General features: G+C 38.3%; 1 long non-coding RNA gene across 2 annotated transcripts; it reads left to right on the top strand.

Annotated features, from left to right (window-relative positions):
• The first annotated feature begins 46,577 nt into the window (after window positions 1-46,577).
• Window positions 46,578-48,606, top strand: LOC146516934 (uncharacterized). Of its 2 annotated transcripts, XR_014874477.1 has the most exons (4): window positions 46,578-47,201; window positions 47,571-47,663; window positions 48,298-48,431; window positions 48,517-48,606. It is a non-coding gene; the product is annotated as an uncharacterized LOC146516934 (long non-coding RNA). The 2 variants fall into 2 exon arrangements; XR_014874476.1 differs by lacking the exon at window positions 48,517-48,606 and having other exon boundaries at window positions 48,298-48,504.
• Window positions 48,607-72,089: the final 23,483 nt, after the last annotated feature.

The raw sequence follows: 72,089 nt of genomic DNA, 5'->3' as shown, positions 1-72,089 counted from the left end.
AATGTCTTTCTCACCTCATCCTTTTCTCCATGTCTCCTGGTTAGGATTGCACATACCAATGAGGCTTTTTCTCACTCTCACTCTCCTGTGCATTGTTTATTATTCTCAGATAGACCTGACTTTTTTTGTTACACCTCAACCACCCTCAACTCCATAACATCACACATGACTACAGCAATATGTCGATATATATGTGTAAGGTAAAAAGCCAAAAAGAGAGTGCTGGTGAAGAGACACCTGGTGAAAGTCTCATCGCCATCATCACCATTGTCTGTGACAAACATCCTACTTTTTTAGGCTTTTTTAAACATCTGATAAGAGATGTTTGCTGTAGCAGTATGGGTAGTATGGCAAAATGAACTGTAAGCACATCTGGGTCTAGTGAAGAATCTCCATAAATGAAAATTAATATGTTTAGCCAGAACCACCAGTCCTTCCTATAGTAACTAAGGTGGCATACTTAATGGGATTTTTCATTTCAGACTATATCAACTTATTCACTATTCCAGCCAATTCAATTTTCATTTCAGTTTTATTTATACAGCATCAAATCACGAAAGCCATCTTATACTGTAAAGTAAAAACTCTACAATAATACAGAAAAACCCTGAAAGTCATATTCTAAGGAGCTTGAAAAAAAAAACTACTGGACTTCTTTAAGATTCTTGAATACGTTTCAACTCTCTTCCGAGAAGCTTCTTCCAAGCACCGCACCACTGTCCTATCTCCCCTTGTGGGGAACACATCCCATCAATCAACATCAATAACTCCGCTGACTTCAACAACAAGGTGTAGAAACTTACACTGGAACCAGACGAAGCCATGGTGTCCTTTGATGTTGTTTCACTCTTCACTCGCATAACTACAACTGAGGCAGTTCTTAGAAAACAGAACCAGCTTTACTCCTGATTAGATTTGCACACAGTTGGACTTTTGTCTTACCAGATATTTTGAATACAACAAGGGTTTCTACAGACAGAAACACGGATGTGCCATAGCATCCCCAGTGTCACCAACTGTAGCCAACCTTTACATGGAGGAAGTGGAAAGTAAAGCTCTTGGCTCTTTCAAAGGGACAGCGCCTAGCCACTGGTAAAAATATGTGGATAACATTGGTTAAAATCAAAACCCAAGAAATAGAAACTGCGCTTTGCTTGGCGCAGTGGGAAACCATTATTGCATAGCGGCAATACAAAAGAGTGGGTTTCTGAGCACAGTGCATGCCATTTCCTAAATGGCCAGTATTTGTATAGCGCTTTACTTAGTCCCTAAGTACCCCAAAGCACTTTACACTACATCATCACGTCATCCACCCATTCACACTGGTGATGGCAAGCTACACTGTAGCCACAGCTGCCCTGGGGCGCACTGACAGAGGCGAGGCTGCCGGACACTGGCGCCACCGGGCCCTCTGACCACCACCAGTAGGCAACGGGTGAAGTGTCTTGCCCAAGGACACAACGACCGAGACTGTCGGAGCCGGGGCTCGAACCAGCAACCTTCCGATTACAAGACAAACTGCCAACTCTTGAGTCTAAATGAAAGGACTTCAAATGCTCTGTTTGGGTGATATGGTACTATGAGGTCTTTAAGATAAGATGGGGCCTGATCATGTAAGACCTTGTATGTGAGGAGAAGGATTTTGAATTCAACTTATTAAACAACAACACAAGATTCACTGTAACATAGTTAACTACAATAGCAATAAACAAATAGGAATTTCATATTTCAAAGCAGCTACCTTTTCAGTCCGTTTTAATGCAATCACTTGCTTTTAGGACTGATATTGGCATGTTTTCTGTGTGCTAGCATAAGGATAAGGATAAGCTTCATTTGTCAGCCGAAAAACAGGCCTAGATGACCATACATGCAACACATACAACACATACAATATACATTGGGGGGACAGGTCAGGCTAGTCAGCAAAAAAAAAAAAAAAAAAAAGGGGGGGGGGGTAGACAGTGAAATATGTAACATATGGGGGCAAGGTCAGGAGAAAAAAAAAGGTTTCTGCCCATGGTGACTCTAACAAGTGAGTCATCATGAGGAGAAAACACAAAAAAGCATGGTCATTTTGCAGGAGATGATATTGATAGCCACACCAGAAGAAAGGAAAGCTCTTTCTCAACAGGCTTGCTTAGTGTTCTTCAATGACTCCCAGATGGTGTCTAAAATCACAAATGACTTCATCCTGTTTAGTCCCTCTCCAAAACCCAGTGCTCCCCATCAAACACTGCTATTACTAATGCAAGTATTTAAGTAAAGACCACATTGAGTTAGGATCACATTAACCCCAACACTAATTACTTTTCAGACAACACCCATGATGTCAATTATTGTGTACCTTATATGGGAAGTTAACAGTTGAAAGGAAATTTGGGCATGGATAGGCAGGGATAAAAAGTTTTCTCATTTTTCCTCCTTTTCTTGGAGCAAACCCATCTTCAAACTCCAGCTTAATAATATCTTGCACCTTTGTGACGTTGTTGCATTGACAAGACAGACAGAGCGACATATAAATACCTATGAAAGTATCAATACTGTCTTTGTGGCATGTCCAGGTGTCTCTAGGAGCACATTCAGCCCTGATGGTAGACACCCACATACACACACTGACAAAGTTAAAAGCAATACCAGCCAAGCTGTCGTGGCTGGTAAAAAGATGGAGCTGCATTGAGCAGTTGACACAATCAATACTGTTCTTGCTTTACAACTATGCATTCTACTAGAGAAAGTGCAGTATTATGTTAGCATTAATTAAACAGAAGAAGGTGAGCCACCTCCAGCTCCTGCCTTAATTTGAAATGTCATGCGGTGAGAAAGAATGCACTGGAGGAATTTTAATAGGTTCAAACTTCGCATGGAAACATTTTTGACTGAACTGACTGAATGCTTCAAACAGACACTTTCAAACAGGTAGAAAGTCATTTAAAAGAGTTTAAATAATGACTGTGGTGTTTATGAAAGACACTTTTATTCAGTTTCTTCTTAATTTTTGGAAATAAGAATTCACATATGAATTCCGAATATGAATTCACGTAAATACAGCTGTTGACTGAATGCAAATGCAAACAGCGAGCATATTTACAGTAGAGATTTACCTCTAAGCTCTGCTTTCTTTCCACCTGTTTGTTGTGGCAGAGGGAGAAAGGCTAGAGAGCTTTTTTGTGAATATCACTGCCATTGTAGCAGAATAATAAAACGAACTGATCTCCAGAGCTATTTTGATGGACGTTGATTTTCTTTATTTATGTTTGTACCTAGTTGTTAGTGTGGGTAATGGGTCGGGGAAGAGAAGCTGGATGGCCAAGGTGAGTGTCCCTACGAAATCTCTACTGTTTGGGCTGTTCAGCCCCAACGTCCGTTCTTTTTTCTGTCCGTGCTCTTTGTGCGGTGAGTTGTTATTTTCCTGTACAAACCTAGCTTTGTTAAATTATTATATATTATTCAATGATGTTTGAATTTGTTGTTGTTGTTTTTTTGTACAATAATATTTTGCAAATTTTGTTGTTAAATTCATCATTATTTTCCTTTAAGTAAATTTTTGTCGATTATTGCTTAAACTGAGGCTCACATGGTAAAAATTTCCACCATATACATGTTCATAAACGATAGAAGAAAAGTTCAACGTCTTCATTTATTGGGAAAACAGACACAGCACACGATTAAGACTGCTACACCATCAGTATTGACCTTTGCCTGTTTGGTATGCTCCCATTTATGTTTGTGCTGTTAAAACAGAAAACAGTAAAGATCTTAAGTGCTTTAGAGAATTAAGTAATCCTGATGGACAGATGGATGTATCAACATGTTAATTCTCAAACAGATGGTAAACACAATCAGCACTCACCTCGCCTGCTGCCCTTTCACCTCTAATGCATCAGGTCTAATTAAAACTAACGGAAAAGTTAAGAATCCTGAGAGAACTGCCTCTACAGACAGGAGATTAAGATCACTGATTGGTAATGCAGACAAACACAGCCAATTTATTTGGCCATGTTTTCTGAAATATCAAACTTTTTTTTTTAAAACATGGAGACACAATGACCCATGAACTTACTGTCTAAAGAAAGAAATGGAAATATGATAATAAACACAGTGGATTTGTGACATTTAAGATTAAAATATCAATATTCATTTTTTGTCACCACAAATTAAATATATAGATGTTTTATGAAATATACAGTACAACGCAAAATTCTTGAGACATTCGCTATATTTTGCTAGGGAAATGGGGAATAGGTGCTGGAATGTATTGCAAACAAGTATATCAGGCAAAACAGTTTGTATGTTTTGGTATTTTTGGTATGACCACCTTCTTCAACACAGCCTGAACTCTCTTAAGTGGGTTTTTATAATTTCTTTAAGTCATCTCAAGAAATAGTTCTTCATGCTTTATGAAGAACATTCAAAGCTCTTCTTTGGATGTTGGCTGTCTTTTGCTCAATTATCTGTCAGAATGATCCCACACTGCTTTAATAGTGTTGAGGTCTAGGCTCTTAAGAGGCCTGATGGTGTTCCAGTGTATGTTTTTCTATCCATGTATGCTTTTACTGCATTGACAGTGCATTTGGGATCATTTTCATTAAGTTATTGCCAATTAGATTTCATGCATTCATAATTTGATTTGATCACCAACATCACCAAAAAAAAAAAAAAAAAAACACCTCTGGCTTAATTTCAGTCCCAAACCATCACAGAGCCTCCACTGTCTTTTACAGATGGTGTACGTCTTTCCTAACAATACTGATTTCAAAAATGTCAAAAATTGAACTTAAATTCAAACTTGAATTCATACCTTCATAAGACCTGTTGCTACTGATTGTCAATCCAGTTGTATAATTGGGCACAGGGTGGCTTCTTCACCTCCACCCTTCCACTGAGCCCATTTCTGATGAGGCTTTAGTGAAGGATCAGATGTCTCTCACAGGCTTTGTGTCTGAGCTTTGTTGGATATTTTTTTCCTATTTTGTGTTCACTCCTGTTTTTTATCAACATAACTTTCAGATACTGTTCATATATTGTAGTCTTTCAAGCCCAGCACTCCTTCTTTTGTCCTGCCCTTGTCCAGGACACACTGCACGCCGTGCAGAGACATGTCAACTTTTTGGCCAGTAGCTCTCTGGGCATTGTTGGTGCAGAAATAATAGTTTCTTTCAAACTGTACTAGCTTTGTCATGTGTTTTTGCTCATATGCTTTTTTGGTTAATCCTGTTTAAATGTTCAATTGAGTCGCTATTTTGAAAACCCTTTAAATAAATGTCATGCGTTTTCAGATCTTTCTATAAATGCAAATTTACAGAATGAATGAATGAACTTTTAAATTAATGATTCTTTGATCAGCTTGAATTTGCTGTGTCACATTGGGACTACAGCAAATATTCAGTCTAGGTATTGCTTGTTTTGTGATGGTAGGGGTGGGCGTATTTTAAACACTACAGTTAACAGGAAGGTTATTCATCACAATCATGACATGACTAGAAGCTTTTGTGTTTGCTCTTCATGACAGAATGTTTTACCTGTGTCCATCAGTGTCACGGTACATTAGGAAGGCAAATAAACATTCCCTACTCTGTGGTTAGCAGACAGGCTCTTGCAGTGCTCTAGTCCCTTGATTGAATGAATTTTATAGCAACATTTACATAAAGAAGTAAAAGCTTTCTTGTACTAATGCTTTCTTGTGAATTTCTTTGTGTATGTCAGAAGAAACTCAACTGTTTTTGCTTTTTGCGGAAGCAGAATGATACACAGCTCTTGCCAAGTATCGATTAGCTGAGTGAGAGAGCACATGGATGTCTTAAACGATGCCATGATAAATCACAGCATCCCTCGCATGCCTATCTTTGGGGTCAGTGACATGTGACTGCCCTGCTCTTTACTTGTCTGTTACTTAAGACTCATCTAAGAGTGCAAATAAAGTTCAGTCCCTCCCTAGCCTGGTTTCTTTGATTCCCATTTTTAGGGCTGCATATTATGTCCAGCAAACCAAACATTTTCTTTTTCACACATCATCTTGAAATACTGACTGTGTTTAATCTTCATAAACAGATGTGTATGAATTAATATGCAGAATAGAGGCAAACTTTTTGTACAGATGGCTTTTGGTTTTAGTTTCTGGTCTGATTGTAGTCTGACTTCTATTGACAACCTGGTAAACAGAGAATTAACAATTAAAAACTATTGTTTATTGTGATATTTTTCCATTTTTTTTTTATCTCTCTCTCCCTCTCCCTCTCTGTGTGTGTGTGTGTGTGCAAAGTCTAAATTTATGTCTTAATTTCCTTTAAGGATAAACGTTTATCCTTAGAAAGTGACACCTCTTGGAAAACTAGGTTTTATTTTACTTATCTTTTAACTGAGCCAACTTGAGGTGTTTCATATAATATTCATGCTGTTTAATTCTGAGGTGATATTTGGTTTTGTTGATACAACTATGGTGTACTTTCTGTCTGTATAGTCTCACTGTGATGCGCTTGAAGTCAAGGCATATCAAAACTATGACTCACCTTTTTTTTTTGCAAAAGGAAATTCTTTTATTTTTATCTTGGTTTAAAAAATAATATGGGGAAGTGTTGAATTCAACTATGTCCTATGACAGCTGGGGACTGGAGCTTATCCCAGCTGTCATAGGACAAAAGGCGGGGTACACCCTGCACAGACTGCCAGTCTATCACAGAGCTAAAACTAAGACAATGACAGCCACACAGTCTCACTGAAACTTGTATGCATGTTGGAAGAGGCTGAAACACACACACACCCTAGGAAAACGTTTAAACTCCACCCAGTCACTGTGAGATGACTGTGCTGACCACTGCACCACTGTGATGCCCTGCAATAAAAAAGATAGCAACTCTGTTGGACGAATAAAAAGGACAGCTTAAAAAAAGCGATTACATTTTATAACGCCATGTTTTATGAGTTCTGTGCTAAATCTGATGCTAACTCACTCAACACATTCTGCTGATTCTAAACCATGTGTGTATTGGACGCTGAGTGGCGTGAACGCAGGTGCGCCTTTTGTATATATGAAATTTTATGTAATTTGCCTCTTTGGAACAATAAGCAAACTCCTCCACCAGTACTTCATAAAATATATTTCAATCGAACAGATACCTTAAAATCTGCAAAATCCTGGTGCCAAGAGAAAGAAACCTCCTCTGCAGTTGTAAATTAGGCTAGAAAGGTGCTTGCAGACCCCTGTGTCTTACAGCACCTGTTATGACCTCAGCATGTGTGAGTGCATAACTGCAGGGCAGCCTTGGCCTTTCATTTAGAACTGTGAATGAAATCCTGTCAGTTCAGTCAGCACAGTACTGTGATACATGTATAGAAAGAATATCTGAACCGTAAATAAGTTGGCAGACTTTGGACACCTGGGAGGCAGGTCTAGGAACAGGTGTAAATGAGAACAAAACTGCTCAAAAAAAAAATCAGCGTTCAACTAAAATCAGAGGTAATCAATCCCCCAAATGAACTGGTTATTAGAATAAAAAGAACCCCAAATAACTTGATAGCAAATGTTCATTTGTAATTTAGAAAGAATATGAAAATTGTTTTTAAACAGGCAGGTGACCTTTACTGTAGGTTGAAAGTTTTTCCTTATTACGTTATCATGCTGTGAAGCAGATGTGCTGTTGCAAGGGTGTAACACCTGTCAGCTGAAGACTAAAGTATGATGTTATAGAGAGTAAATAACCACTCAAAATGGACAACTTTGAAGTAAATGTCTTTTTTGACATTTAACGATTTTAGCTGTAGTTGGCGAACTCATTTCCTTAGTCTAAAAACTTGGTATGCAATATTGTGCAAAAGTTTCGAGCCATTCCTCCTTTCTTATTTGCTTCCAATGTGCCAGGCTTTCTTGTTTTGTTTTTTTAAAAAGTAGTCTTCAGCAATAATTCTCCAGGCTTTCTGAAGGTCTTTCAAAGTTTTTCCTTGGACACCGACTGCATGTTCACTCATTTTCAGTCCAGTCACTTAACACTGACCTTTGCATCATTCAAGCATAAAAAACACACTTAACTTGCAGGACCAATCACGTAACAGACAACTTAGCAAGGAACCATTTTTAAAGTGTATTTGTATTCACTTTGTTACAGACTGTTGCAAAAACAAAGAATTTGCTCCTAATTTTGGAATAGATTAAACTTTGACATAAGGTGAATCTCAGAGAGCTATTTGCTGAAAAGTTGACATGATATGTCATTAGAAAAATGTACAAACTGGACAAATGCAGAGCAAAGAAAGAATATGCAGCACAAAAAAACTACAGCAGATGAACAATACCCAAAATTCATGCCCTTGAGAATCAAGACAAAAAGAAAAAGAAAAGATTTAACACAAAACCTGAGAGACACATCTGACCCTTCAGTTGATCCATCTATTGTTTACTAAAGCCTCAGTGGAAGGGAGGCTGTCAAGAAACTATTCTTTAAGAAGGGAAACCGGGACAAAAAGCTGAGGTATGTCAAATTTAACAAAAATGAGCGATGAATTAAAAATTTAATTTTTTAAATTTCATATGATCATTAGAATGAACACGCGAGGTCAGGAGAGAGGTAGAAAAGTGAGTGTCTACAGCCATCTGTAAAACATGGTAGAGGCTGTGTCATGGACGGGGGCTGTATATAAGCCAGAGGTGTTGGCAATATTGTCAAAACTGATACAATTATGAACACAGAAAAATATTTTTAGAATTTGATCCATTACTTAATACCATCCAATCAGCAGTAGCTTCATTTTTCAAATTGACAATGATCCCGAAAACATTGTGTTACATCCCCACCGAAGGGGTCTAGGCATGCGAGTCAGGGGACCAGTAACAAATGAGACCAGAAACAGAATGAAAAGGAAAACAGACAGAGTTGTTCTATAATAATATAGTTTTATTACAAATTACGTTAACTTAAAGAGCCGGCAATGCCGTTTTACCAATAATAATAATAATAATAAAGAGACAAAGGAAACACTCGCAGCAACAAAAGAAAAAGCTATCAAACAAATAAGGGAGGCACTTCCCACACTTCATATCTTCTCACCTCGGGGAGACACTTCCAGGGCCCACAAGCCCATCTATTCACAAGGAGGCTGTCTGTCCAAAACCTAGCAGAAAAATGCGTCGCGCCACAGAGGGGAAAAACCACCCTCGCTCACAGCTCATCCCCAGCTTATATAACCTCAGAGGTGATTGCTGACTGGATTCAGGTGGCAAACGAGGCTAATCAAGAGCAGCTGTATCCTGGGGAGATAGGAGAGTGAGAGAGACAGAGGGGGTAGGAGTGGCAAGAGAGCAGGGGGCGGAGAGAGCGGGCAAACACCCCACCCACACACTCCCACAGCCTCACAGGATGTAACACATTGCAAATGCAGGAAAAGTATTACTGAAAGAAAACTAGACATCTTCTGGACATAGAAAGAACACACATGAAACGCTATCAGTTATGGATTGGCCTCCCTCGAGCCTAGACCTTAATTATTGAAGTAGTGTTGGATCATCTTGACAGAGAACAGAACAAAAGCAATCAAAATCCAAAGAATAGCTTTGAAATGTCCTTCATGAAGCCTGGAGTGCAATCCTATCATTCTCCTGTGCTGACCTACTAATCGTCTCGTTCTTTCTATTGTTTTCTTCTATTGATGTGTGTGTGCTGTGCTTCATTCTGCTCGTGTGTTTGTAGAACTCTGTCTACTCTACTTCCATGTATGTTTGCACATATTTCAATACGTTACTGCACCTATTTCCTATTTACCCAATAAAATATGGTTTGAGACATTTGGATACTGTTTTGTTCCTCAAGTTGTTCCCAACAATATTTGATCTGCGGTTGCTGGAGGGTGGGGGGCTCCTGCTGGGGATTGCAGGTATTTAAGCAGGTGCCACTTGTCCCATATATACCAGGACAAAAGGTTTCCCAGCAAAACATGGCACTGTAACAAGATAATTAATGTAAGTCATGTCACCTACCAGTAGTTTTAATTTTGTAGCTGACTGCTGTTACCATGGTGATCTTAGTTTGTTATATGGTGGTTCTGCCCTAACTAAAACAGATAGCTGAATGGAGGTGAATATCTTTCTTAGCAGCAGTTTTGTTGTTGCATCACATCAACAACTGTGGCACACTCAATTTCCTTATTTGAGCCTCTTTATAACTGAAGCAGCCAATCAGAAGCTAGATCTTAGACCGAGGTAAACATGTTGAAACCACATTATCATAAACATGGAAGTATTAAATATAACTTTGCTCTATAACCATTTCAAAGATTTTTTTTTTTTTTTACAAACAGATAGGTTACATACAAGAAAGCCACACATAGATAATGAAATTTCTAGCTTTAGTTGCAGGACACATCAGTAATCTATTACTCTTGCTTCAGGGTACTCCCTTTGATCTTTAAGGCTCAAGTGCTTACACATCTAAAATTTCTCTGTCTCTCAGCTTCAATAGCAGCCTTTAGAAAGCAGGCATTTGTCAGACCTCTGTGGTAAAGTATGAATTGTTGAGTTTTGTAAAACTAGAAAAAGGTTTTTAAGTCTTTTTCTCTTTTGAGCTTATTTGACTGTGTTACATGACTACCTTTTATTCTTGATCATCAAGTTTACACAATGAATTAGCAGATAGGAAACAATCATTTAGTCTGATAGTTGATGCAGAATCAAAGAACTGGAATCAGTCAGTAGTAGTCAGTAATACTGGTTTCCACCAATTGTTTTAGAAAAAGGAGTCAGAATCGCAGTACCGTATTTCTTTAATCCATGGCAGTCTTTGTGAGAACAGATGCTGTTATAAAAACTAGAAATGGGTCCAAATCACCACTTGTATATTGTGTTTTGGACTTCAGCAAAATTGCTTTCTGGTCCCCAGTCGATCCTTGACTTTAAAAACTTTTTGAAGAAAAGCATATAATTACAACTTATTCAATATTCAACTTGATCAGGTGACTACTAAGCAACAAAATCAGTAACAGGATGACCTCATTTAAGTTTACAAGGTTATACATATTTGCTGGAAGTACCCTGTTGAAGACATTTGGGGTGTCTGTTAAGAACAAACCAGAGGCCACAACAGATAACAACCCTCTTCGAGGGACAAACTATTCCTTCTGGTGTGCCAGAAGATACATTTTGTTGTGTATCTGTGTTTGAACCTTGTGTTACTTGTCCAGACTAGTCCAGGAAAATTCAAGATACATGGCGCAGGGACCAAGTGTGCCTGGACATGCAGACATGTCATTGGCAATAATTCAGGAAGCGCTTCGTTTGCTTTTGTTTTAAGTTCTATTGGCTGAGCATGCAGTTTCAATGTTGCTTGATCATGTTCATTTAATTGTAGAAAGCCAATCTTTGATTGATTATGCAGCCCTAGTACAATACATACAATTATTGACTTTTAAACAGGATATTTAAACAGGGAAGATGTCACATAATATTAAAAGGGTCATCGCTGTAAGGAAAGTCATTCAAGTGTCTCATTGTTTAGTTCAGCCTGGACTAGGATTGAACAAATTAAACCCAAGCAAAGAATATGATGTAAGAACATCACAGGATCTGAAAAAAAAAACCCAAAAACCCCAGCATAAATAAACAATGGGAGGGTGTGCGGTGCTCTAAAATCTTTCAAGTACATTAAAATATCAAATAGACATAAATCTGACAAACACAAGCAACTGTGGTAGTCAACATGCAGAGGAACCCTAACTGAACATAATAGATGCTGTGACGAAGCCTAATGGGAAGACAGGACTATTTATACACCAATGGCTGATTCAGGAGTGGAAGGGAAAGAGGCACGGTTCAAAGCATTCACTCACAGGTGAGAACAATCAGGACAATCACACAGCAGGAAGTAAAACTAAAATGAGTCACCACAGAAAATTTGCCTTCACAGTAAAACAAAAAATGTTAAAAAAAAAAAAGTCTCACTGTGCGCTGTCGATCTTAAACAATAATGTTTAATATTTAGTATTTACTGTTATATTCCCATATATCATTATGACGTTGGTTATTCTATTGCTCTCGTTTTCTTCTGCTTGTTTTCTTTTTTCATTCTCAACAGGTGATCCAGGTGATTGATATATGTATACAAAAAAAGAGGAAAAAAAGTCACATAAGAAAACAGAGAGCTCAGATTGGAAGCTGAAGCTAAATAAAAAACCAAGGACTCAAAACTCAGACAAGAATACAAACTAAAAGCATCTCAAACTCCATAAATACCAAACAGTAGCTAAGCCCATTAAAACAGAGGCTAAGAATTATCCAGTGATGAGATGGGTCACTTACCCTAAACTCATCACATATACACACCTGTAAAGGACAAACTGCTGTCTCGGTTAAATGCACTGTCATTTCTATGACATTTTCATCCAAACCACAGTGTGTTTCTAAACCTAACAAAGCACTCTGTATTGTATAGACATACACAGTTGTGGGGAAAAAAAGAAAACAGTGTCCTACAGAAGAAGATCCAAACATCCACAGTCCAAAACTATTACTCCATTCATATTACTCAATGAGGGACTTAAAGGCTATATCAAACATTTATTCTTACAAAAGATTAAGTATATTAACTTATCATATAATAAAAACAACATTATAGGTGTTCTAAACAATACAAGTCTTTTATAGATGGTAAAATAAGGATCATATGTTGTATTCAAACACATCCAAACATTTCATATCAAATAAGGGTTCTGGTTCTGCTCCTTTTGTTGTAGCAGTGCCTCAACCCTCTTCATGCTGTTAAGCATTAAAAAATAAAAATAAAAATAGGTATGCCACAAATATAGGAGTGTGGGTGAACTAGGTATTTATAAGAGATCATTTAGGGCTTTTCAAACACTCAGAGCAATGAAGCTCTTCTTAACTAATCCAGCTGTGGATTTCTGATGAACATTTCTGGGTTTGTTCCCTTCCCAAACAAAAAACTGTTAATATGTAAATCTGTTTTTGGTGCTTATTACTTGGGGCAAGTATTGTGGAAAATTACTTCAAAAAGATGACAGTTTTATATTCTACTTTCTGCATGTTGGAAGAATGAAGAATGTTATTAAAGAATTGTTACATGTGTACAGTATACCCATAAATTAATTCTTTGTTGGGCTCATGAGACCTTTTTTCCAATATGGTCCCATTAAGGCTGACTTACAATAAAACCCTTTCCAATACCTTCTCTTTTTCAGGCCTCCCAAAATCTAAATGTGCATTAATGACAAGTGACACTTACATTAATTAATATAATTATTAAGATTTTAATCAGTAAATTCAAAGAACCTGAAAATCTTTTAATAATCCACTAGATTTAACAGAACATAAAATACTGTTTTCTGGGCAATCTGTCTTTTTTAATGGCATTTTCAGTTGTTTCACTAGCTGCATGAACATAAATGTTACATGAAAATGTGTCTTTGCCAGCAACCCCAAATTACAATCTTCCCATGGATAGAAGCAGATTCATAATGTTAAGTTGCCAAACACAATAACTGCAAATATGTTCATATTTAATAATAGATTCATACTGAGAATGTGACTGATAACAAATACATGTAAAATCTGTTAAAAATGTTTTGCAACTGGCATCATGTTGTTGTCTGTTTTTAGTTTTTCAGTTCTGGCTTAGATGTCAGGTGTCCAATTGAAAGCACTGGTTCCTGTTACCATTTAATGAGCAAGTTGCTACTTTGGAAAATCCTCATTTGTCTGACTTGAAAAGCTTCAGCTTCATATAAGCTTTAGATTTTACATGCAACTTCGTCCCCTGGTAGAAAAAAACACCCTTCATTCGATCTTTTTGTGTCAGCCTATTTTAAAAAGGTGTCCCAGAGGACAACGCTCCTCATTCACTCCCAGTCGTCATCTCCTCCTCACAGCCTATATCACCAGATCAGACCAAAAAGGATAACTCGTAACAAAGACTATTTGGGGAACAAACAAAGAGCATACAAATAAACATCTCTATCTCTGTGTGTCTCTCCCACACATCTCCCTCTATGTGAAAGGTAGACATGGAGCTTCAAGTTGAATCAGAAAAGCCAGTCAAGTTATTTTTATTAGAATATTTTTTCTTTATGATTACAGACATCCTATGTTTGCATCCAACCAAGATTAATATATACACATATATATATATATATATATATATATATATATATATATATATATATATATATATATATATATACACACACACATATATATATATATATATATATATATATATATATATATATATATATATATATACATATATATATATATATATATATATATATATATATATATATATATATATATTATAATAACAAAAAACAAACACTTTCAACATATAAGACGCCAAATATGATATTCAAGTTTGGAACTTCTCCAGCTCAAATAGTGATCTCTTCTTACACTCCCCTTGTACCCAATTTAGGTTGCTGACCTCTTTTCAGAAAGTAGAAACTATGATTTATGTTTTTGCTTCTTTAGCTAACTTTAAAGTAACCGCAGTGCCTAGAGTGATGCATACAGTGATACTGTTTTGTGGGGTGAATGATTTCAAAAAGTAAGTAGGAGAACATGACAAATATTCACTGGCTGGCAAGAACTAATATGTTGTATGTGTGTAGTGGATTCATTTGAATTAAAAATGTAAAAAAAAAAAAAACGTCCATAATAATTGGTTAAGTAAAGGTACAAAGATTTTGGAAATATTAAGTAGGACCTTTACTGACATTTGTTATAATAGCAGACTCGAATGCCTTAATCACACCACACAGCCCATGTGAGAAATGTTTTTAGTGCTGTTGCTCAATAACTAGCCAGCTATTGAAACAATCATATACCCAGTGTCTAAATCATTTATTTGCTGTATATGTAAGTGAAATTGTCAGGGTGCTTCTGAGTTCATGTTGTATTTGATTCTTTCTTTGTATTGTAATGATTTAAGTTTTTACAGTTCTGTCTTGAAGTTAGTTCCACGCCATGTTCCAGGTATGTCTGGGTTTCATGTTTCAAGTGTTCATGCTCAAGTGTTTAGTGTTTAGTTTAGCTTTCCCCAGTTAAGTTTATCATTAGCTTCGTCTTAGTTCCCTTTTGCCCCTTGTTTTGCGTGTTTTTCCATCAGCCTCAAATAAACCACCTCACTTTTGGTTAAGAATTAGTTTTGCCTCCCCGCTCCTGCTTTTGGGACCTCACCAATCTGTGCTCGACACGATCAGATCGAAACAGAAATATCCTCTAACTCCAGGGTGTGTTATTTAGCATAAGTCAGTCTGTCTAATTTCACACTTCATTTTTTGGCCATGTGCACTGGCTGCCTTGAGGACTGCCCTCAAAGGCTGCATATGCCAAAGACAGCTGTTACAGTAGATAATGGCATCATCTGTATAGACAGTAAAAGCCTGCAATTGTGCACTGAAAGCAAAATGCAAAACCTGCATGCTGAAGAGATGACAGAGACAGAAAAATACACAGATGTCCAAGTTGACCTTGAAGTTGTAGTGTTAAGGGCGGTTTGAGCAGCGTCTTAGGAATTTTCTTGGATACCTTTGTAAAAGTACTATAATTACATCCAGCCTGAAAATGAACACACAACAGAATCTGAATGCTAGAGGGATTACATCTCGCAACTGGCTTGGAAATCTGTAGGGATCGCAAAGACAAGCTGGAGGACAAAGCTAAAGACCTTGTAGGTAGTATTCCCCATCTGACTATTCTGCTTTCGTCACACCATAGTAGTGGAAAATGCTCAAATAGATACAATTTAGTAAATAAAAATCTCACAGTGTTATTCAATCATGCCTGCTAGACCCAGGCTGACCCTGAGCAACTATGAAACAGCTCAAAACTATCAAATTCTACATAAATGTGAATGCATGTAAAGCAAATGAAGTTCTAAGCTGTTTGAGGTAGCGATAAGTGCTCTTCTGGTGAAAGCGCTTGCTCATAGGGGGTCAAATGATTGTTTTCTTTGTATTATTGTAGGATCTTTACCTTACAATATAAAGCCCCTTGAGGCAACTGTTGTTGTGATTTGATACTGTATAAATAAAACTGAATTGAAGTTTCACGTTCTACTGGTGTCACTGTTGCATTTCAAGCTGGCTCAACAGAAAGTGGACAACAAGTTGTTGACGGATCTGTTGTGTTAAATATTTCAATTACAATATATGACCATACGTTGTCATATTGAGATGGTCGTTCACTTGAATATGAAGCCTCTTCATCTGAGTTTGCAAATACCACAACACCAAGGCTTCGTAACTTGTGCGTAAAATGCATCACAGGGTAAAATCATTCTAAATACAAACATGTTTGAAGGTTTGAATTTAAAGTTGATGCAATGAACCAAGGGACCACTCTTCAGCATAAACGGAGTAAAGGAATTCATTGAAGGAACCTAAAAATCAAATGGGCCAGTATCAACTGTCTCTTCACAGAGACTCTCATATTGTGGATGGACTCGAACTGAATATAGTGGCTTATGAAAGATTTCCACACCCACTTGAGGTTGAAGCGGCCCTGCATCTCGCAATGGATGACCATGGCAGAACAAGGACTACTGCCACCGGCTGCAGTCCAAGAAAGCAGAGATGGAGTCTAACCACAAAATGAGTGAGCCTCAGCAACAACCTGATAAGGCTAATATAGGGAAACACTAAAAGCAAAGGGCTATGGCTTATTGGCTTATTGGCTGATTAAGATTAGATAGCAAACTGACCATTTTATTCTCCCAGGTGGATAAAAAAGTAAAACCAAATTGCACAATATACTCGGGCTGACAATAATATAACTGCTTAAGTAAAGCTGACAATTGTGTTCAGGAATATTAAATATTAGCATAGTTTTATTAAGGCTGAAGAACAGCCAAACCACCTGTCTGAGCTTTGAGAGCCTTAAAAAAAATGTTTTAAAAAAAGAAAGAAAAGAAACAGTCCACAGTAGAACAACTCGACAAATCTGTTGATGCGAACAGGTGACATTATTCTGTGTGTGCATTTCTATGCTTGTGTGCAAATATAAGCATGTGGTTTCTTTCCGTCAGTTCAAATTCATCTTTTCCTCTTGTGCTCAACAGTGTCAGTGATGAAGGAGCAGCCATTATTCCCCTTGGGCTGTAAGGCAGAAGTGGCTGACGTGACAGGTAGTAGACAGAGCCATAGCTCAGTTCTGACTGGCTAGCCAGTTAACTGATTAAAAAATGTGCTGAGTTTATGGTTTGAAGCTAAGAGTTCCACTGTAGTTGAGAGGCAGTGTGGTCTTGTGCCAATGAAAACCAAAGTTATTACATGTATTCAGCCTTGTTTTACTAGCTTTGTGATATATATTATTTTTTTTCTTCTGATGCCCTTGTTTTTCACCCCATGTAACTGCAAGCTGTACTGTCCAATTACAAACAAAATGCAGAGAGGATGCAACCATAAACCACAATGCACAGAATGTTTTTCTGCTAATGTTTGCTTTCTCTGTACTCCATTAAATATTAACATGACAAGGGAAAAGTAATTTCTTCTCCTCTAGTTCAGCCCCGCCTGGGTCACTGAAAAAGTACTACACACAGACATTTTGATGAAAAAACAAATAGAAAAGTGAAAACAGCGGAGAGGCTCTTGTATAATTTGTAGTTATGTGCTCAGTGGGAGCAAACATGTACGTTTATAAATGCATGCTTCATATAGGTAAGTTCAGTGTTTGTCTAACTTACTTTTTCTGGCATGTCTCATAGCCACTCTTACTTGCTGTCACTTTCATCAAGTTCATTGTTCTCACTGAGGCAGTCATCCTATGGCCCTAACTGCTCAATCACATTCTTTCCACCCATAAAAAACTCCTGTGCTCATTTCATGCAAATCAGTACATATTCATGTTAGTGCATGGTTTGATTGCTCACACATTTCATCACTCAGTGCTCTCAAAAGGTGATACCGATCCGTACGCCGACACACCTGATTCAAGTGACCAAGTGGGTATTATGTGCAGCTACTGCCTGATAACAGTGTGATCATTTCAATCTGGTGTTTTAGAGTGGGGAATCACTCAGAACATAAAACAAGGAGTCCCAAGGCCTGGAGTTTAAAAACATTGCTTTTCCACTAATACCCTAGAAAAAGTGGCCTAACTGGGCTATGCTGCCCTTAGGCAACAAACCAAAACATTTGCGTAAATCAAAGATATTAAAAATATGTGTTTGAAAGCGTATTTCATGTCATATTTTTAGTATTTCACCCTTAAAAAACCTAAAACGCTGTTCATTCAACTTTGTTTTATTACATATTTTTAACCTGGTTGTCCATTCCCCAGTTACTCAGTTTGAGAAATACTGGACTAACTTAACACTCTTCTTTAATATAACACTACTACTAATACAATGACACAATAAACATGAAAATAAGTTTTGGCTTTTTTTTTTTAAAGTTTTTATAAAGATTAAATGTTCAGAAGCTTGTAGCTTAATGACTACCATTTAATTAATAATGCGCAGGGAATGGGCTTCTTTAGCTTTTGCTATAGAAGGAACAGTTGCATTATGTTATTATTTCATTTAACTTTATTTTAATTAGGTTTATGCACTAATTTTTTATGCTTAAACTTAACTTTAATTAAGCTTTGACATGAACATTTTTTGTCATAATTAGTTGTTTTTTCAGCACACTATCTCAGTTGTTTTAAAGACACACACTAATTTAACATCATATGGGTTCCCAACAAAATATTTATTATTAGATGCTGGTAAAAATATAATACGTTTGGTTTTCCATCTGTCTTTACCCTATAATGTGAACCACTTTGAGGTGACTGTTGCTCAAATTAAATCGAACTGATATAACTGAGAAAGAACAGTCTGTCTTCCATTTTCTGTCTGATATAACAACCATTGTCAGCTGGTTAATCCTCAAATAAAAATCTTACATCAGAGTCTCTTTGTAGCCAGGTAATCAGAAATGTATAAACTATTGAAACTATTGAAACATTATTGTTAACCTGTAATGAAGAAATTGTCAGGGAATATTGTCAAGAATACCCATAATGTTATTCTAAAACATACGTTTCTTTGGAGGGGACAAGCTTGGAGCCGACTCTCTAAGTATCAGAATCAGAATCAGAATACTTTATTAATCCCGAAGGAAATTATAGGTTACAGCAGCCAGCACGCTAATGGCGCATGCGCAATTACAAAGGAACCTTCTGACCAATCTTTACACAAACATCACATTGGGAGACATGTCAGAGAGGTAGGCTGATAGGAAAAATCAACGAAAATACATAACATGAGGTAAGAGGAGGAGAAAAAAAAACTCCACTTAGACTGAGCTCCTAATGGGAGAACAGTTTGAGAGCAGAAAAAATCCACCCCAGCACAAAAAGCACATGACTGTCAATACACCATAGAAACACATGACAAGCAACAGGGATGGGTAAAAGGTGAGAAACAGCCCGTTTAGACAGCGCATCTGGGCCTGCAGCATATGCGCTGGTCCCCTTTGATCCACCGTCTGCATCAGGAGGGAATAAGCGTTGAATGCGTTTGGAAGGGGAGGCGGGATGAGTGTATATCTGCATGTGTATATATGCGTGTGTGTGTGTCCAGAGTTCAGCTAAGACAGTGTCCTTCGCCCTGCCTCTATACTCTTCATTAAAGAAAAAAAATACATATATTAATTTGTTATTTCTTTCCGTTGGCTTCAGTTGTATTCTTTTGTGTATTTGTTTCATTATGTAAAGATAATACAATTATTCATTGTTGATAAAACTTTCTTTTGGAACATACTGAACATACTAACAACAGCTATAACTTGAGGAAAGAAAGTTCAGTTGTTTTATACATTTATTTTGAGGTGAGGGGTTCTGTCAGCAGCAAGAAAAGCAAACATATCCATCTTAGCAAAGCACCAAATTGGATAGGACCATGCCAAGTCTGTCCAGGGCAGCGTGCCAGCAGAGAGCAGAGGCAGTGCTTTGGGGCTGTAGCAATAAAAATAAAAATGACAACAATGAACGGAATGCAGAGGGGGAAAAGACTGGTAGATTATAGGAGCTCTGAGAAATTAACATTAACATAAATATTTATGTTTTCATTGTGTTGCGTGTCTTGTAGCACTCGTAAACCATGTCTGAAAGCCCTCAATAAGGAACATGTTCATCAAGCTTTTTTTTTTACATTTTTCTGTATACGTCGCAGTGTGGTCTCAGTGTTCCCACTTCTGTCACATTCTCTCTTATTTCACTGACTTTCCAACACTAGCGCACACACATACGCACATAAAGTATTTTGGGAAGATGTCCAGCTGCCGTGGTGAGTGACTAATGACCCCTTTCACAGCACAAACACCACATAATCAGAGATGCTGAGGATCTGTGTCTGCCCGCTGTCCCTGTCTGAGTAATTACGCCAGGGACTCAATTAATCTACTACCCAACAATCAACCAGGCTGTACATACTTGTTGCCTACTGCAATGTCCCTGAGTCCTGGTTCAGAGTGCATCACTTCTGTGTCCAGGCTATTTTATTTACAAAAATGACAAAACATTAATCAAAAAAAACCCAAAAACCCATCACCTTCATAACCAGCATTTGTTCTTTGTCAGATCTAGTTAAACACCCAATAAACTCAATAAAACTCAATCAAGACATATTCTGAAATACCAGATTTCAGTAATTTCAGAAGAGATATTTTATTTCAAGCCAACATGAAAACAGTCATGGGAAAGTGTTTAAACAGATACTCTAAGGAGCTAGTCAAGAAGTCCACTTAAAGAAGTCCAGACGCTTTTCTTTCCAAGCTCTTTAGACTATGATGACCTGGATGACGGAGAACCTTCACAGACATATTTAAACAGATACTACTATTAAGACATTTACATTTAAATGCATATTAGCCACCTACCTTATTTCATTCTGACAGTTAAGGAACCTGGAATGTAATTAATACGTTTTCTGATCACTGTCGACTTCGTGGCTTTAAATATATTATCTCCCCCTGTTGGTAATGCAATTTCTGTATGCATGTTTATTATATTTTTTGGAGGCAAAGTGGGAAATTGACACGGTGGACCGGTGTGTCTATTACACTTTTTGTTGTGATACTGCCATTCAGTAACCAAGTAAAATTAACTAATCAACCAACCAACAAGTCACCCAGAAGTTTAATGTGCAACTCGGGGGGATCACTTGTGATCGAAAGGCTGTTGCACATGTTCCACTTTAGAAGATTTGCAAATAATTCCTGTAAATGCATAATTTATGAATGTAGACAGCTTGCCAAAACACTGTAATAAATCTGAGTCAGTCCGTGCCAGTGAGTGCAACTCGTCTGTGACATATCTCTTTGCAAAAGGAGACTTGACTCAACTGGTTGCCAACTGGTTGTATTCCTATATAAAAGTAAGGTTGCTGAGCACCTATGTCTTTTTGCAGTTAAGTTGTTTGTTCTGTAGCAACTGCATTATGATTTGTGGAGGAATTTCTGTTTTAGATCCATGAGGTTCTTGCTGGACTGGCACTTAATGTGAATTATCATTTAATGTGAACTTCTATGTACATAGATGGCAACAGCTTTGTAATAGTTGTCTGTTGGTTACAGTTATTCACCATATTATCACAAACAAATTGTAATGTGCATGTAATCATCAACTTGACCCTTTTCATTTGCAAACTAATAGCAAACAGACTCTGTCATACTGTCAATAAATTACATCAAGACACCAAAGTTACTTTTAAGACGGCAATTGACTGCAAATGGTTACAGACCTCGCACTCATTTTGAAGCAACCATTACAAGATTACAAGTTCTTTGCACACGATTGCAATAACTTTGTTTTTTCCTCTATTTGTAGTGACTGAGGGACCCTTATGGCAGTAGCACAAGGGTCATTGGTTTTCATACACAGGTTGTCACGGTTGCGATGGGAGACGTGTGGAGGTGAAGTAAGGACCCAAGTGCAGGCAGAGGTTGATATGAAAAGTAAGTTTTTTTTAAGTGGAGATGGCGAAGATAGGAACTAAGAAATAAACTAAAACTGGGAAAACCTAAACACATGGAACTGAAGTCAAAACTCGCAGGGTGATATGCAGAGGAGGAGCGCGGAGGAACCACAGGGAGACTCATGCTGTGTCCCAATTCAGGGTCTGCACGCTTGAAGTACACATTTTAAGTGCGATTACATCACCGCCACGCGACGACGGCTGTCCCAATTTGAAGTGTACTTCAAATGCATACTCCAAATGTGCCGTCGATTTCCCCAAATATCAAGCGTGGTCCGGTGCACGCTTCGTGGTCCCATATATCCCACAATTCATAGCGCGGCGGTGGGTGTGGATAATTTTGCCGCAAAATACGGCAGAAGGGAGCGGCCGAAGAGTGAACTGTCAAAAGTAAGTACTGAACATGACGTCACTTAATTATGTGCGAATGTTTAATAACGAAGAACATTAAAACATTGCTGTTGGCCACATGTCGGCAAAGTTATGTGACATTAGTGATGTTTGTACTTACAGCGTTAACTTGGTTTTAAAGCCTAAATATATATATATATATATATATATATATATATATATATATAATCATAATAATCTGACAATACTATAATATTGGCCATATTATATTTACATTACCACAGTGAGATGATTTTAGTCTCATGAACAACATTAGCTAATTGTTATTTACTAACTACTCTTGAAATGACTGTTCAGTACAGAAATGAAGCCCAACAATCATGTTTTACAGTCCTGTGGTCTCAGCCTCAGATACTCAGCTAATCAAAGTGATGTCATGACAAAAATGAATGACCAACAAAACATTTTTTCTCCTTCATTTCTGTCACACAAAGCTGTATGTAACGTTTCTCGCGGTTAGTATCATGGTTGCTAGGCAACCTTAACAGCGCGACGAAGGCTAGACCGTCCCATTTCACAAGCCTCTCACTTCCTCACTTCTCGTACTTATAGTACGCACCGTACATAGTATGCGTAGTGCGCGTACTTCAAGCATGCAGAGTCTGAATTGGGACACAGCGTCGGGGAAACAACACAGACAGTCCAGCAACTAACAGAGGCAAACACAAGGCTTAAATACACAGAGGGATAACGAGGGAATGAGACACAGAAGGAGAGCATAGCTGGAAGTAATCAGACATAACGAGACCAAGGGGAAGCAAAATGAGACACATTCACATAAGACATGGACTTTCAAAGTAAAACAGGAAATACACAGACACAGAGATCCAGACTAGCCACTGAACTTAACAGACAAATTCACGAGCAGACACTATCGCTGTGTCCCATTTCAGGGTCTGCACGCTTGAAGTACGCATTTTAAGTGCGGTTACGTCACCGCCACGCGACGACGGCTGTCCCAATTCGAAGTGTACTTCAAATGCATACTCCAAATGCGCCGTCGATTTCCCCAAATATCAAGCGTGGTCCGGTGCACGCTTCGTGGTCCCATATATCCCACAATTCATAGCGCAGCGGTGGGTGTGGATAATTTTGCCGCAAAATACGGCAGAAGGGAGCGGCCGAAAAGTGAACTGTCAAAAGTAAGTACTGAATATGACGTCACTTATTTATGTGCGAATGTTTAATAATGAAGAACATTAAAACATTGCTGTTGGCCACATGTCGGCAAAGTTATGTGACACTAGTGATGTTTGTACTTTCAGCATTAACTTGGTTTTAAAGCCTCTACTTCTAAATATACATATAGTCGACCTTAATCTTACAGAGAATCTGATGATTTTATGGATAATTAAAGTCAGTCATATATCCACAAACACAACAAGCTGAAAGTCAGTGAGATATATATATATATATATATATATATATATATATCTCATATATATATATATATATATATCTCATATATATATATATATATATATATATATATATAATCTGTCATAATAATCTGACAGTACTATAATATTGGCCATATTATATTTACATTACCATAGTGAGATGACTTTAGTCTCATGAACAACATTAACTAATTATTATTTACTAGCTAATCTTAAATGACTGTTCAGTACAGAAATGAAGCCCAACAATCATGTTTTACAGTCCTGTGGTCTCAGCCTCAGATACTCAACTAATCAACGTGATGTCATGACAAAAATGATTGACCAACAAAACAAATTTCTCCTTCATTTATGTCAAACAAAGCTGTATGTAACGTGTCTTGCGGTTAGTATCATGGTTGCTAGGCAACCTGAACAGCGCGACGAAGCATATACCGTCCCATTTCACAAGCCTCTCACTTCTGCACTTCTCGTACTTATAGTACGCACCGTACGTAGTACGCGTAGTGCGCGTACTTCAAGCGTGCAGACCCTGAAATGGGACACAGCCTATGACATCACGGACAGACAGAGGGAACACAGAGAAGTGGGACCAGGGCAGGCACAGAACTCAGAACCATGACACAGGTGTCTTTTTCACACCTTAGCTCCTCGCAGTGAGAACAGAAGAGACCTCTCCATATTATCACTACAACAACTCAAGATACAAGCAAATACCCAGAAAATCAATTTGTGTATTTTCAGGAGAATAAAATAAATTCTCTAAATTTACCTAAATTAAGGTGTCCAATTTGCAAAGAAGATAGGAGCTGCTTATTTTTCCTTATTAGAATTAATCTTATTCTTATCAATTAAAATACTGATGAATAAAACCTAGATCAACTGTGTTAATCCTGAGTCGTCATGAGAGGCAGCAAGTCGTCACACGGTTACTCAGTTCTTCCGTGACGTTGAAGCAAAGTGGTTTCATAGGGAAGTTTTTCTTATAGTAAATTATCTTTTTTTGACAAATCAGAATTATGGCTTATATTTCTTTTATTTCTAAAACTATATTTTCAACACATTAAAAAAAATTAAAAATTCGAGACCACTTGCAAATAAAAGGTAAATGCAATTATTTTAAAATGACTAAAATACCAATCAAATCAAATCTGCACCAAGTCTGTACCAAATATTGAAAGTCAGTAATTGTATTGTATTGTATGTATGCATTGTATTTTTGAACTGATGACAGAAACACATATCACCAGCCACTCCATTTAAATTCATATGCATTCCTTATTTTTTATTTCAATTCCAAACCTAGTAAGGAAGTAATATTTATGACTGTGTTGTCCACATTTATATAGCCTGTATGATACAACCAGGCAACAATTTAGGGTGAAAAATCTAAGCTGCAGTGTTGGCAATCTTATGTGAATATCCTCCTACTTATGAAGCCTACTGAAAGTGTAGCTAGAAAACAACCTCTTCACATCTTTTCTTCACCTCGTGTTGTTTTCCAGGTCAAGGAGAGTGTTTAGGAGAAGACACTGGAGCTAATATTTTTGAGTATTCAACTGCAGCCTTCTTCTTCTTCTTCTTCTTCAGTAATGCATTTAACACAACAGGATATCCATCATGCTGGATTTTCAGGTCACTGAGGGAGAGGATTGGAAGAAGCATAAATTAGCAGAATAATCTTATCTCAGCAACACTTTTCTTCCACTCACTTTATTTTCACTTTACCTTTATGGTAATTGGTTTCTTATTATTTACCACTGAATCAGTGCAATTTATCACTTGTATTAACTATTTTTCATACTCTAACTTTATCCCCTTCTCTAGGGCTCAATGAGGAATCCAAATAGACAATACAGCTCTGTTTTAGTGCCCCCACAAATCTGCAGTTGTGTTTGGCAGGATTTAAATGAAGGTTATTTGAATATATATTAAGCCAGTGACTCATCTGGGGTAGGATGGTGAATTTTTTTTTATCCCTAAAATAAACAAATAAATGTGCCAGTTCACATTTAGGACCTTAGAATGTGTCCCAGGATTTCCAGTTGTTGAAGTTTGAATTCCTGTTTATTGCTTAATGTGAGTTTTGGTTTCTTCAATCAGTTTCTTCGCAACTTCAGTTTCAGTTTCTTGGTATAGCCTAGGGCTGGGTATCGTCACTGATTTCTAGAATCGATTCGATTCCGATTCACAAGGTCCTGAATTGATTCGATTTGATTTGAATCTGGGAAATTTTGCCTCAGACAGTCAGAAATATTATAATTCAGATCAGTATATTTACATATTTTTGTATATATAAAAAGGAAGCTGACACTCGCAAGACTTTATCAAAGGTGAAAGCATCACAGCAGATGCCTTCGTGTCAAAGTAGCTGAAGATAAAACACAGAAAAACATGAAGGTGATTTTCCTGGCCTGGGATTTTATAAAAACATTCTGCAGTAGATCAAAAACGAAAGAAAACCATTATGAACATTACCTCTGAAGTTACAGCGGTTTTATTACAGACACGGCTAAGCGTTTTGCATTTTGCATAATTTTAAAAAATTTAAATTTATTCAGTATTGAACGGCAGAAATTTTTCTTTTCGGAAGTAAGTACAAGGAAAAAAACAGCAGCTGACAGCACTGTAAACAACGGTAGACTTGTGCGTAACAAGCAAGCGAATAATGAAGAAAACTGATTTTTAGACAGGAAACTGTTCTTGAAGTACAGAGCGAGCAAGAGAGAGAGAGGGGGGGAGGGCTCTGCATGAAGTGTGATTTTTTTTTTTATCGTGGTGGAAGCAAAACAGCAAAAGTCAGAGTGAATTCATGACGATGTTTATGTGAAGCGTAGTTTGGATCTTCTTCTGCTGCTGGTTCAGTTAATATTGTTTGGAGAGAGATAAAACTGACAGCTTTAGAATCAGCGCAAAAAGGGCGTAAACACAAAGCGGACCCGCCGACAGATCAGAATCAGCGAGCTGTCGGCTTTCAGCCCCGACCGTGTCCGTGCCGCCGGGTGAGAAAGCCACATGTCACTGATTCTGATCCGTCGGCGGGTCCGAGCTTTGTGTTTACATCTTTGTGCAGAATCCGTGTTCCTGCTCTCATTTACTGTTTTAGCTGTTTGGTGGTTGTTGAAATTTTGTGAGGTTTAACCTGAGATTCTGACGTTTTGGGCAAAATAAATTTATATTAAAAAATCGATTTAGGATTTTAATGAATCGATATCACGTTATCCAAGCTAGAAATGATTTTAATCGATGAATCGATTATCAAAACCAACCCCTAGTATAGCCTTGTTGTTTTCCGTTGCATCCAACTGTGCACAGTTGTATATTAATTGTTTCACTATGTCCTGTCTTCTCTCACCCCAACCAGTCGCATCAGATGGTCCCCTCTCCCTTAGCCTGGTTCTGCCTGAGGTTTCTTCCTGTTAAAAGGGATTTTTTCCTTCCCACTGTCGTCAAAGTGCTTGCTCATAGAGGGTCATATGATTGCTGGGTTTTTCACTTTATGTATTATTTTAGGGTCTAGCTTACAATATAAAGCATCTTGAGGCAACTGTTGATGTGATTTTGCGCTATATAAATGAAATTGAATTGTGTGGTTACTTCCTGTTTTATTTTGGTAATTTTGGTCTGTCTTGTGTTTAGCTTAACTCTCCACCAAGTCATATGTTAGTTTGTGTTTTCACTTGTTTCCTTTCCCCTCGTTCACTTGGGTATTTACTGTCTAAGGGCATTTTCACACCTATAGTTTACCTATAGCAGGGGTGGCCAACTCCAGGCCTCGAGAGCCAGTGTCCTGCAGGTTTTAGATGTATCCTTGATCCATCACAGCTGATTTAAATGGCTAAATTACCTCCTCAACATTTCTTGAAGTTCTCCAGAGGCCTGGTAATGAAATAATATCTAAAACCTGCAGGACACCGGCTCTTGAGGCCTGGAGTTGGCCACCCCTGACCTATAGTTTCCTCTGGTTGTTAATCTGTTAGTTTGTGCTCAGCCCACTGCTGTTCACTTTACTGACTCACGACTGTGCAACAATGCACAGTTTGAACCACATCATCAAGTTCACCAATGACACGACTGTGGTGGGTCTCATCAGCAAGAAAGATGAGTCAGCATACAGAGAGGAGGTGCAACACCTAACGGACTGGTGTAGAGGCAACAACTTGTCTCTGAATGTGGACAAAACAAAAGTTATGATTGTTGACTTCAGGAGAGCACGGTGAGATGACTGTCCACTTAACATTGATGGACCCTCTGTGGAGGTCATCAAGAGCACCAAATTCCTTGGTGTCCACCTGGCAAAGAACCTCTCCTGGTCCCTCCACATCAGATCCATACCTAAGAAGGCCCAATAGCATCTCTACTCCCTGTGCAAGCTGAGAAAAGCCTATCTCCCACCACCCATTTTCACCGCCTTCTACAGAGGGACAATCAAGAGCGTCCTGATCAGCTGCTGGTATGGTAACTGCACCGTATTGGATCGCGATACCCTACAACAGATAGTGATAACAGCTGAGAAGGTAATTTAAGCCCCTCTTTCCTCCATCACAGACACTTATCGTACCCGCTGCATCCGTAAAGCCACCAGCGTTGTGGAGGACTCCACGCACTCCTCACACACACTCTTCACTTCTTTCGCTGCCTTCTTTCAAGAGGTACCGGGGCATTCGGGCCCTCACTGCCAAAACAGTTTCTTACCCCAAGCCGTCAGACTCCTGAACACTCAGTGACTGGACTGACTCTCTCTCTCTCTCTCTCTCTCTCTCTCTCTCTCTCTCTCACACACACTTACACTCACTCACACACACACACACACACACACTTTACTCATCTCCATACACCACGTTACTTTTTGCACAATGCTCAGTCGTTTGCACGTTTCTATTGCACTGTTGTGTCTGCAGTGTCTTGTGTCTGTATCGTGCCATTCTGTCTGGTGTTGCACTGTTTTTGTTTTGTTTTTTTGCAATTTTTGCACATTGCACTTTATGTAGTCCTGTGTTGATTCTCTGTTATATGTCATATGTAGCAGCATGGTCTTGCAGGAACGTTGTCTTATTTCAGAATAGGATCAATCAGCACCAGACTTTCTTTTCTTCTAAACTAAATGTAAAAACATGTTTTTTCAATTCTGTGACTTTCAGTTCTTTATGTAAAATAAAGTTTCCAGTTGAACTTGTGCTGTTAAAGGCCATCAATACAACAATAAGCATAAACCAAACTAACACACACTGCACTATTTCAAAACAGCTATGCCCTGTTCATTCTGTTTTCATGTTCTTGTGCAAGACGATTGGGTTGTCCTCATTATCTGCCAAGAGATATGCAGATGTACCCTGTCCTGCATGATGTGACACAACCTGAGTGATACTGGACAAAGGCCTAGGGGTTCTCTCATCTGTTGTACAAAGTTCTCCAAAAAGCTCTGCCGTGGCCACTTTTTTCCAGGGATGACATGACATTTTTGATGCCCGTGGCTCTACTGCTAAGGGTGAACTGGTCACCTGGGCTTCTCCGGGTTTACCTTATAGCTTAAAAAAACAAATAGCAAATAGCATAATAGTTTTGAAATATTAATAACAGCAAAAAGAAAAAAATAGTCGCATGCCTTCCTGTCCAATAGAATAGACAGTAGGGAAAAGGAAAATGATTGCAAAGGCACAACTATGGTGTATTTAGTTTAAAAAAATACAGCAGTAGTATTGATGATAAATGACAATACAAATATAAAAATAAATCCATAATACCTGCTCTCCAATGTCTGTAATCCCTAAATCCTAAATCACTGTAGATTGTCTGAAGAGAGTATTCCGCCAGCTGGGATTAGGTTCTTGGGTCTAGGGTTGTGGCTACATGCAGAGAGTCCTAAAGATCAGAGTCTTTGTATCTGCCCTCCAGGTCTTAAGTGATAGCTGCTTTAACATGTTTGATATTGGACCTGTCCTCTTCACTTGAGTCATGGATTTCAGTATCATCTTCTGCAGAGGAATTATCATTGCCAAATATCTGTGTTCACAAGGGTTGTCACATTCTTCACAGGTTTGTGAATCTTGATTAGGTCTTCTGTTAGTTTTGCCTCACTCTCAGTGAAGACAGCAATATCCTTGACATCCTTTTCTATCAAGGCTGAAGACATGGCAGCCGGCAGTTTCACATAAAGCTTTAGCAGGTCATATGATGTGTTATTATTGTATTAATTGCGTATTAGTTTGCGAAAAAGCAATACCTGTATCTCCTGCTAGGCAGCTGTTGTGTTTTGACGGAACAAAGTGGTCGCTTTCCTAACTTTCTCCAGGAGTCGGGATACCTGATTTATTGAAACTGCATTCTTGTCTGCAAGATTAACTGTGAGCGCAAAGCACCCAATCTGTGGCCCCAGTCCACCTGTTACATTGACTGCATTTGCCATGTTTTTTTTGTTTTTGTAACAGGAAATGTGCTGGTGCTCCTCTCCAGTTTCCATTCTGTCACTGCTTCTGTCAGTGATTCAGAAAGAGCCTTAATTGACATGTAAAGTGGTATGGCTTATAAAGAGGGGCGGGTCTGCAAAACAACACATTTCATCTCACTCTCTGAAGTAATGTAATGAGTAGTCACAGTTTAGTGGAACTGTAGAGCCACTGATAGTAGTAAGAGCTGTGTATGTGTTTTGGACAACTCTTTGACAATTCCTAATCATGTCTCTTCATAAAGTCTGGGAATTACTGAAGTGTCAGCAGAAGGGGATATTATACCGTGGCATGAGTGCTAACTTATATGCTGAAAATTGGCAACCTCCACTACAGCATAAAGCTGCATACCTTTAGCTATGAAACTTACATGCTTTTGCTCTTTCTGACTTTTTACTGAGCGGCTGTTTAAAGAAGAGAGAAGAAGTTGTTCTCCCAACAAACATAGATGTTTACATACTTGTGTAAGTAGTACAAAATCCAAAATGGTGAAACATAGCAGGCCAAAATGATGCTACTTCTAGCACATCACTATGTTATAGGCACAAGGCTTAAATTCAAAGATCCACTTCTTGGATTTGTGAACTTTCAACCATCAGTTGTTGGAAAATGGTGAATGTTATCAGGAGGAGATTTAGCTTCATTCCACCAACACATTTAAAACCTCACGTCTGTTCAGTTTACAATCATAAAATACATAGAAAATATGAAATCTTCATATTCTAGGCAGGAAAACAGCAAATGTTTGTGTTTTTGTGGGAGAAAATGGCTTTAAGTGTTGACTAAGCATGAAAATGGTTTATCATTACTTTATTATCTAAGTGACTCAGCTCAGCTCTACTTTCCAGTTCATCTCAAGTGCATCTCTCTCATAGCTGGCTTATATTTACCAGCTTGACGCCCATGAACATGTTGACATTTTGAACCCTTCTTTGCTACAAACTGCAGCAGCATGGTTGAATGTCACTTTGTGAGATATATATGGAATATATAACTATACTGATATTCATACTGACCTCAAAGATCACTCATAGCAAGTTTACAGAGTTTATAACATTGAACTATGGCTCATAGAGACTAATTACATAAAAAAAAGAAACAAAGTAATTGTTTTTGTTATTTTATACATATGTATTTATAGCTTTTTACAGCTTTGTAAATACTAATGGTACATTTACATACATTTTAATAATTGGAGCTCATTACATGGTTTGTTATTTGATTCTGATTCACTTTTTACATTGTTTTTGTAAGGAAAGACTCTGATGAAGTGCTGTCATGGTTATGCTTTGTAATCTTAGAAATGTAGAATACCATCAGACCAAACCGCGATTACTGCAATTATCGCCTTTCTGCCAAGCATTGTTTTTAGACAGGGGTATTATCCATTTTTAAATAATTCATTAAAAAATGTCTCTGTCTCAAAGGGTGCAAAGACGGTGCTCTTTCTCTAGTACTATGAATGAATTTGAAGAGTAACTCCGTGTCAGCTCCATTTACCATTGATCTCTCAGGTGGCAGGTTTTGTACTAAGATGTGATTGATCTTCATTACTAAATTTATCATGAAGACCTTTCTGTGGCAGCCAAATATGCTTTCTCAAAGCTTTCCAGTATGCAGATTGCCTTGGCCTGGACAACACTGGCACTCCACAAGTCTCATCCAAAACAGGAAATTATGCTACAATGCTCTGCCGAGGAGAGTGATTAAGAGTACATGAGATCGGAATACAAAGTACTCTTCATTTATTTCAATTATGCTAAAATACTATTCCTTTTAACAATATGAAGGGATTTACTTTTAAAAAATGAAAGAAGAAAGCTGGATCTAAATCTCAAATACTATAAGTATAAAGTTGCCGTATATACATATCAATAAACCTTTTAAAGTGGAACAAACCACAGAGCTCTATAACAGATAATGACTGTAAAAAAGAATTAGGCTGAAATTAATTAAAATAATATATAAAATGTAATAATTTAAATATTTAATATTTAAAATGCTTGAGTATACATTTAGCTATTACAGTATAGATTCATTTTTACTTTACTTTAAAAATGATAACTAGAACTGGACGTCCAAAAAGTACGTGCCAAGACATGCACCTTTTCACCGTCGACCATATTTTGGTTTTGAAACCATCCATCTATTTTCTTTAAGTCATTTAAAGTTATCTTAAAAAAAGATCCATTGCAGACAAGCACAGATTAATAAAAGCAACAGCAACAAATAGAAGCAACAAACAGAATGATGAAAAATCATTGTTTGTGACAGAAGATGTCACAGAGAAGAAACAACTGATATTGATTAATGATTAATCCGACTAAGCCTAGAATTAGACATTTTGCTTAAAAATTGATAATAAGTTGTTGTGCAAAATTTCTAGTAGAGACATCCAGTTAAAAATTAACAAATTTTGTTTAATTGAATCAGTCTTTGGCAGCTTCAGCTAATCTTCCTGCTGTAACTCGAATCATCATTTCTCACTTGGGATGGTGAAATCAAAGTTTTTCAGTTTTTCACATCTGAGCATTTTAATGTCCAACACAAGACCAATCAAGTGCTTCTGTTACATAAATATAAAGTTGATTAATGAGACGATCCATAAAATACTAAGCTTAAGCAGAGAGGCAAAGTGTCGCTTCTTAAAATAGGAAAAATTAAGCTTATTTTAACCATACAATCCATTTTTGTCAGACTACACCCTGCAGAGAGTATACACACCCAACACTGAGACATTTCGGCCCGCCATTGCTCACTATTATTCATACTTACATAACCCTACATGCCTTCTACCTTTATGACCTGCCAGCAAGAAACATATCAAGATATATCAATCCTTTTGTTTTCTTTCTCACTTTATAACAATCTATGGCTAGACTTTGTTTTTATACCAAGGCCTGCTCTGGCCACCGTTTATACCCAGAGTTGTTTAAAACAGTCATGGTTACCAAAGTCACATTTGAACTTTAACACAATGTAATGTGACAGAAATATCAAAATGGCCTTGAAGCCCTCTGTAATATTAAACCCTGGGCACAGGATTCATTGTTTGAGCTTTTGTTTTGGAGAGCAGAATGTACATTGTTGAGAGTCACAGATTGGATGGTGGCTGGAGAGGAGGTTAACAGTGAAAGATTGACTTTCAGAGCACTTGGTGCTGGACTGGCTTTTCACCAACAGGTGAATAGAGAGAGTCTCCCAAATCCTACTGTGCTTTATTGTTTTTGCACACTCCGGTAATGACCTCTGAATTACCGCCTTCCTCTTGTGATCCTGGCTGAGCTTGGTGTTTTCTCTTGCATTTTGTTTTGTGAAATTATTGCAGCGCATTTGTATCAAAAGCAACAAGCAAAACAAAGCACAATCACAAGCAAATAAAATCATTTCACAAGTGCTGTTATTCAGTGCCACACTAAATTCCTTGCACATAAATTTAGCCTACACTCATAGAACTGAAAAGCCAAGCAAAAAAAGCAGGCATCATCCGCGTGAAAGTGTCTGCTTGGTGAGTGCTGCAAGGGAGTCATGCTCTCACATGAGACTCTGCTCTAGAAGTTGAATTCTGCTTGCCTGAAGTAATCGGATATACTGTATAGTGCTATTCAAAAGTCATTAGCCACCCCTCATTTCTTTTGCTTCCAAGGAACCAGACTTTCTTATATTTTTTAAACTGACCTTGAGCAATAGTTCCCTAGACTTTCTGAATTCGTTAAAGTTCTTCTTTGGACATTGGATGCTTTTTCTTATTTTCAGTCCATTTAAGTCCTTCCATCTGAGTATCTGGCAGAGGAACGTTTTGTGTGTGTGTTTTTAAGGCACCTAACAATGACCTATGAATCATTCAAGGATAAAAAGGCACCTAACTTAAGGGATGAACCAGTGCATATTGCTTGCGTCTACATATATCAAACAATTTAGCAAATAAATTATTTTAAATTGTATCTTTAGGCACTTTGTTATCTTTGGCATTTTTGGTAGATTCAGTGAAAGAAATGGGAACAAATGATGTTTTTTGTGACATGCTGCTAGTAACAGAGTTTGACAGGCATACAATGGTATTTTGTACCAACTTGGTGAGCATGGTGTTTTGTTTAAAATGATAAATTGGGACAAAAGAAGGACACAAGTAGAAGTGAGGGACTTGATATTTGCAGCAGATAAACAGAATCTGTAAGTGATGTCCTTAAGAAATAGGGGAAAAAATCCAACAAGACCTAACACAAAAACTGAAATGTGCATCTCACCCTTCGATTGAGCTATTGTGGTTGTTACCACACAAAGAGTGGACTGAATAAATGATAAATACAAATTTTAAAAATTAGGTTCAGATTACTCTCTATGTAGGAAAGAGCTCACGAGAGAGGCACCCGGCTCCACCCTGCCTGCGTCCCATCCTAGACTCAGAGAGAGTTAGAGCAAACAAAGCAGAGGTGGACTATGACAGGGCGTTGCCTTGAGTAACAATCCCACATGCCAAAGCCCACTCCTTCTATTTCCATCTGTTACATGTAAATGCCACTGTGTGGTTACAGATTTGCTCCAGCCAGCTAACAATTCTAAGTTTTTATTTTTGAAATATTACTATGTTGTAATGTATGTTGTCTGATGTTTTAATGGTAGTTAAATGTGAGATACACTGTAATTTGTGTATATCGTGCCAAGCAGTTGCCCATTGCTTACAGTCTAAATGTCTTACTTGTCCTAGTACAAATCTTTCGGAGTTAGGGTAAATCTTTTTTGCCACATTTTCAGCCTCTAACCAAAGCAAAGTTAATTTTCATATAACTGACACAAATACAAAGCACTGGAATATGTATAGCATTAGTGTCATTACGTGAGGTGAGTGCCACCTCGCTTAATGAGATGTTTCTGGAGTTTGCATTCTTGAACAGTCAAGAATGCAAACTCCAGAAACAGAGCAAAATAAAAATCCAAATGATGACGTACAGAGGGGAAAGCACTGTGGAGTTAAACAGGCAAGAACGCAGTAAGACACACAAAATGAGGGACTATTTGTTCATTTTGTTTTAATAGTTTCCTAAATGCCGTTCCATATAAGTTATTGTATTTCTGTATTTGAGGGTGGATGAGTGAAAGGTTTGCGCTAAGCACTAAACACTAAGTTGTACTTCTGTTATTAGGCTGTTAGTACAGTTGATAGACTTTTTAAAAATATCCACTCATTACACTGAATTTCTGTATTCACTGAATGCACAAAATGAGTCAAATGTGAAGTAATCTAATCAGTTGAGTGAAAGGGGAGGGGTTTTTGAAGAAAGAAAAAAAGAATCAATGTTATTCGAGAAAATGAGATTCTTCTGAAAGCTTGGGAGAGTTGGGCTTAGCCCAAATCATGAATCACTGCTTAATTAAGCTCTCATTGAATGAATTTATTTGCGCAAAAATAAATCATTTCCTCTATTGAGAAGAAGATGGCCAGATGAAAAAGCAATCTCTTGTATTTCAAAGCAGTTTAAATTTGCATCTCAGGCCCTGAATTGGTATTCATATCAGATCGATGTAAGAAACCAAAACAGACTGCAGCTCTGCACTTTTATGACTGTCTAATTAGTGAGTAATTTTCCATTCATAAGAAACATTCACCTTAAATGACATCAAAAAAGCCATGTGGTGGTTTTCATTTGCAAATATGACCTATGTATTATCAAAATTCAAATTCATTTTTTTTTTTAATGTGAAGCTAGCTAACAAAAAATAGTTTGAGCTCATAGCATGAGCTTATAAAAAACACTATCAATGTCTGTGCATATAATGAAACACTGTATTTGAATTCTCAGTATTCATATGTTCAGTCACAGGCTCTGCTGTTTAAAAGCACCTAAGACGTCTGTCAGCTCTTAATCTTAAAACTGCTTATATTTGCTATGTTAAACATATTTGCTATGTTATTTGTTACACACAGCCAATGAAAACTTGTGTATTGTGGCATATTAGTAGCTAGCCAAGGGAAGATATAATTTCAGGGGTTTTTTTCTGATTGTTCACAAAACCTTGGCCTCACAATTGATCCTCAAAACACCATATATTAGGAGAGCCCAAAAGGAAGTGTCACATTAAGTGAACCGCTCTAGGAACTACCTGATAGTGAGCTGTCTGATCAAAACTTCACATACATCTGATTCATCATTGGCTTATCTTAAATTGAACTTGGTTGCAAAGTGATCATTCAAAGATGATAACATGCCTGTGATCAGATAAATGGGCCCCTGGATTGTATTTGAAAAAAAGAAAAACATGACAGCTAAGGAAAAATATCATTTAGACATATTTAAGCAGTGACTGACTTCCAGCCCTGTTTTTGTACTGTTTAAAACAAAAGGGACACAAAGCTCACACTTTTACTCTAGTAGGGTAGTTACTAACATACAAATTTAAGCTTCTTTCTATAATTTTAGACAATGCAAAGTTATTCAGGTACAATGGCAAAGACATAGATGTGAAATCTTGTTTCATTTAAAAGTCATTTAGTCATATTAGTTTTTACTCTTTGTTTCATTTAACATCAAAAATCACTACAGAAAGCATTTTTTGTAAAATAATTCTTCTAATTTGAAAAATGACCTAGTGACTTAATTTTTTTTTCATTAGTAATTATTTTTACCACAAAATAGATACAAAAGCCATTAATGGATACAATAGATAATCAATGCCATAAATACACTGCATCTTTCTTCATCTGTCTCGGTGTGCTAGGCCATGCCAGCTTTTCATTAACCCTCTTAGCGCTCTCCTTTCTTTTCTGTGGTGGTGCTACCCCAGTAAGGACATGTTATTTGAGCCAGAAATAAATAATAGATTAAACTTGAAAACAAATCTTAACTTTTAAAATTCAAAATAAATGTTATTATTGATTTTTTTAATAATCTTTGACTACCAAGCAAATCGATTTTTATCGAACCAGACTATATGATAAGAATTTAAAGAGTCAACCCTGACACCAAAACTCAACAATTTCATCACTTGAATACAATTTAGAAGTACATTAAACAAACATTAATATAAATCTTAGCTTGTCTATAAAACACCACAGGGTGCCTCTACTGTAGACTATTAAAAGGCAATACAACATTTATCGCTCTGCTGGGAGCACTGATCTCGTTCTGTTATACATATACTGTGCATATTGAAGCACTACATGTGTCATTGTACAAATAAGTGTAAATTACCAGTGAAGTCATGCAGAAATGTTGTGTTGCAGCATGTGTGACACAAATGATTTAAGCCCCACTGTGGAAAAAAATACTTTGCAACAAACTTTAGTAGTTATTAAAATGACTGTGTAGTAACACAAAATGAACATCCTTAAGTTTTTACAGCAACGAACTTGTAAGACTACTTAGAGTTTCTTTTTTCGAGAGTGCAACAATATCCTTCTACTCATCAGGTGGTAAGATACATGAAACTGCCTTTTCTAATCAGCCCCAGCCCACAGAGGCTTCTCCAAAGACACTGAAGGCAATTAGTTTAAAAACCATTACTTGACATTTAACTCTGCACTCGCCCAACCCTCTCCGCGAGCCCATGAATTGCTGACATTTGAAGTCGACTCATGCAGCTGAAGACTGTAATTTTACTAAGACTGGACTTGCATCAGGGGTCCAAACCCAGGTGCCAAATCATGTTATATTTTCTATAGTGCATATGATGCCAGGAGTCAGGGGTTAGATTGGCTTCGCATAGAGAGTGAATGCAATTACTGTGTTTAACTGAGGGATTAAAAGTCCAACCATCAAAATAAATGAGACAAGGCTCTTACACAAGAAGGGTGCACAACCTACATGGCTCTTTTTTCCTAGGCTGACGTTGGGTAGAAGTGCATTTCACAATAATTTATGCTGTAACAATGTAACAATAGCAATCTGCAGTTCCCTTCTTTTTTGGCTATTGAAGAAATTTCGACTCAGTTAGAGCATAGACTATTTCTTATCATAGTTCTTACTGCATATTTCGTTGCATGTTGTACACTGAAAAAAGAACTAAACAGGATAGTAGTGGAATTTCATTCAGAGGTGTCTGAATGAATCCAGATGAATGTTGCTGTGTAATAAATGGTAAATGTCCTGTATTAGCGCTTTACTTAGTCCCTAAGGACCCCAAAGCGCTTTACACTACATTCAGTCATCCACCCATTCACACACACATTCACACACTGGTGATGGCAAGCTACATTGTAGCCACAGCTGCCCTGGGGCGCACTGACAGAGGCGAGGCTGCCGGACACTGGCACCACTGGGCCCTCTGACTACCACCAGTAAGCAAAGGGTGACGTGTCTTGCCTAAGGACACAACGACCGAGACTGTGGGAGCCGGGGCTCAAACCGGCAACCTTCTGATTACAAGACGAACTGCCAACTCTTGAGCCACGATCGCCCCCAATAGATGGATGTATTAAATCAATAAACATTCAATTAACAGCTTGCTCTCCAACCTCAAATGACCAACAATTTAGATTATTGTTACATTATTTTACATTATTAGATTATTTTTTTAATGCATTAAATGAAAAAAACAACAATGTATGCAATCTTAGATAAAACATATTGATGTGTTTATGAAGTTTATCAGGGACAAATTTTGAGATCTGAATGCTAATCATATGTAATGACTCTATAGTGTAGTGGTTTACAGACTTGCCAAACAAGTGAAAGCACCTCATTCGACTCAGAGAGAAGACATAAATTCCTTAGGGTTTGCTTTGCCAAATCCAATATGCAGAGCTTCCATCTGTGGCAACCCCTTGTGAATAGAGGAGCAGCCAAAATTGGCTTTATGAAAACTATTCATATATGTACCCTGTGATGGATGACCTGCCTCTCCACGGTGTATTATGTTTTTCTACGTATTTCAGAAACTTCTAATAGTGGGATTTTCCCATTAAATCTCTAATCTCTAAATCCCATCTCTAAAGTTGACAGAGAATGCTCTAAAAAAGCAGCAGAATTCAACCAATTCAAGCTAATAGGAAGCTGTGACATTCAGATGGCATGATCAGAATTTGGCATAAGCAACAAGCAAGAATGGATCACTCATGTCTAGTATGAATGGTTCAGGCTGCTGTTGGTCATGTAACACTACAGCCCAGCAAATTGTGGCTGACCATGCACTGTTAGACTTTTCATCGCCACTTTACGATAACATACTGGCGTCACTGTTGCCAGCGTCATACCGTGACGCCGTGTTACGGTAGCTTACCATTCTGCAGGATGATACCGTTTATTGCTGGTGTGGTATAATACTCTTGGACAAATTATGGTAACGCACCGTAGCCTTTTTTACGGTATCTCACTGGTGACAGTGACGCCAGTGAGATACTGTTATGTCGTAAATTACGTCAACAAAGTAACAACATACTGTGATTAAGAAATTGGTATACTACCGTTTATTCATGGTATGTCACTGTAAGCCCGCTGCAAGGTAATAAACTGCAATATATTAACCAGTAACTTACCGTTATCACGCATCATCAGTACCAAAAATATTCATCTCTGCTAGAGGACACCGTGTCCCAACAGGCGGTCATTTACTGTTTAACAAGTCGTAATTGACCGTAATTTCAGTTAACAGTAACATACTGTAAGAGACTGGAAGGTTCCAAAAAAATTGGATGGATAGATAGATAGATAGATAGACACACACACACACACACAAAATATAATTCATGTGCTTTACACCACTTTATTTCAGTTCTGATTTTCCTCTGCAGAAATACACATTTCCAAAATCAAAAACTGAAAAGAACTGAAAACATATTTTCATTGAGGAAGCATTTGTTTTTACTAAACTATGTAATCCATTATTTTCTCAGATGGTTGTACAAACAATAACGATATTATGTCATATCCATATCATGGCAGATAACATATGCTCAAGTGTTGGGTTTTCTTAGTTATATTTTGTAGGGTCTTAAACCTACAATGTGAAGTGCCTTGCCATTCATTTTGTTGGCACCATACATATAAACTGAATTGCAATGAATATAACATCAAGCCCCACACGTCTGCCTTTATATACACTTTGTCCAAAATACTCTCTCACACCACCAAATCAATGCACAAAACAGGGTCCACAAGGACATGGATGAGCGTGTGTGGTGTGAAGGAACTTGACTGACCTGCACTGACCCCTGATCTTGCTTTGTGGACTGACTTCATTGATTTGTAGGGTGAGCCAATGCATGTGACAATTAAAGTGTAAGTAGATGAAATAATTTTTAACAAACGGGTAAAAGAAGGAAAAAAAAATCAAAACTGTTGCACTCAAAAAAAACCATTGGACAGAGACAGCATCTTGCAAGATGGCAAGAGAGCTTGTCTTCATTGTTGTTCGTCTTGTGTAAATGTCCAAAAAGCATGGGCCATGGATTATCTGTGGAGACACAGGTAACAACACATTGTTCACTTAAATTAAACAAGAAATTCACTAAAAATGGCAAAAACAGTTACCTAATTTGAAGTTCTCCACTCAAATTCAGTAAGCCGCTGAAGGAAAGTTGTGACATGAGGGTTAATCGCTTCACAGTGGTCCTAGTCTTTCTGCTTGTACCAACCTTGGAGGTACATTTTGTTCCTTCTTCAGGGTTTATCCTTACAAAAAACCTTAAAACATGCCATAATAAATAGTAACATACAGTAACATTGAGTTGTGATTTGAAATAATGAGTTACTTAGGGATAATTTATTCATCATCTATCACTATTAGCTAACTGTTCAAACATACCTCTGAATTAGTTCCAATGTTGCACACGCTGACTCCTGGTATTCCAGGTTCAATACATAGAATGAACCAAAGAAGACTGACATCGCATCAGCAAAGGTGTTCTCTTTGTCCAGCTCGACAATTACACGCCCCTCTGTACTCACCATCCAGCAGGTGGCGGTCATTGAACTTTGTCCTTAAATGTATAGGGGCAACACTGTCATTGCCATTATGCAACATAAAATAATTTCAATACTTCACTTCTTCACACTGTCTAGATAGTCATAAAGCAAATAGCTACGTACAGTTAATTATTAATGGCCTTATGTACACAAGTCCATCTTAACATATTATAATTGTACATAATTGGGAATTATTCTGCACATTAAACACACCTAACAAAGAATCAGCCCAATTAAATTACCGGAGATGAATCAACTGTATGGTTATTTTGGAGTTTATAGTTTGTGCTGCTGTTAAACTTTACAGTATTGACTTCAGTATTTCTGCTGTTAGCTAGCTGTTAGCTAGACTACTATGTTGATCAGTAATATGTAATGTGAAATTTGATATTGTTACTTTGCTGGATTCACTGAGACACATGTCCAACAACCTTGGTTTATAAAGGAAATTACAGATATTTGGGCTAACAAAACAGAGACTGGATACCTGTGTCCACGAAAAGCTCCTGTGCCAAACAGAAATTGTAATATGGTCTAATCAGCTCTATTTTATAAATGACTTCTTACCAAGCATAATCAGCCTTGGGGTGCTTGGCAGGCTTTTAACATGCAAACTGAACAATATAAATTTGCGTGCACTGAAGCCACAACATTTAGAAATACACATAGTTGCAAAAAGTTCAGTGACCAATTACCTTTCCTAAATGACATATGCAATGCAAAAAATAAGAGTATTGTCAATAGGGACCAATTCCCAGTTTTTACATGATCAAAATGATTCACAAAAGGCTTCAATAAACAGAAAATGTGTGCCGACAAGAGAACAGTGCACAAAAACGAAAAGATATTTGAGCTCGACGCTTTAATGGGTTTAACATGACTTAGTCAGCACTCCGCACCGTACAGGTAGTACAAGCACACCTGAAAACACTGACCAGCTAACAGCTTTAAGCATTTGGGCGCAACCTCGGTAGCTCACCGATTCACCTGTTGCAAACATCCAAGTTTCTATCAAGTCTCATAAATCCATCGGCAACTATTACCTAACTAGTCTTTTGAGTCTCCACATTCATAGATATTGACATTTTGTCTTAGCATTTGAATGAAAATATCCTGGTAGGGTAGTTTAAAAGTCAAAACAAACAGTAATAAGAACGCATTTCGGACTTCTCTCGAATAGGTGAAAAAACACTTACCTTCAGACTGATTAGCTGGTTCCGATCCAACTTTAATGTGTCCCATGTCAGTCCGTTTTAGGGAAAAAGTGTTAAGTGGTTTCATTTAATTTTGAGATACTCCCGCATGGATGAGCAATTTGGAGTCTAGCAGAGTTATCACGAATAGCATATGATCTTCAGATATAATCCAATCAACCTTGCATTTAACCCGATTTAACATCCAGTTACCTCTGACTACTTCTAAGTTGCACATGTTAACGGTCTCATCATCACTCTGTGCTGCAGCGAACTGGATCTGTGGCACAGAATAGTTGATGGCCATGTTGTTCTCCTGCTTTGCAGCTTTGTTTGAGTCTGACTTGCGGCTTAAACGTGCAAAACTAAGAGAAGCAGATCAATATTTTCTTCTTGTTGTTATTTAATGGTGGTTGGCAACCAACGAAAGGAGCATTAACAACCTCGAGCAATATTTTCTATCCCCATTGTTGTTTTGAAAGTGAATACCCGACGTGTGCGTCATACGTCACGTTGTACGTCAGGTGAAGGTGTGGTGTCGGCTATCGCACCTGTCGCATTAAAACAATCGCTTTAAAAACACAACCCAACGCGCTAAACATGAACAAACATAAACACCCGTGTTACGTTATCACGTATATCCAGGACATCTCTTCTGAACCAAGACGAAGTGGTGCTACAAAGGAATTATTTCTTTAGGAGAGTGCATTTAATAGCAGTCTGGCCTGCCACAAAATGCACCGCTAAAAATACAGTTTCTGCTTGTCCCAGAATTTATTAATTTTGAGAGTGAAGTTGTAGGACTGATGCTGATTAGTGGTGTAGGTTTCATGGATGTGACACCTTAACTTGTGTAAAATGACGACCAGAGCATATTATTAGGTTAGTACACTGTACACAGCAAATTCAAAAGTGTTAAATGTTTTGGTGTTAGTAGTCTTAGAGTTAATTTTACTCTAAGTAGAGTCACATTCTTTTAATGTAACTCTGAGGTGTAAAATGATAGTAGTTAAAATCGAGTGTTAAAAATGAGTGTTTCTATTTCAAATCTGGAGGTGTTACAATGGAAACATTAACTCTTGACCTCTTAACTCTGAACTCCTAGAGGGGCTATGACACTAATAGAGTAAATTCACAGACTCCGCCCCCAGCACGGCTCCAATCGAAGCTGAAGTGAAGCCGTTTCAGAACATTTTGCTCTACATATTTGAGTTGTTTGCCATGCTTGGTAAGTCATTTTTTCAAAGATTGTTTCAATTATTATTATTAGCTTTTACTTCTGTGGCTCTTTGGAGTTGAGACAAAGCTGTGTGAAAGGCATTAGCCATGTTGCTCGCTGATAGCACCGCTCGCTGTTTTAGCTAGCTGAAAGGTATTGTTTTCGGCAAATACCACAGCCTTGAAAAAAAGCTTGCATGTGAATTTTCGGTTAAATTTTTTGGTCAAATACACCTAAAACAATGTCTAGAATGTGAAATGTTGGTATAATGGTGCTACTTGAAGCCTCAAAACGATCTCCCATAAAAAACGAGCAAACAGCAGTAGCAGATGTCCTGACTGGGTTCTACGTTAGCATTTAGATCCCTCCAGAGTTTTGTGCACACGGTTTAGGTAAAAATGAAAAAGGTTGAGGTTTTACATTTAGTTCAGTACTACCTGTTGCCTGTGTCCTTATCTTTTGGGAAAATACTTTACACAAGTAATCGCTCAAAAAGGATTCCTTTTTTTTTTTTTTTTTTTTTTTTTTTACTGTGCTGCAATTGATTTGTGCCATTAATTAGTGTCAACTAATTTTTATTCAATCTCCACATAGGATATGCTTGTGAAGATGGAATATGGGGGAGAGCAGAAGTGCGCTGAAGTTCCACAAAGTGATGAATGAAGGACATGCATATTGTATTTTGTATTTATTGAAATAAGTGATGAGAATGCTGTTATTTGCATTTACCAGCTCACCTATGTCAGACCTTTTGATAAACGAAATTCTAATGAAAGTGAGAACATGTACACTGTTACATCTTTCAGAAAATGTTTTGAAATTGTGGTGCACAGTTCAGAATAAATGTTTTTCAAAAACCATTGCGTCTTTTTAGTAAATGTTTATTTCCAAAAGAAATTTCTAGAAGTTCAGAACAGTAAAATTCCCGCTTTTTAGAATTAATTAGAAGATAACTCTTACGTAGTTAAACTAAAATACTCTTTGAGAGTTAATATATAAACTCTTAACACCAAGTGTTAAATTATCAACTCCAGAGAGATTTGGTGTTTAACACTAAATCAGAGTTAACATACCAACTCTCCAAAAAGAGTTAAATTAACACTCTCTGGTGTGGACCCATATAGACACTTTAAAAGTGTTGAAATCAAATCTGACAGTGTTAATTTGGACATGCTGGATTTGCTGTGTAGTTAGGCAGAGGTGTCTTAAAAAGTACCACCTTACCTGTTGCCTGTGTCCTTATCTTTTGGGAAAATACTTTACACAAGTAATGTCTCAAAAAGGATTTCTTTTTTTTTTTTTTTTTTTTTTTTTTACTGTGCTGCAATTGATTTGTGCCATTAATTAGTGTCAACTAATTTTTATTCAATCTCCACATAGGATATGCTTGTGAAGATGGAATATGGGGGAGAGCAGAAGTGCGTTGAAGTTCCACAAAGTGATGAATGAAGGAAATGAATGAAAGTGAGAACATGTACACTGTTACATCTTTCAGAAAATGTTTTGAAATTGTGGTGCACAGTTGAGAATAAATGTTTTTCAAAAACCATTGCGTCTTTTTAGTAAATGTTTATTTCCAAAAGAAATTTCTAGAAGTTCAGAACAGTAAAATTCCCGCTTTTTAGAATTAATTAGAAGATAACTCTTACGTAGTTAAACTAAAATACTCTTTGAGAGTTAATATATAAACTCTTAACACCAAGTGTTAAATTATCAACTCCAGAGAGATTTGGTGTTTAACACTAAATCAGAGTTAACATACCAACTCTCCAAAAAGAGTTAAATTAACACTCTCTGGTGTGGACCCATATAGACACTTTAAAAGTGTTGAAATCAAATCTGACAGTGTTAATTTGGACATGCTGGATTTGCTGTGTACAAAACAAATGAAGGTCCAGTATAAGAAAGAATAACAAGAGAAAAAAGGAACACCCTGCTAAATGAAGTCATTTTTAAACATTATTCTAAATGTAGCCATTAGTTTTTGTTGCTGGCCATTCAACAAATAAGTATACTTCAATTATATTTCCCAACTATACCTTACCTAGTACGTATACTAATAATGCTTCTTGGGACTATATTGGCCCCCGTTTTAGTACATAACAGTATTCTTGAAATTAACTTTTAGATGTACTTTTTGTTCACCATAATTGTACTAGCATAATGTCATAATGTCTACAAGAGTATAATTAAAATATACTCGACTCTATCACAATACTAACCTTACAAGTATACTATTAATTAATAGTATTAATAATGTTTCACATTGTTTGAATAAACAAATACATTTATTAATATATGAGGTTCCATTCAGTTCAAGGAATTAAATTTTAGTGTGGCTGCAACTTACTCCTTAAGTTAAAAATTATGCTGTATATTGTAGTTTATATGTTATACTACTTTCACAGTGAATTGCATTTTATAGTAATACACTCTGAATGAGGATTTAAGTAATTACTCTTAGATCTACAGTGGAAAACAACAGAAATCCAGATGGTGTAATAGTATAATCTCAGTAACATCGCCAATTGTTACATTTGCTGTATTTTACAGCTGTTTCCATGAGTACGGTGAGTTACCGTAAAAATAATGTAATCTCATAAGAATTTTCCCACAATTACATGCAAATTACAGTACTACACTGCTAACATCCTTTAGAGTTTTTTACTGTTGATTTTGCAGTACTAAGCTATGGAAATTACTGCAAAGGCTAACAGTGTGTCCATCCGTTTATCATCACACTGTACCCATCTCCTGATGGCTGCTCAGGATAACACACCATATTATTAAGCTTAAATCATCTCAGACTGCACTCAAAAAAGTGAAATTTGGTGGTTATTGCATTTACAAGACTCTAACATGTAATTTGAACACAATGAATTTATGTTTCTAAGGTGAACGTAATAAAATCATGTAAGATCTACATGAAATTTACCAACTTAGCACCTCTTAAATTTATTCTTGTTAATATGACATGATAAAATCTAACAAGAGTGGTTAGCTGCCTTAAAGACTCACGATATCATAAGATCACATGAGATTCTAAACAAGAGGCAGGAAAGCACATGGTTTGCTTCGTGGTCATCTTGGAAAGGTAAGAGTGAATCTATCTTCATCCATCTTGATGAAAATACTTTTTGCACAAAGGTATCATTAGTTTGTCGATTCTTTTCAGTTCTATTTATTCACATTTGTTTTTTTTGTTTTTTTTTAAATATCTGTTTGTTTATGCCATTCTAGCTAGCTAACACGCTAGTGCAAGAATATAGCACAATGTCATGCTAGCATGAGAGCCTAATATGAAAGACTTAGCTACTCCAAATATAGATATTGTTTATAACTTAACCTCTGCACATAAGCTAGTTTGGCTCTACCACAGAGACTGTTGTGATAAATTTACATTTTACGTGTGGGTTGTTGAAATTTGTAAGTTTGTAAGTTGCAACTGATGGACAGTGGTTTATTTAACAATTTATGTGTTTTTAGTACACTGAGGAGGAAAGACAAAACATGAACAGATATGTTTTCCTGTTTTTAAATTTTTTTGAAATTAAATATTTTTCTACTTAATAAACTTGGAGACTTGCAGTTCCCTCCTGTAAAGATAATAAATGTTTAATCTTATCAGGTGGTGAAAGGTCTGGAGAGCTGTCAGGCCAGTTCATCAAATTCAAGGTGAGCTACTATTTTTCTTAAAAATTATCACATTCCCATGTTAAAAATTTAATATATTCATTTGTAAGCGACATATAGTTTTCAGACCAAGAAAACATTGCATTCTGATTTTATGTACATATCATCTAAACTTTCTTGAATTGGGGGTATGGCATGATTAAATTAATACACAAAGTAAAAAACAATATTAAAATGATAGACTTGTCTAAAATGCATAAATACTATTTGAAAAGATTAAGACTGTAAAACAATAGCCTCTGTATTTCTCACAAATTCCTGGTAATTCAACTAAAAGTTCTTTAATCCCACTGCTAGGTCGTTGAGATGGATTTCTGTATATATTTGTTTTTTCCCCCTCTGTGTATAAAGACTGATGCTGTTGAAATCAGAAGAGAATACATTGCCAAAGGTCTTTGCGTGTACCTGAATGAAGATCCTGAGAAGCTGGTGAAGGATTACCTGGTATGTTAACTTGCCTGTATCCTTAACTAAGGAGATGATCAAAGATAAGCTTGAACTACATACAAAAGGTTTCAGGGGATGGAGTTTTCCTGTAAATTACCGGTGGCTGTAAAAAATACCTTTTAAAATAGGAAAAGTAAGAGCTTTATGTTTCTCACTGGATACTACACGCACCATTCTTGAGTGTTTTATACTAACCTTATCATAATAACATTATAATAGCCTCATTCATACACACATTCATACAAGATTTTTATTTAACATTTACACTTCAATGGATGTATCAGGAGCAACTTGGGGTTCAATATGTTACCCATTGATAGTTTTAGTATCAGATTAGAGAAGCCAGGGATTAAACCAGTAGACAACTCTACCTCCTGTGCCACAGTCACCCCTATCACAACTCGCGATTTTGAAAGACAGGACATTGTTGAGGTATTGAATGAACTTCTCTTGAGTCAGGAAAAATATCTGGCAGTCATTTTTGATTACATTTACATTATTATAAAGCTTGAATGAATAAAGCTTTTAGGTATTTTACATTAATGTAAAACAGATATGTACTTTTAAAACTGTTTGCAATGGACTTTAGTGAGAAATCATTATCTTTTTTTTGTTTGTTTTATTGTCACAGGAAGTTGATAAAAAGCATCGCCACTGCCATAGCAGAGACAGTCTTTGGAATCTGTGTCATTCGGTCAGAGGGTGCGGAGCCTGGCGATGACCCTCAGGATGTTATGATTGTTCTAGAGGGGGTGGAAGTGATGGGTGAGTTGGGCAATGTAGTTTTTGGAGTGACAGTGTTGCTTGGTCTGGTCTATTCACTGAATCTGAGCTACCCTCTGGAACTCAGGTACACCTTTGAGGTCCTGCAGAAGATTCTTATGGAATTAGATGCACACGAACAATCTAACAGCACACAAAGTACAGGTTCTCAAAACACTATTTTTGTCACGGCTGGGGCGGCAGTCGTGTGGAGGTGAGGAAGGAGGATCCAAAAGCAGACAGTGGCGGAGGTGCAAGTGGGTTTTATTTACAGTGCACAAATAACCAAGGTGTGGGCAGAACTGAACATAAACCTAAACTGGAAAAGCTAATACAAAAGGAGGACATGGAGCGAGGGGCAGAGAGACGCGGAGCAGAGACACAAATGAACACAGACGACGCGACGAGAAGCACAGGCAGACACCAACTATAAATACACACACCAGGTAATCAGGAAATGGCACACAGGAGGGCAACACGGCTGGGAGGAATCAGGGCTGACGGGACAGGGGAAATGTAAACTGAACATACTCACATCAGACAGACCTTCACAATAAAACAGGAAACTCAGACACGAGGAACCAAACAAGACAGAACTAAACAGACAGCTTCACAAACAGGCGGGGTGACACGATAGACAGACAGAGACACAGACGCAGACTCAAAGGCAGACCGAATATAACACATAGAACTCAAACAATAATAATCAACATCATCATAATAAACTAGAAAATGATAATAAACTGAAAGCGCTGGGTCACCGACCCAGGACCATGACAGTACCCCCCCCCCCTCAAGGGCTGGCTCCAGACAGCCCAGCAGAAACACAAAAACTGACCAAAACAAAACAGAAAACAACCCGACCAGGGCGGGCGGAGGGGGTCCAGGACGGAGGGACAGAGACCAAAAGGCCCAGATGGCCAAGTTTAGGGGTCCGACAGCGCAGGAGGCCAAAACAGTTCAGTTCCGGAGGCCGACCATGCGAATGGCAGTGGCAGTGGGGCAGGTCCGGAGGCCGGCCACGCAGTAGGCAGTGGCGTGGAAACGGTTCTGGAGGCCGACCGTGCGGACGGCAACGGCGGCGAGGAAGCAGTTCTGGGGGCCGACCGTGCGGACGGCGGCGGGAATGCAAGTCCGGGGGCCGGCCACGGTGACAAAGCTGCCGACCGTGCGGACGGTGACGGCGGCGTGAAAGCAAGTCCGGAGGCCGGCCACGGTGACGAAGATGAAGACGGAGCTGGACCAGACGAAGGCGGAGCTGGAGCTGGACCAGGACCAGACGAAGCAGATGAGGCAGAGGCCGGACCAGGCGACGGCGAAGTTGATGGTGGTGAAGCCGGACCAGGCGACGGCGTGGATGATGGTGGTGAAGCCGGACCAGGCGACGGCGTGGATGATGGTGGTGAAGCCTCCGAGGCTGCAGCTGGCGTGGGTGGAGACTCCGAGGCTGCAGCTGGCGGCAGCGTGGAAGCCGGAGACGGAGGCGCTGCAGCAGGCGGCGGCGTGGACGAAACAGTGGATGCGGCTGCTGCTGCAGGCGTGGATGCGGCCGCTGGTGGAGCAGCTGGTGGCTGGACGGGCTCCTCGGGCCCTCCAGCTGGCGAAGCAGGAAGCTGGCTAGGTTCTCCTGAACCTCCAGCTGACGAGTCTTGGGGCCGGATGGGCTCCTCGGGCCCTCCAGCTGACGAGTCTTGGGGCCGGACGGGCTCCTCGGGCCCTCCAGCTGACGAGTCTTGGGGCCGGACGGGCTCCTCGGGCCCTCCAGCTGGCGAAGCAGGAGGCCGGACGGGCTCCTCGGGCCCTCCAGCTGGCGAAGCAGGAAGCTGGCTAGGTTCTCCTGAACCTCCAGCTGACGAGTCTTGGGACTGGACGGGCTCCTCGGGCCCTCCAGCTGACGAGTCTTGGGGCTGGACGGGCTCCTCGGGCCCCCCAGCGAAAACAGTCTCAGAACCAGTGGGCACTGGAGCCCCTGGCACACACAGGACAGAACCAGCAGGTGCGGGGACCCCTGGCAGGGACAGGACAGAACCAGCAGGTGCGGGGACCCCTGGCAGGGACAGAACAGAACCAGCAGGTGCGGGGACCCCTGGCAGGGACAGAACAGAACCAGCAGGTGCGGGGACCCCTGGCAGGGACAGAACAGAACCAGCAGGTGCGGGGACCCCTGGCAGAGACAGAACAGAACCAGCAGGTGCGGAGACCTCTGGCGGGCGCAGAACAGAACCAGCAGGTGCGGGGACCTCTGGCGGGCGCAGAACAGAACCAGCAGGTGCGGGGACCTCTGGCGGGCACAGAACAGAACCAGCAGGTGCAGAGACCTCTGGCAGAGACAGAACAGAACCAGCAGGCACACAGGCCTCTGGCAGGGACGGAACAGAACCAGCAGGTGCGGGGACCTCTTGCGGGCGCAGAACAGAACCAGCAGGTGCGGGGACCTCTGGCAGAGACAGAACAGAACCAGCAGGTGCGGGGACCTCTGGCAGAGACAGAACAGAACCAGCAGGTACACAGGCCTCTGGCGGGCACAGAATAGAACCAGTAGGTGCGGGGACCTCTGGCGGGCACAGAACAGACTGCAGCTGCGCGGAGCACAGACCCTGCTCAGGCAGCGACAGCCGGGTGCAGTCCTCAGCTGGGTTCTTAGCCTCCAGGGGTCCAGAGTCTGCTGGGGGCCGAAACCCAGCCTCTGGGGAGGCCCTGGGGCGAATAGCAGTCTCTAAATTAGCCAGTTTCTGAGAAACTAGAGTGGTTTTATTGGGTTTGTCTCTCCGCTTAAAATGGGTGCTAGGAACGGGATTCAAAATGGGTGGCACAGACACAGCCTCCAGTATGGAGGGAGCGAGTGACCGGGCTAATGGAATAGATGCAGGCTGGGCTAATGAACTGGCTAAAGGCTGATGTACTGTTTGAGGTGAGACTGGAGTTGGTAGTGGAGTGGATGAAACCCAGTCAGTTACTGTTTTGGATGTTTTGAAAATGCCAACTTGTGAGAGGTCAGTTACCACGAAGGTAGGTAAGCGCCGTGAACTGTCTCTACTCTCCCCATGAACAGCCCCAGAAAACACAGTCCCAGAAGCACCAGCGTCCTTAAAACTCACCACAGCTGGTCGCACAGGGGTCCCTGAATCCGGCTGTGGGGTGAAGCGCCGGTGGCGCGAATGTTTCCTCCCCACCGCTGATGGCTCCGACAGGCAGGGAAAAACCCCTGGGGGGTCGGGCCGTGAAACCTCCGGTGGGTGAATCTGAGACGGCTGCTTTGTGGCGGTCGTTGTCCGTTGTTGCGGGGCAGAATCTTCCGAAGCTTGCACCGCTTCCCGGGCTTTATGCAGATCAGCGATTAAGTCAGTAAATCCCCGGACCTGGTGGAGATAGGGATTTCCGGCCAGGATAGCCTCAATGGCATTTATCCCCACAACCTTCGCTCGTGCATTGGAGGTGTGGGTTACCCAGTCCACCAGGCGTAGGGCGCGTGTGAGGTCGCTCTCCCCGGACAAAGCTGCTGGATCCATCTTGTGGTCGCGTCGTACTGTCACGGCTGGGGCGGCAGTCGTGTGGAGGTGAGGAAGGAGGATCCAAAAGCAGACAGTGGCGGAGGTGCAAGTGGGTTTTATTTACAGTGCACAAATAACCAAGGTGTGGGCAGAACTGAACATAAACCTAAACTGGAAAAGCTAATACAAAAGGAGGACATGGAGCGAGGGGCAGAGAGACGCGGAGCAGAGACACAAATGAACACAGACGACGCGACGAGAAGCACAGGCAGACACCAACTATAAATACACACACCAGGTAATCAGGAAATGGCACACAGGAGGGCAACACGGCTGGGAGGAATCAGGGCTGACGGGACAGGGGAAATGTAAACTGAACATACTCACATCAGACAGACCTTCACAATAAAACAGGAAACTCAGACACGAGGAACCAAACAAGACAGAACTAAACAGACAGCTTCACAAACAGGCGGGGTGACACGATAGACAGACAGAGACACAGACGCAGACTCAAAGGCAGACCGAATATAACACATAGAACTCAAACAATAATAATCAACATCATCATAATAAACTAGAAAATGATAATAAACTGAAAGCGCTGGGTCACCGACCCAGGACCATGACAATTTTCTTGTTTAGAAATGTTCCCATTACAACAGCTACACCATGTATCTGGACCCTGAACCTAAAATAATTGCATGTAGATGATACCATGCATTTTTTATTGATTTTGAGAAAACACAAAATAGGAGCTCTTTCTTTTTTGAAAGTGCATCTGTTGACCTTCAAAGTAGTTGTATTGGTCATCAGAAAATCACCTGATTCAGCCATTCATTGTTGTTAAAAAAATTGTTTTAACAGGTTAACTTTCCAATTTTTCCACTACTTTTTTCTGTTATGTAACTTGCACTTGCATTTCATGTATTCTTTATACGTTATGTGAAATTTGCTATAAATTCAATAAATTGGAGAAAACAAAAAGATGTGTGTGACAAATTTTTATTTACCTTTTAGATGTAATAGTGAAATGTATGTTAACTAGACTCTAGACTTTGTTAAATGCTCCAAAAAATTACTCTTTAAATTAACTTAAAATAATCATGGAAAGAATTTCCACGTGATTAAATTGCTTTCTATTAGCATTAAAGACTTGTGTTGGAATAACTTAATTTGTATGAGTTGGTTCAACTCAATTAACTTAAGCTGGGACCAAATTTAGTAAATTAGTTGGAGAAAACCTACTGAATTGAGTTGGAACAAAACTCTTTAAGTTGGATCAACACTATTAAAATATATTGGATCAAAATGCAGTAAATACGTTGATTCATCAATCTTGAGTGCATTAAGTTGGAGTAACAGAATTGCATAGTGCTAAAATAAAGCAATTTAATCACGTGGAAATTCTTTCCATGATTTTTTTTATGTTCATTTAAAGAGTTATTTTTTTGAGTGTGGGTTCTTGAACATACAGATCCTTCACTGTACTCAAATAGACTCAATCCAGAAGCAATTGGGGATTTATGTCAAGAATGTTTCCAGTGCCTTGTTGAAGCTATGCCATGAAGAATTAAGGTAGTTCTGAAGGCAAGATGTTTAACCAATACTTGGAAGTATACTTAATGAAGTGATCAAATATATATATGAATGCAAATTTCAGGAGACAGGGTTGCTAGCTTTCCATTCCATCGTATCTTCTTGCATATTTTCAAGCATGTAGCCTTTCATGTCACTGGAGAGTGAAGGCTAATTACAGCCTCTCCTCCATGATGTGTTTTGCTTTGATTTTACAGAGAACATCTGATTGTCTGACCTGAGAAGTATGCACTGAGCCAGGAGATAGCAGTGCATTGTATCCTATAATTAGTGGTTCTTTTGCATGTTAAAGTGAATAGAGATCCCAGTTCACCAGGAGACAGCCAATTAACTTTCTCCTCTTCTGTCTGTTATGGTGTACTCAGCTTCAGAGGGAATAATTTATCCCCCTCCCCTCTCTCCTGATAGAAAGACAGTCAAGTGTGTCTAACACTCATCATCATTTACCCTGTTATGTTTCATTCATGTTTGTGCAGTGTCGTGTCATTGTAGGCAAAAAACAAGCTTTGCGTTCTGTTTTAGGACCTGACAATGAAAGTTTCTATGAAGCTTAAAGATTTTGTTGAAAACAATTTTGTCTTGGGCTTTCCTACCTATATTTTATATCATGTATCTATATTTAAGATACATGACTACAAATTGGGGTCCCTGGGGGACACCACAAATTATTTAGTGTAAGGACCAATCATCAGTAGCGGTTTTAGATACGGGTGACACGGGCGGTTGCCTGGGGCGGCATCGTGGTGGGGGCGGCATCACGGGCATCGGCAAAAAAAAAAACATGCTCATACTCATGCTGCCCCGACGTCAGCCAGTGCATACTGGGAATGGCATAGGCACCAATCGGTTTTCTATCGCCCATTTGCTGGGAGTAAAGGCGCCCTCCGTTTGCGAGGTGCGCCTGCTGCTTGCGGCACAGGGAGGAGAGGGCAGGGCGGCGGGGATTCTCTGGTGGCTGGAGCAGCATCTAATAACCAACTCGCAAAATAAAACAAAATAAAAACAAAACAACAAACACGAAAACACCAGACATCATGATACAGACTTATAATTTGCACCGATGTTTTTCTAAATTCTATACACGAAAAGTGAGTGCGAGAGCCCTCGGTGCGCCTGCTTGCTGCGGAAGTCAAAGTAAACTTTATTGTCATCTCCGCTACATACAGTCCAGTATATAGAGAGACGAGACGACGAGGCTCCAGTTACAGCAGTGCAAGTAAACAAACGATAAATATAAGAGGAGTAAGAAAATAAATATACACTTTAGGACTCGGGGTAAAGGGATCAATAACAATTGAAAATGTATAATTTACAGTTTGATGATTTAAAGTCTCACACACAACCCGTCGGAAGGGGAAGGGGGGCTGCTTCCAAATAGAGCACATTTCCTTTATAATGTTGTAAATCCAAGCCCATTATGTATTCATGATTTGAATCCTGGGTTGTGTGAAATCTCAGAAATGCACCTTAGACAAAGTGAATCTGTGAACTAAGGTGTAGGTCTGTTAGGTTATGTTGTGGTGATCCTCAAGTTGGGTGATGGGTGTTCATACTGGAGTGCAAAATTAAAACCAATGGAAGATGGACAAGAAAAGTTCAAAGCCATCAGGTGCTCAGTTTAGAAAAAAGAGAAAAGAAGAGGAGGAGAAACGAGCAAACGATGCAGGTAAGCAGATGTGTCATTGGCTAATGGCAGGTCATCCTGAAGAATCAGAGTCAGAATACTTTATTAATCCCTAAGGAAATTATGTGGGTTACAGTTGCTCCAAGAAGAAATGGTAAAAACAGTAACAGTAACAGACTAAACTCCAAACAATACATTATGTTACAGATTTTAATATTAATTAGTCATTGTCAGTTGTTGATTTGTCCTGTTCTCATTGTATGACGAATTATGATGGCTGTTTGGTAGCCGTTTGCATACTATGCACACTTTCTCTCTCTTCATATGTGTGTGTGTGTGTACAACAGCATTATGTTAATGTACAATCCTTAATATGTTTTGTCTGTGTGTGTGTGTGTGTGTGTGTGTGTGTGTGGGGGGGGGGGGGGGCGCCAGAGGGAGTGTTCGCCCAGGGCGCCAAACAGGCTAGGACCGCCACTGCCAATCATAATAGCAAAACCTCTTCTCAGAGCATTATAGCATCTAAGGAAATATCCTGGAGTCTATCCCAGCTACCATGGGGTGAGTTCGCCAGCATGTTGCAGGGCAAATGCAGAAAGACAGTCAACCATTCATATTCACACCTCTGAGCAATTTATAATCACTATCATGTCTTTAGATTGTTGGAGGAAGCAGAAACACCCAGAGAGTCATGTGTCTTTTTATGCATTTATATGCTATATATATATATATATATATATATATATATATATATATATATATATATATATATATATGTGGTCAAGATACATTTTAATATTGCATTATCCTAGTACACTTGCACTGTATATGTAAAATGTCACAGTAATCTCCTGTTACATAAATTTCTTTGGATTATTGTAACTATTGTATTTGACAACTCACCAGTCCAAACTGTAAATCTGCAAATTTTCAGACAGCATCCAATGCCTCATATCTTTGTTTTGGTATCAAACAGACCCAGGGTGAGTGATAGGTTGCCTCTTCCACAACAGGCGGGCATGTTGTTGATTTGTGTACAGCATAGAGCAAGCTAGCAAAGTTACCATTTTAATTTTTCAAGGGGGACACCAAGCATGTGGTAGATGCTGACAAGCACATATGACCTGTACTCTAAAACATCCATATTAGTCAAGCTTTGTATTTCAACAGATTGAAGAAAGGGAGCACGGACAGACAAAGAGACAGTAATGCAGATAATTGAATTAAAGAAACAAAAGGAGATTGAGACTCAAAAACATAAATCCTATTTTGAAAAGTATATAATAAGGCATTGCATGCATTTCATTAATCCAGTAAATTTTAAGGCTTATTCTATTCCATATCTACTATTTGATTCATTTTTGGTGTTCCTCCTCTGTTTGGATCTTTTTAAAACACGTTTTTCTATATTCATTGATTTTCTTATGCTCTTTTGTTGTCCCTATTAAATAGCTCTATGGCATATCTGGAAAATAATGCAAAACATGGCAAATTTATGGACTCCCACGTATCACTTTACTGGATATGACTTTTTGAGAGCAGTTCTGTCAGCTCTGAGCACCAGCAGTGTTCACAATGACTGTCAGAAAAATAATTTACTTGCTAAAATTTCCATCTGCCCTGCTTTAACATGCATAAAATATCCCCTTTGACCCTCAGAATACTCTCTTTTTGCAGTGTTTATGACTTTTTTGGCGACAAGTGGAAGGACTCATGTGAAACATCAGATGTATTTTGATGAGACTTTACATGGAGACTTAAAAAATAACAATACTTTAAAAATACAGTTGACTTCCTGAGGGGAATTTTCTGCATTGGAGTAGAATTTGTTTTGGGGGTTTTTAAACATTAGAGGAAAAATAGTAAAACTGAAACAATGGGACATTTCGCATGGTGGATGCAGATATATTTCAGGCATTAAAATTAGGCTTAATCGATTTCCAAGTTTAATTCTCACAATTTCTATATAGCATTGTTCCTTTATCGTACACCATATATTGAAATTTAGACACTCAGCAGTTTTTCACTACAGGGAATTCAATTACAGATGTGTCAAGACTGAAAGTAGTCCTTGAGCAATATTAATATTTTCAGTCATTGTATTTTGGCAAACTCCCCATAAAGATTTAATTGGCTCAACATCATCTTTGTTTCATATAAAGACCTTTTGATGCCAAATGCTCTGAGATTCTAAGCTTTTGGCTGCATTGTGACCAAGGCACAAGAAGTTCTTAAAACTTAAATGTACATTAAGCAGTATGCCTCAAACTGTACATGCTTCATAATTACAAGCCTGGAGATATCTACATGATCATTGTCAGTAATATTGCAATCTAGTGGCAAAAGCAAATTAGGATGATGCCACAGACATTGTTCATCCATTGTAGGTTCTATATGTGATATAATATAATACTTGAATGTTCTCTAATGTTACACAATGGACACAGAAAGTCATAATATGTTAGTTTAACAGGACTTAAAATTTTCACATGACTGGCCAAAATGCTTGGTCTAAAGAACTCAGCAACAAATCTCCACATGCAAAAAGGTGAGACATGATTATCACTGCTTGCGACTTTAATTTTTTATTGTAGTTATAGTGACCTGCCTCTTAGCCAATAATGTAGTACAGTCTCACTAATGATCCCTAATAGACCACATCCTGTCCCACTGTTTGTCCTACTGTCTGCCATCTCAAGGTAACAAATTCATGTGTTCAGCATTAGTCTTTGGTTACTAATAACTTGGAGTTACTGCAGCAACCTGCCTACACCCATCTGTGTATTTCTGAAAATGTTACATTCTCCTACAAAAACACCATGATTGTTGCAGCTCCCCTGTTAATGCTTTTGAGAGTCATAAGCTTTTACCACATTAAACTCTATCTGTATACTGTATTTTTGTCTGTTAAGCTGTTAGGAACACCTTGTTGAACTTTTACATATTTAGACTAGAAGCTCAAAATACAGAACACAATCCATAAAATTACCCATAAAAATCACTGATAGGAGAAATAAATAAATATTGACCATTTTGATATCATTTTACCACCTGATGTGAGGCCTTGGCAACGAAATGCACACTACATGAACTCCTGCCAAGGCAACAGCACTTGCCGATGGCAGTGGCTTTGTCCAGCATGACAATACACATCACGCCAACACAAAAAGTAGAAACAGCAGAAGAATCACAGCCAACTTCTATATTTACATATATAAATGTCAGTATTGGATTCTGTCACCCCATTGTGGATTAGAATTTAAAGGGAAAACAGGACTTAGGTTGATTACAGATAGCCCTTTCCTCAATCCACAGGACTCGGCAGGAAATCCACAAAATTCCCGTGTCTGTGTCATTAAGGTTTGTAGCTGGTTTGATGGCATAGTATTACACCATATGGTCTAAATTGTGTTGCTAGTTTATGTATATTACTAAATAGACTAGTAAAAAGCCTTTTGAGTGTTCAGAGTAGAAAAGCACTATAAAAGTACCAAAGCCCTCATTCACTCAGTCACAAACACGGTCATATAGCACTTCATTTTAAGAACCTTGTGTAACATTCACACACACCCAGTTACTGATGAATGTATCAGGGGCAGTTTGAGGTTCAGTATCTTATGCGAGGATATTTCAACACGTAGAGAGCTCTTCCACTCTCCCGAATAGACACTTGTCGCTCTATGTCCTGAGCCACAGTGGCTCCATGTGTCTATAGTGGTCACCTGAATTGAGTGATACAAGGTTTAGATACTGATATATATTTTTTTTTAATAAAAAAAAAACAAAACATATTGTCACCAGGAAAGGCTCCAGTCATCCTGAAACTGAGTTTTATAAACAGAAGAAAATGAGTGGATAGAACGCGGTGAAAGCTACACCAAGCGAAAGCTCTCAGATCAGATTTACACTGCTAACACTGAGAATAATTTAGGACCACAGTTGATCTGAGGCTACCACTGTTGCCTCAAGTTGATCCTGTCTGTGTGGAATTTTAATGTTCTTACTGTGCTTGCATGGGTTCACTTCCAGGGACTATGGAAGGTTCTTCCTTCCATAGAAAATATCCCAGGTTTATGTCGCTTATGTCCATCCAGGATGCTCCCACAGTTTAGTTTCCTGGTTAAATAAATGTTAAAACAAGGCCAGTATCCGATCGTGTACTATGCTGAATGAATGCATGCTAGTTTTGCAGAAGCTCTGAGCAACAAAATGATCTAAATGTAGAACACAGTGTGGAAATTACTGCTGAATATTATTAATACAAAAATGTTTCCCTGTCATAAAAAGCATCACTGAACATGATTGTGAGGATGTAAAGACCATAAAAGCTCATTTAGAAAATCAGGTTTATTATCATTTTGAAAAAAATAATATAATGCATTAAGTATAATATTAATATATTATTATTAACCTCATATAGTGGCTCACCACAACGAGTGTGAATAGCTCATTTTTTCCTCACTTCACTGATTTTAACTGTCGTGTTTTGTTCATTATACTAGTGTACACGCTGATGGTCTTTAGTTCATGAAATCACATGCTTATATCTGTTTATATCGTTTTTTGCCCCAGTCTTCATGGTGGCTCATGCTTTGCGCAGCATGTAGCGTAGCATCTAGAATGAAATGTGTTATACAAATAAATTTGTTCTTGCCAGCTTGACGGAGTGAATATGAACCTGCAGTCTATAGCTGTAATTGTGTGCACACATAGGGGTTGCTCAAAATCCTCACATCAGCATTCACCTACAAAGCGCTTATGTGGCAGAAACAGGGCTGTGAGTGAGCCTCCAGAGTGACAAGAGGTGAATTAGAGAGTGATTAGAGGTGAATTCTAATTCACACTCCCATGTGTCTGCCTGTCATTTGTAGGACAGAGCATCTGCAAACTAACAAGAGGAGTGTTAGACAGTTTGCAACATAGACACACAGGCAGCATGACAATAACCTCCACTACATGGACAAACAAACACATGGGTGCAGCATGCCCATAAAACAGTATCATCTCAGACATAATGGTAAATGGTAAATGGCCTGTATTTGTATAGCGCTTTACTAGTCCCTAAGGACCCCAAAGCGCTTTACACATCCAGTCATCCACCCATTCACACACACATAAATCAAAAAATCAATCAAATCAAAAAGGTTGCTTGTAAGGAGCAGTCATTTTTTCAGTAAGACATTTATTGGTGAGTTTATTATGAAGAGCTGACTGTCAATTGAGACTTACAAATTCACTCACCTCCAAAAGTACTGAAATGCATTCCTATTTATTTTGTAGCTATTTATTAATTTTCATTCATTCATTAATAAATAAGTTGGAATCCAGAGGATATTCTAAATAATAAGTGCCGCCATCACACAGCATACCATTCTCAAACTGACAGTGTAGTGCAGTGCTTATGAAATTCACAGAAAAGTGAGTATTAAATTAAGCTCCTTACAAGGTTGCCAACGACACTATCTCTCTCCTGTCACCTTCAGTCTCCAGAGACTGATGTGCCGTGAGAGACAGCGAGGACGATCGGACTGAGATGTCTTTCATAAAAAAAACGTAAAATATGAGAGCATTAAAACACTGCACTTAATCTGTCCATTCAAATTAGCCCCATTAATCCTAATTAATTTGCTACATTATATTTCCCTACTTAATTACATGTGCTACAAAGGAATAATTGCCTAGAGGGATGCATATCGTGATCCATCATCCTACTATAGTGATGTAGAATTTTCTCTGGTAATTAACAAAGGTGTGCTCCTCTGTGAGGTATTGACAAGCATAGAGGTGACAATGAAATTAAAAGAACATTTAAAAGGTCCTTTACAGAAAGAAAAAAACGTAATATTTATGATAATAGAAATATTTTTTACCCAGTGTTACGTCCCTCTGCAGCCTCTAATCTGCTGAGTGTGTTCAGCTGGTGCTAATTGGCCACACCTAATCAGGTGTGGACAAAAGCATACCTGAGGCAAGCTACCCGGGGAGCTCACTTGTCTTTGCCTTGGTGGCATCAGCCATTTTAGCCGACCTGATATTCCATTTTAAGACAAAACCTCTGTTCACCTACACTCTGGTACACAAATAAGAAGTGCGGTGATACTTTTTCATATCCTTATGTATTTGCAAAAACAAGGATAGCTGCTTGAATGTAAATCGTATATGTAGTAATATTGAACTGTGACACCAAAAAGGAGGATTAATTGTTGGTAGATTAATTATTCTGCAGCACTTTTGACACTTATGATTCAACAAATTTCAGCAAACACGTGGACAGACCAGATGATATTGAGTTAAGGGAAAGCTTATAAGGATCAAAGTTTAAAATAAATTAGTGATTTTGATGCATAAGGAGATCTGAGTAGACATTTTCGGTTGTTGTTTGTTGTGTTGTGTGATATCTGAAAACAAAACAAAACAAAACATGTGCTTGTGAAATTCTTCCTATGCCTACAGGGATGCTTTGTGTGTGTTTCCCTGGCTCTTCTCCCCTTTCCCTTGTGTATGCACGTTTGTGTGGGGGCAAAGCTTCTAGGTACAGCTTTGCTCCGGTTTCTAACAGTTCATCAGCTGACACCTGGACCTCGACAACAAATCACCAAGCTGGAGTATTTCTATCCCCTGTGCTTCCATCCACTCCTCGCTAAATTGCTCCAGTCAACAGTTTTGATAGACTGATGTTCACTCTTAAGATCCATAAGTGCATATTTATTCCTGCACTAACAAAGCCTCCATTTTTTTCCTCTGTAACTTCCTTTTGTAACAACCAGCTACCATATGTCATCATTCCTCCACCAGTGTTTCATCTTAGGGTCCTGGATTCCACGCTCACCTCCATCCTCCCAAAAAATTGTTTTTTCATCTGCTTTGCTCTGTATTTGAGTCCCTGTGTTCTTACAGTTTGAATGCATCAGAAGTAATCAGTTTTTACCAAATCAACCGAGACATAACCAGGCATTCCACCTTCACTGCATGGAAATTTGTACTGAATGACAAGTAAAGTTGGATTTGCTGTTGCGTTAATGTCACTCCAAGAAAACTAAATTGACCAAAATACTAGCTATATCAGTACTCTTCTGTGTCATCAATTATTACTGTATGTGTTCAGCTTACTGAAAAGTTCTTTTCATTTAAAAATATGTCTGTGAAGGTTCTCAATCATCCAGGTCATCGTAGTCTAAGAAGCTCAGAAAGAAAGGCATCTGGACTTTCAGTTTCTTGAAGACGTTTCAGCTCTTATCCAAAAGGTTTCTTCAGCTCTAAGAGCAATTGGTAGAGAACTAAAGAAGCTTCTAGAAAGTCTCACGGCTGAGCAGTCTGTGTTTGTGGAGCGGACCCAAATGCAGACAAGGGGGAGAAAAACTGAAGTTTAAACAAAAAGCAAGCCTGATAGAAAAATGAAGGAACAAGAAATAAAGGCGAAAACTAAACTACAACCTAAACTGGGGAATAACTAAACTAACAATTAAAACTATGACGAGAGACATGAACATGGAACTGAACAGGAGCTTGCAGACCTTAACGTAAGCGAAACAAAACATGAGCAAGAACATGGTAGTGAACACTTGCATGAGAAACTCTAAAACCTGACGTGACTTGCAACGAGGAAAACAGATGACCCGACAATGGACAAAAGAAGACAGAGGACTTAAATACACAGAAGGGTAATGAGGGAAGTGGAAACCCCTGGGGAGACACAGCTGACACAAATGATCATGACACCACAGAGAAGTGAAACAAAATACACTGAACATGGAAACACCAGACCTTCCAAAATAAAACAGGAAAAATGAAGAGACGTAGACATTATAACACAAGCTTGACAACATGGAGCATGCAGACATGACATACATGACTGAACAGGAAATTTGACACATAAACCAGGGAGCATGGATGATAAATTTGGTTGAACTAAAACTTAACCGGATCCTAACATATAATTATAATAAATAACACAAGAACCTCACATTATTTCAATATAACATAAGAAATCAAAAATACAAAATAAACAGAAAATGCTGGATCACAGACCCACCCCCTTGACAGAAATTTCTTCAAGAAACTTAAAGAACTCTAGACACCATTCTTTCTGAGCATTTTAGACTTTCATTTTAATAGTAACTGCGAGTAAGTTGATGACAGACTAAAATGAAACTAGTGCTGTTTGGCTAAATGCTCTCTGCAAGCCAGGAAATGTACCCAGCCAAATATGGTTTGTGAAGAGAGCAAGTCCAACACAAATGCACATGATGATCTCCACAAATCCTTTACTTCCAAAAACTTCTGCAGCTCAACCGTTTGTTTAAAACAGATAACTAATCATGTCACACCAATTGCATGTTAATGTTTATTTAAAACATACATCATAACAGTTAAAGCTTTGTAACTGTAATCCATTTCAAATACACATTTATAGCCACATCACGTAGCGTGATATGGCTATAAATGTGTGTTTGAAATTAGAATGCTATTAGAACTGTAATTGACACCATATGCATATACACACGTACACCATATATAAATAAAAAATAAACTTGTGTTCACTGCAAAATATTTTCATGGAAAAATAATTTTTTAAAACTTTTTCAATGTCTGCCAAATTGCAGTTACAGGAACTGCTCTCATTCAAACTGAGAATGAAGTGCTCTGCTTCTGGAAAGAGGTATAAACTGAAATAGCAACATCAGTGATAATAACAATAATTATAATAATACTAAAACTGAAAATGAGTTGTTATACAACCACCTTTAACTAGGGATGGGTATCGAAAACCGGTTCTTGTTGAGAACAAGCGGATCAAACGCTCAAAAGTTTGATTATACTTTATGAGAACAGATGACAACAGGGCAACTCGCAATACTTGAAAAGTAGAGATTTCATTTAAGGGAGGAAACACTACGAATATGCAAAAGCATTTGCTCACAAAACACACGATAACCTTAAATGAATGTCGTGTTTTTAATTCCGCTCCGGACTCGTGAATCTCAACCCAGCAGCAGCGGTAACGTTTGCACGTCCTCTCCCGTTAATGCGGCAGGTAAATAATCAACTAACAGTGCACATTATGTTAGCGATCTGCCTTATTACAAAACCTGCCATTACTGTGCATTTAGGTGACCATGATGAGAGAGACAGAGTCTGGCTGGCTCTGATGCTGGCAGTTCTCGCTGCAGTCTACCGGTAGCGCCTCCTTTCAGGCCAGGATAGACGAATGTCACCAAGCAGTGACTAAGTTTGTGGTCAAAGGTTTGCACCCATTTGCCACGGCAGATGCCCCCGATTTTCGGTAAGTGAATGTGTTTAATTGTAGGCAGGGACATTACTAGATATTCTTGTGTAATTGCTACTGAATAATTTAAGTTATACTTTGTTATTGCTACAGAAGAATATTTATTTTATTATTTTACATTTACAATTTTGTTTCCTGGGGACCCCATTGAAGAGCCGTAGGCTGTGGATCTCTTAAGATCTCACTGTTGGGTTTGTAAGGCCATGTTACTCCTAAATTTCTATCTTGTTCAAAGAGAAGATATAAAACAAAGTTCTAAGCTAATCAACCTTAGTGTTCTCCTTTTTTAAAAAAAATCGATAAGAGAATCGAATCGTTAAACAGAATCGAAACTGGAATCGGAATTGTGAAAATCTTATCAATACCCATCCCTACCTTTAACTAACATGTTTGAAATTATCAAACAAAAGCAGTTGCAGCAGACTTACTTAACCCTTGAAACCATAAAATGTCACTGCCAGAACTCTTAATTTTTTGATAATGGAGTGTTTGTTGAACCTTTAGACATAAAAAAAAACATGTCAAATTTTAATCTGCATATATGAGTTTTAATTTGTATCACATTTGCTACATTAGCCATATTTTTTCAATTTAATCATTAAAAATGTGCTGTGCAATTTAAATTATTTGAGGGTAAAAAAAAAGCTGCGCTGATGATGTAGAAGTCTCAAAAACTCTCAAAAACACGTGTTCTCTTACAGAGAAATGCTGTGAATTTCTCTGGATATTCAGCACCTAAAGCTACGGATACTGGATGCCTGTGCTGGCATTTCTCCTGCCGTGTTGCTATCAGTGTGTGAAGAGTGGGAGAAGAGGGTTGCATTGACAATCCAACACAATGGGCAGCACACTGAACACATTTTATAAGTGGTCAGAAACTTGTAAATAACTCATGAAAGAATAAAGTTACGTTGAAACCAAGCACACCATTGTTTTTCTTGGGACATTACCAATAAGTTTGATGTGTCACATGGCCCTCTTCCTATTGAAAAAACAAAAGTTGTATCCAAGATGGCCGACTTCTAAATGGCCACCATGGTCACCACCCATCTTGAGGATTTTGCCCCTCACATATACTAATGTGCCACAAACAGGACTTTAATATCACCAACCATTCCCATGTTATTACGGTGTATCCATATAAATGGCCCACCCTGTACTTCCTGTGTGTTCCACATACATGAAATACACCAGCTTGTAATCATATATGTGAAGCTTACCTGCCAGTCATCAGTCTTGCCCTAACACTGGCTGGTTGATGAGTACATGTCTAATATTTAGTGGTGAGTATATTTAGTTTACATGTCTAGTACATTTGTATTAACTGAAATTGTTTGTCGCTATGACTATTTATAATAATATATTTCACACACTTTGCTTTCAAACACAGCAATTCAGGTATTTTAAGGTAAATTTTATGAAATGTTAAGAAGAACAAAAACATTGTAATAAGGCTTATCAGATATTTTAGGTAATAAAGTCTAGAATGGATGTGTCTTTGTGTGCATGTGTGTGATTTAAAGCACAGTTAACATAAACATAAGCATAATTAGGTATTGCAGAATAAATAATTATATACAGAGAAAAGTTTTATCAGTCCCATACACGGTCACAGTCAACTATGTTGATGTAAACCATCAATCTTGTCCAACCCTAATCACTGATCAATTTAGCTGCAGCACCTATTTTGAGAGGAAAGAAAGGATGTCAGTCTCATACGCACGTCTCCTGCCAACTAAAAATGGTAAAACAATTAAATTGTCAACATTTATTAAACTTCTGATGTTTGATTAATAATCTCATCAATAACAGTAAAATATGTCCTTGTGGTGTTCTGCACAGCCTATTGAACCTTTGTATCAAATGCTACCAAAGCCATATAAATGCATTGAGGAAAGGCTTATTGGAAGAAGTGATCAAAGGTTTGTCCATCAGCCTATTATCAAAGACACAAGGCCTTCGTTTTCTTTTTTCCCTCCTTTTCTTTTCTTTAAAGTCTTTGTTTGCAGCTCCTTTGCCTGGAAAGGTGGCTATCATTAATGGAGTCTTGTCACTTTTCACCAGTGAGCAACAAGTTGACCTTAACAGTTGAAAGCTAATCAGGACCATCACAAATAGCAATTTCCTGGCAACCAGACTAACATGGTGTATGATCCATTAATTAGATTTTTATGTATATTTACATTTTTATACTCACCAATGATTTTCCTACATTAAACAAGCAAGGATGATGGCCTACAGTCTGAGTGCAATAAAGGAGAATGATTCAGAATGATAATTACAAGCAGCGTTATCTCAGTTTCACAAAGGCTTTTTAATTTTACATTGTAATTATAGATTATATCCCCTTTATTTAGAGGGGTATAAGATCTGAATATCTAAAGAAATAAAACAACATAATAAATAATTTAAAAGAAAGTATTATTATTATTATTATTATTATTATTATTATTAATAATAATAATAATAATAATAATAATAATAATAATAATAATAATAATAAGAAGAAGAAGAAGAAGAATTTAAAACTGATAGTTAATTAGACATTTAAGTTATGGTTTTAGTTAGCTAACAAATTAAAAACAACGACAAGGTTAAATCTGAATGTAATAACACATATGTTTTAAATTTTGCCATACATTACAATCTAAAATACCATATGGTTAAACATTTAGCTAGCAGAGGATAAAATATATAAAACTGAAACCAATTTCCCTCAACAGACAAGACTGATCTGTATATATATATATATATATATATATGCAATTTATTTTTTTTAATGATCATTTGACAACACATGGCATGTTGTGTATGATCTCAATCACTAGTTTCAAATGATAGTGATACAGAATGATGCTCACTTTGTTGCAAAGATGATCAAGTTGTTTACTGATAGTACTAGAAGCAGAATGATTTACACCAAAACAATCAAACTGGCTGCTTAACATTCGGTAGGCTGTCTTTGTGCTCCAAAATAAGTCATGGGGAAAAGACCAGTGGGATCAGTCAGTAATATTTATTGATGATATGACTACTGATAGTGTCACGGCGAGTAGAGTGAGCCATGTGGAAATATTAAAGCAGGATCCAGTCGCAGGCACTCGTGAAGGTGTGGTGGTTTATTGAACACAAATGCAAATGGAGAAACAGACTCGACACTGAGAGACAGACAGAATATAACACATGGAACCTGAACTATACTAAACATGAGACACAACCGAAGAACTAATCCTTAAACATGAATAAACAGAAACATAGAATTCTAATAATAATCAACAAATCACAAAGGTAACAAAACGATCATTCAAAAATAAACCAAAACATAATAAACTCAGCATGCTGGGTCAAACTGACCCAGAACTGTGACAGATAGAAGTAGTAGGATGAATTCTGAAATGTACTGCACAGGGTTATACTCTGCTTGGATTCAGCCAAATGCTGCAAAACTGATCGAACAGCAGTTCACAGTGCACATGGATAATGACTAAAAGCTTACTGCAACAGCAACTCAAGAATTTCTCAGTGCTAAGAAACAAGATTTTGTTCATTGAGTAAGTCATCTAATCTCATAAAAATGGAGTATGGTTTTCAGTTACTGAAGAGTATCTCAAGGGAGGAAGCACAGCATTTGCTGATGTCCATGGGTTCTAGACTTCAGACAGAGGGTTTCCATACAAGTATTTAAAATGGTCTGTCTAGCTATAAAAATGGCTTTTAATACCTATATAGTAAATTAAAACTATCCTCTGTAGTGGGGAACATAGTAGAAAAACATTGTGTCATTGTCCAAATACTTGTGGCCCTATCTGGGCTGATACGCGCTGAACAGCTAAAAATAGAATGACATTGTCTGGCTCATTAATAACTATCCCGACATTTCCATAAGTTTAAAAACCTCACCTTTCTCTCCTCCAGTTTTTACTATCCCCTCCCCACTAGAGATATCAAAAGAACCAATATTTATGGTACATTTTTATCCCCAAATTCTTAAAAAAGCAATGGTACACTCACAAACTATGGCTAGGGGAGGGCGGCATACAAGTATCCTAGTTTTATCTTAGAAATACACAGCAAGAAAATACATAGAAGACAGCAACAAGTGTTGCTGCATTGATAGCTGTGCACAGACCTGTGGAGAGTAAAGGCGGTAAAATTCAGCTGTGGAAATTATTTACTTCTGGGGCAAATACCCAAAGGTGTATTGATGGATTTGCAAAATATGGAAACAATACTATGTACTTTTCAGAAAATTCCAAAGCAGTGAGCAATAAATTAAATAAATGATTTTTGTAGAAATTCTTTAAGTAACAATAACTTTAAGTAACAATAACTTTAAGTAAAGATCTTAACTAACATCGTTGTTTTTTGTCCGTTATCAGTCTCTCGCGTCTTAGTGGAGGTGTTTTGGCCCTCCCTTCTTTACAACATTTCTTCAGTTCATTGAGATTTGCATGAATTTGTTTAGGCACAGCTCGCTTAAGGTCCTGCCACAGCAATTTAAATGGTTTGTGGTCTGGAGGCTGGCCATCGGAACATATTGATTGTTTGTTTTTTTTCTGTTGTAGATTTGTTGCTGTGCTTGGGATTATTTTGTTGTGTTATGACCTAATTTGGGACAAACTTTAGCTGTTGGACAGGTGGCCTCACATTTGTATAGTTTGGTTTACAAAAGAGTTCATGTTCCATGACTGCAAGATGTCCTGGTCTTGTGTCTATGCAATCAAAGACAAATCATTCGACCTCTAAAACACTGCCTAGCAACTGCTGGTGGGCATCAAATAGGCTTTATTAGCAAAACATTTCCACTTTGGTCCTGTGTGTCCATCATCACAGTCACTTATGTTGATGTAAACCAGATTTCTGACATGTTTTTCTTACCGCTTTAGTAAATCAGAAAAACAAACACATCTTGTTGTGCTGACCCTTTGTTAACTTATATATTACGACACTAAAATTGAAACTCCCACAGTTTGTTTAGATCCAGCTTTGTAGCCATCCTGACATGTTCTTTTTTAGAAAGAAGATCTGGAGTGCTACAACGAACTGCCAGCACATTGGCTTTTATAGAGGTGTTCAAACTAGCTGATGATCAGCTAATCAAGTGTTTTTGAATAGCTGCACCAGGTTGCTACTTACCCTTATAATTCCCACGGTAGCAGTAAGAGCATACTTACGTTTTCATGTACATATTTTGGATGGGTTTTGTGTAGAACATCCCTTTAAGAAGAAGAGTAAAATATTACTTTTGTAGTGATCATCAGTAAACGTTAATAAAATATCTATGCTTAAATATTTTAGAACAACTACCTGTGTGTGCACGTGTTGATGTGGATATATGCAGGCAGGTCTCCATGCATTGCATGTACAGCCTCTACTGTTTCTGCTTACTGCTTATCAAAAGTAACAAAAGTTTTGGTCTGTCATGAATTTACTCACAGAGTTACTTTTCATCTACATCACTACTTAATAACTGAAATCTCATTTAACACTCTACAGAAGAACAGGAAATATTACTGAAACGAAACACAGAAATCAGATATGGGCCCTACCAGACTGTATTTGGAAAGTCAAAGCTCTACACTATAGAAAATTGGCTACAAGTAAATAGGCCTGCTCATAAGTAGCTAATCAGCAATGCATGTGGCTACTGAACAATTGTTGATTTAAGGGTGGGTTGGGATGGGGAAAATGTTTTTTTTTTTTTCATAAAATGCCTGGTAGGTTTGGATATCATGCATCAAAAAAATGCATTTTATGTTTATTCAGTTTATCTTAATTTATATATGTTTAATATTTTGATTGAATGGGCAAATACTTTTTCACAGCACTGTACATGCCCATTTTCATCCAGTACAAAACCAAGTTATGGGCAATGTACTCTATAGGAACATGAACACGGACATCACAGGTGACAGTTAGAGAGAAGACAACTCAGATTGACCTTATATTCCTCCTGTTAGAATTCCTTATATGATGAAAAACATTTGAAACAGCTGCAAGTTGTGTGTGCAGTCCTAGCAGAGGACAAGAAAAAATGGCACCAAAAGACACAGACATTACTATTTTACAAATGCTAAAAAGAAGCCCTTGGACCACTGAGTCCTTTTACTGATGCACTCAGTGGCACACAACAAATGTGGATGATACTCACATGTCTCAGTGATGAAGAGGATCAATCTGTAGGCTTGTTGGAGAGATGAAGGGTTCAATCAAAGAATCAAAGTAGCCCTATAAGGGCAGGGAGTTGCAGCTCTTGTTGAATACTGCCACCCACCAAGATCCAAGGTTTAAGGACAGTTTTATTGTACTAGAGGATGATGTAAAACAAAGTCTCCTGCAGAAAGCAGGGAATGTTGGTGCCATGTGTCAAGAGTACACCGTAAAAACAAAATCCTAAAAAACAGCAATATTCCAGCAGCTGGGGCGCCAAAATAATACCATAAAATAACAGAAAATAACTTTGACATGAAAATACGGTTATTTTCAGTAATGACAATACAGTTTGTTGCCCTAATTTTACATGGGATTTTGCCTTTTTCAAGTGCTTTTAAACATTAAATTAGGAACAATTTAATGTGATTAAACAATGAAATTATCTATAAACAAGTTCAATGAATGCGGCAATATGAATAACACTTAAATGTACAGAAATATCCAGTTAACAGTTGGTTTAAATAATAATGGATTGCATTCATACAGGGAGTGCAGAATTATTAGGCAAATGAGGCAAATTTTGTCCACATCATCCTCTTCATGCATGTCTTACTCCAAGCTGTATAGGCTCGAAAGCCTACTACCAATTAAGCATATTAGGTGATGTGCATCTCTGTAATGAGAAGGGGTGTGGTCTAATGACATCAACACCCTATATCAGGTGTGCATAATTATTAGGCAACTTCCTTTCCTTTGGCAAAATGGGTCAAAAGAAGGACTTGACAGGCTCAGAAAAGTCAAAAATAGTGAGATATCTTGCAGAGGGATGCAGCAGTCTCAAAATTGCAAAGCTTCTGAAGCGTGATCATCGAACAATCAAGCGTTTCATTCAAAATAGTCAACAGGGTCACAAGAAGCGTGTGGAAAAACCAAGGCGCAAAATAACTGCCCATGAACTGAGAAAGTCAAGCGTGCAGCTGCCAAGATGCCACTTGCCACTAGTTTGGCCATATTTCAGAGCTGCAACATCACTGGAGTGCCCAAAAGCACAAGGTGTGCAATACTCAGAGACATGGCCAAGGTAAGAAAGGCTGAAAGACGACCACCACTGAACAAGACACACAAGCTGAAACGTCAAGACTTGGCCAAGAAATATCTCAAGACTGATTTTTCTAAGGTTTTATGGACTGATGAAATGAGAGTGAGTCTTGATGGGCCAGATGGATGGGCCCGTGGCTGGATTGGTAAAGGGCAGAGAGCTCCAGTCCGACTCAGATGCCAGCAAGGTGGAGGTGGAGTACTGGTTTGGGCTGGTATCATCAAAGATGAGCTTGTGGGGCCTTTTCGGGTTGAGGATGGAGTCAAGCTCAACTCCCAGTCCTACTGCCAGTTTCTGGAAGGCACCTTCTTCAAGCAGTGGTACAGGAAGAAGTCTGCATCCTTCAAGAAAAACATGATTTTCATGCAGGACAATGCTCCATCACACGCGTCCAAGTACTCCACAGCGT

This window comes from Neolamprologus multifasciatus, chromosome 6 (assembly GCF_963576455.1).
Source record: "Neolamprologus multifasciatus chromosome 6, fNeoMul1.2, whole genome shotgun sequence".
NCBI classification, from domain to species: domain Eukaryota; kingdom Metazoa; phylum Chordata; class Actinopteri; order Cichliformes; family Cichlidae; genus Neolamprologus; species Neolamprologus multifasciatus.
The sequence above is the reverse complement of the archived record's forward strand: the minus strand, read 5'-3'. Positions and strand labels throughout refer to the sequence as shown.